The sequence below is a fragment of the Netta rufina genome (genome assembly GCF_964035555.1).
Source record: "Netta rufina genome assembly, chromosome: 3".
Taxonomy (NCBI): domain Eukaryota; kingdom Metazoa; phylum Chordata; class Aves; order Anseriformes; family Anatidae; genus Netta; species Netta rufina.
In genome coordinates, this window is record NC_140125.1 from 104350967 (window position 1) to 104423055 (window position 72089).

The 72089-nt window shown below is 39.4% G+C and overlaps 1 protein-coding gene across 1 annotated transcript; it reads left to right on the forward strand.

The window, feature by feature from the left end:
- The first annotated feature begins 27389 nt into the window (after window positions 1-27389).
- Window positions 27390-55916, forward strand: RNF144A (ring finger protein 144A). The gene is made up of 7 exons (XM_084284742.1): window positions 27390-27530; window positions 44079-44183; window positions 44384-44444; window positions 45437-45644; window positions 47353-47500; window positions 48711-48800; window positions 51313-55916. Exons 1-7 carry the CDS (start codon window positions 27396-27398, stop codon window positions 51442-51444), a joined length of 879 nt encoding a protein of 292 aa, XP_084140868.1. The 5' UTR covers window positions 27390-27395; the 3' UTR covers window positions 51445-55916.
- The last annotated feature ends 16173 nt before the right edge of the window (window positions 55917-72089 follow it).

A 72089-nucleotide genomic window follows, 5' to 3' on the forward strand; every position in this document is an offset into this window, starting at 1 on the left:
TTAGGTGGCTTATGCCATTTATAATTAATATAGACCTACGATGTTGAGAACTCTGCAGGGATCAGAGATTTTGTGATTTGCCTGAGATTTTTTTTCAAAATACAATGTTCTCATATTTCTCTAAAACTCTCTGTAAGTTTGCTTTTAATAATAGTAATAATAAACCACTTCAATTTCTTTTCTTCTAATCAGCACTCATTCAGTACATTGAAACAAATAAAAAGAGGATATATTTTAAATAAGGATAGTTTGCATGAATTATTTCCTAAAAGAAGTACTTGTTGGTTTTTAATGTTGCTATTTCCTATGGATGTTAACAGTTAACTAATTTAATGGAACTGTAAAAGAAAACAAGATATGAGCTGCCCAGAAAAGAAGAATGCAAATACAGTTAAAAAAAAGTGGTTGTTCTCTGAATGCAGTATGCTTAGGCAGGTGTAATCTATTCTGGGTATGTACCACATATGCAAAGCACATAAATACAAAAAGTGGCTTCGGGGCAGTCTGTCTCAAAACAAACGAGTGTTGGGCATCTGGTGCTACACATTAAAAGTTCGTATACTTGAAGATGTAAAGACTTGAGTAGATGTAAATGAGTGAGCAGTGCTGTACGGCAGGCAAGACTGGAGTTAGTTCAGAGCCTTCTTGGATCGTCTGTTGTTAGCAGTGGAGCAGTCGGCCTGAATGAGGGCCTTTATTGCCATGGAGTTATGAATTACAGCATTGCATACCATGCTCAAAATGAGTAGCAGCGTACACAGAGAAGGGGCTGTGTACTCTGTATACAGAGCTGTATTTTCCTTACCAGTGGTTCTTGTTCAGATCATTGCCATCTTCTTTTACACTCTCCCCCTTTCCCTGTGTTCTCTTGAGTCTTTGTCTGTGTAGGGGGGTTTAGCTTTTGTTTGCTTGGTTTTTAGGCTAAATATTAAATTTGAGACAGAAAATTAGAAGATAAATTCCATATCTAACTCCTTTTACCATCAAAGGACCATTATTCTCTCAGCTGATACAGTGCCTCTAGTAAGTGTACTGATACAACACAGACATGGGAAGAGCAACGACAGTCACTGTACAGTTTTCATCCTATAGCTGTGGGGGGAGTACCCCCAACAAAATACCACTGCTATAGGGAATGTGTATTTGGGGATAACACTGTGCCACCAACTTCTTGCCTCCCTTGTTTTGGCAGTGCAGCTTCACTGCCAGTCCAGTTCTGTCCATATAGCTGTAGGCTACGTGGAATGCAGTTGTACTCCTGGTAAAATCCCATAGTATGTGAACAGTTTGAGATCCAAGAGAAATTACTTCATATATTTCTGTTCACCTAGTCAGTTTCGTGTGCTCAAGTTTTGAGACAGACTGTAAGTGCTTCAGGGCTGCAGAAATATGAATCTAGGTTATTCAAAAATTTCCTTCATAAAGTATCCTACTGAATAACAGTAGTATTGTGTTATATATTTCAAAGTGTCTGAGATGAGTAGCAGTCCCTCAGTGACTGGTTGTCGAAATGAGGTTAGGTTAAATCTGTGCAGAATTTTAGGTCAGCTTGAGGCTGCCCTTAAACAGTGGTTTAAGTGAATAATAGCTTTGAGGAGTATTTGCAAATGGAGGAAGAAAAAAATTGCTTTATGTTCTCATACATGTCTGAAGGATGGTTAGAAATTTTCCAAAACTCAGCCTTTTTCTGCTTAATACCACTTGGTACTTCCATCCAGATCGTAGTCAAATTATTTTAATATTTATTCTTAAAAAGCTAGACTACCAAGCCATGTGGGAAATGCAAGTTTTTCACCACATTGTATTGCAAATGTTTAAAGTGACATGCCTGCATCTTCCTTTTTATAAGAATCTATACAATATCTCTTCAACTTAACTAAATTTAAAGAGCATTTGGAGGGATTACAAAACCTTCTACAGTACAATAAATATGCAATGCTGATTTCGTTATGTTAACAGTAGCTTTTAAATGTTTGTTCTTCACTGGAGGGAAAAATAAATATAGGGGAGACATCTTCCGTTCCAACTTCTTAATGAGCAGGTGTGCAGGGGGAGTTGTCTTCTCATGAAGGCTTAATTGTGTGTGCTTTCCTATTGCACATATGGTAAACCTGGTAGTTAAATACAAGTTAAGACCACCTCTTCTTATGAGTCTAAAATGACAAGGCTTCTTTTGTCAGTGCATCCAGGAGTTAGCTGAGTACTAATAGCTGTCACATTCAAAGCAGACCTGGTAATTAAATCTTCTGGTCTATCATGTTGGAAATTTATTACTCTTCCCTGCTTTCAGCACACAATATCTCATGTATTGGTGTGAATAGATCTATTAAAACAGCTTCTTTCATTACTTTGAGCACTTCTATCTTCGTGAAATTACATCGCTGCTTTCTGGAAGAAGCTTGCTAAAAGCTTCCCACGTGGGCTCTGATAAGAAAGCATCTTATTGTCATGAATCAGCTAGATGAATAACTGTTCAGCTGTGGTAGTCTGAGTGATATTTTCCAAAAGAGAATGATGTGGAATTTGTATGGGGTAAAACAGAAGGGAAGAAAGGGAGGATTGTAGCAGGTGGGTGGCTTCAGATGCTGCTCTTGGGAGGCCATGGGAATTTCACTTCTTGACTTGAAGGACACACTGACACTGAAAACTCCTATATTTTTTCTGTTTATTAAATTGTACAGTTACATCCTGTTTACATGTTTCAAGATGTAAGTCCTCTAGCACAGGGATCACAGGATTTGGGTTTGGTTGTGGCACTGTGCACAGCCGTGGTCACACCCTGTGACCAATGCATTGTTCCCCGGCTCCTCCACTGCCTAAGGGGGCGATTGCTGCCAAGGGGGTCTCATCTTCACCCTGCAATTCTTACCTTATTGACAGTATATGGCTGCACAAATGCAGCCTCCTGACAACATTAAGGAAGCCAGTGAGGTTATTATGTTTTGCATAATCACACATTGTCCCCACCATAAGTAAAAGTGAGAATCGAAAGCTGAAATTGTGCATATAAACTGTCACATTTCATACTCTTTCCCACGTGTCCCTAAGCTTTTGTCCTTGGACCCTGCGGCTACCGGGCCATGAGCTGTATCATCAATTCTGACAGAGTGGAGTGGAGGGAGATGAGTTTCACGGCCGTTCATGCCTCCTGGCTACTCTTGGCTGACACAAAAAACAGATGAACCATGGGCTGTCACACAAATATAGAGCAGATCCCACAGCCTTTCTTTCCGCATCTGTCACTGGTCCTGTGCTGAGCCTGACACAGGTTTTCTAATTCTGCCTGTCAGCTTGTGGCTTTGTACAATGGAGCTTTCTTGTTAAGAGAGGCATTATAGCATGTCAGCGAAAACACACTGGGTGAATGGAGCAGCAGCTGACTGGGAAATATTAACAAGTAGATGTCTGCGGGAAATAAACTGGGAATGAAGATGCTCCAGAAGGACTGGGCCTAGACCAGACAGCATTTCACAATTTCATTTTTTTTAAGAAGAAGCCAATTATGCTGATTACCAGTCTGTTGTTCCCAGATTTCAAAGATAACTAAGCAGCCACAGAAACAGATTTATTTTTAATGAGTGAAACCAAATGTAGATATGCAGGATGTTGCTGAATGCAGTCAAATTTCTTAGCGTAAAGTTTTCTGGACATCCATAGCACATGGGACAGACGCTTGGAAGGCAGGAGCTCTGCAAAGATTCAAGGGAACACAGTGGACATGGAGCTCCATTTAAGTTACCAGTGCATTGTTAGAAGGAGTGGAGAGAGGGCCAGGGATTAAATTGTCTTTGGCTGGGATTTGTAAAACAAGTATTTTTCTCTTTGCACAGCAATGACAGTAATACACAAATTCTGCATCTGGTCCTAGTATTCACATCTTTAAAAGGTCTTTTTAAAACTCATAGGAGGTATAGAAAAAGAGCCACAAGAATTACTAGTGCCAAAACAACTCCTGGTAGTGATTTAATGGGGAAAAGGATGAATTATTAACATCTTTTATTTACTCCTGCATTTCTATTTTATGGATCCATGTCCAGGTAATTTTTGACAGGCTTCCTGTCATCCGAAGATAGATGCCTAAAATAGGTCAGATGGGTTGCTGTGTCAGGTGCATCTCTGTGCAATAGGGTGTCCTCCAGCACCAACAGAGCAATGTCATGGGGAGGGCTGATCGGAAATAGGCAGCTGGTTCTTCAAACAGTAGTGAAAAATGATCAGAAGAAAATGGTCTGAGAAGATGATTGAAAGGAGTTTTTATTGTTGTTTTTGAGCAAATTAAAACACACTCAAAAAAAAAAAAAAAAAAAAGGAATTAAAGGGGTAAGGTGGCATGCAAGGAATATAATTTCTTTAGAAATACTTCTTAAAATCGTATTTCATTGGTTGAAGCCCAAGAAAAGGAGGAAGATTTTGAGTAAGTATTTTGTCTGTCTGACTGATCAGAAAGAAAAGACTTTTATGTATATTTATCCATGTTCTTTCTGCACGATTTAGGGAGACTGGATCTCATTACATACAATGCTCAGCCCACAGGCTGGGTGACTGGCAGGATGCTGGCTAATCAAGGAAGAGCCTCTTGGGAAAGCCTTGTGTGGGAGGGGAGATAAGAGCTTTGTCTTTCTCTGTGTAGAGATTAACCTAGTAGCTGGGTATCTCCAGGAAAATGCCAGAGAGGAAGACTGAAATTTCTCCGTGGATACAGGGAGAAAGGCCTGCAATAGGAGGTAAATCCATGAGATCCCTCTGTAGAGAGGCTAGCTGAATTTTTGGGGCTGTAAGAAACAAACCCAGGAGGCTGTAAGAAACAGCAGAGCACTGACAAAAAGGAAATTGTTTCCTCGGGTTGCTCCTCCCTTTCAAAGACAGAAGTGAAGCACGTCCGAGGGAGGCAGTACTGGTGGAGCTGGTGAATACTGGTTCACAGTAATAGTGGTAAGTGGTAAATAAGGTGCTGGCAAGAGGAAGGTTTTAAGAAGAGAGAGGGTCAGGAGACACCTGAGTCAGACGAAGCTGACTGATGCAATGGCTGAGTGCTGGCTTGGACAGGTTTTGTGAGAAGGAAAAACAAGGGCTGGCAGAGGAGCTGGAAAGCATGTGGTTTGGAGCTATAGGAGAGGAGCTCACAGGCATCCCTCACCCAACTATCAGAAGAGATCGAGCACCATAGTGCTGCTGCCTTGACCAAGAAATCTTATACTAACTTTTCTCTCCTACCTTCTTTTTTTCCTCTTTCATTATTTCTCTTTCTTCCCATTTAGAGAGAAATATAACTTGACTCACTGACTGAAGCTGAAGTAACTCTAAATGAAAAGAAGCTGTGGTTCCCCAAACCAGTAAATTGCTCTTCTCACCATTAGAGAAAGTAGCGGATCTCTTGAAGTGTCCAGACCTAGGCAGATCATGTGCCCTGGTAATATTTGTTAGCCATATACAAGTTACTGTCTTGTTTTTGGTCTAGCTGGGAAATGGGTAACCTGCAAAATTCGGGTCAACAAGCTAATGCATCCATTGGGCCTTCTGACCTTCAAATCCAGGAAGCCACTTTCCTATTTTATATGCAGACATACCACAATAAAAATAGATATTTTTGAAACTTTTTTTTTCCTCCTAAAATGTCAGGAGAACGTGGGAAGAGGGCAATAATGTGTTTTTGTCATATTTGCTAATTTTCAAGCAAAACTTGAGGCAAAGCAGCAAGTAGGAGGGGAAGGTTAAAAACAGTGTGGAGAATGTGCAGGAACGGAGGAGGGAACCTCCTTTTGGTGGCATAATGGTTATTTGAACAGCATGCTGGGTGGCTCTAAAATGCTATAATGCGTATACACACACACATGAATATATAAAAGCTCCTTGAAATAAGCTTCTTGTTGCCTGAGCTCTCAGGTTGTTCCTTTAGCTATTGATGTTTTTTTTTCCTTTTTTCCAGAAGTATGGTAGAAAGTTTTTCCATATCACATCTGCCTCTAAGTGGAAAACAGTGTGGAAGATGAGAATATTGCAGAAATTAAATGCTCATTTTCAGAAATTCCAAATGTTAACCTACATCTTGATAATTGCAACTATTTTTAAATAACACATTGTTTAAAACTGTTTTGATTATGAAATTAAGAATATCACAATCTTGTGTTTGACTATAAATTAATTCCCCAAAGCTGCTTTAAAAAAAAAAAAAAGATAATAAAGGATGTTTTTAAGTTTAAAATTTACTTACTCTGAGCATATAGAGTAACATTTGGATAAATCTGAAAATGGGAAATAGCTTGAAGTGGAACTAGAACTGAATTCTGAATTCCTCCTCTTCACTTGCATCTCATCGTCTTTATTAAAATGCTCTGCCTACGGTCCACTTTTGCTCAAAGTAGTGGGTTTGTCTGTGTATGCGTATGTTGTCCTGGTACTGTTTCTTGGAATGCTTTGCTAAATGTGTGAAAATGTGAGTTATTTCGTACACTATGAAGCCTGTTAATCTATTGCTGGATGCAGTCTATGATCCTTCAGAGTACGTTTTCATGAATCACAGAATCACACAGAATCACAGAATTTTCTAGGTTGGAAGAGACCTCAAGGTCATCGAGTCCAACCTCCAACCTAACGCTAACAGCCCTCCACTAAACCATATCCCTAAGCTCTACATCTAAACGTCTTTTGAAGACTTCCAGGGATGGTGACTCCACCACTTCCCTGGGCAGCCTGTTCCAATGTCTAACAACCCTTTCAGTGAAGTTCTGATCCAGAGGATTTAAGCTATGTGAGGGGTCATAACATGTATTTTTTACCTTCAGGTTTAAAAGTGCATTGTATTAAGCATCTCTCTCATACCAGTTTGAAACTAATCCCATCCCATATACTTATTGAGCCAGAAAGAGTTAAGAGGTGAATTTCTGCCTTCTCTAAGACCACTTGTGCCACCGCATGCTTTTGAAAGCTCATTGACAGAACAGAGCTGTTAGTTCCGGTTTTATACAGTCAATCTAAATAAAGTCTGACCCTTATTTTTGTTTTTCAGGCTTGTCTAACTCTACCTTGAGCCAAATTCCTAGACTGGTTGGTGCTTTCTCATGGGATCCCTGTGACTGACAAAGGAGAGCTTGTTGTGGTAGGCGTTTGCATTTAACTGTCTTGACAACGCTTGGCCTGGGCACAGACAGATGCAGTTTCCAATGCAGCCACTCTTTCATAGGCCTCTTAAGCCAACAAGAGCTGGAAAAAAGCTCCTGAGAGAGGGGTTTTTGGAGTCTCTGGAATTACAGATGTGTTCCCCCATAAAAAATCAAAACCATGTAGCCCAAACTTCTACAGAGGACAGAATTCGTCAAAGTTAGTTTTTAGTTATGGAGCTCTAGAATAAAATGAGCTCATTTATTTACAAAATTAAATGTAGGAAAAACAAACAAACAAAAAGCTGCATTCCTATTTACCTTCTAGAGAAATGCATGGCATAGAGAGAAACTTGTTTTGGTGCAGTTCTACAGTTGTCCTCATAGTATAGTTTTACTGTACTACTTTAAATAGTCTCATAGTTTTTATTTTTATATTGAGCTCTATAGCAGAGCCTTATTTACTTTCATATGTGTTCCTTGATTTATTAGCTTAGTGTTCCACAATACTACACTTTCAATTTTAATGAACAGTAATACTCTAAATAAGGAAACAGGGTAATAAAAAAGTGATTCTCTTTTAGAGGTGGCTACAAATCTATATGTACTGATATCATGGCAAACTGTAGATTTATTTGATAAATGCATTTCCAATCAATGAAAAAAAGATGTAGCACACATGCTTATCTTGCCTACTAGAAGGCAATAAAAATTCTATTTCAATAATGAGTGTCCATTTTTTTTTTTCTGATAGTGGATTGGAAAAAAATCATCTTGTAAATATTACCAGTGCCATAAGTGCTGCGTTATGCTTACCCTAGTATGTTGCTATATGTGGAAATTAATGACACTCTTAGATTCTTCATTTCCCTGAACTTGTAGTTAGCTATTAGTAATTTTCCATTTTCCTTAGCAATGCCACTTTTGCTTGCATTTATCTTTTGAAAATAGTATTTAACAGCCATATACTTACAGACTGGCAGACTTTCTTCTTTTTTTCCTTTGAAACTCATGTTCTTGGCTTAATCCTCAAACTGTAATAATGTTCTTGCATGACTTTTTCTGAGCACAAGAAGAACCTAGTGTGAAGAAAACATAACCATTTCCTCATTGGCTTGAGTTTAGCTATTGAGTTTTTATATAACAAGCTGAGTGTTCAGCTTGAGTAACATGTTTTAGTTTGAAGAAATGCTGTTTAAATGTAAAGCTTGCTGAAATATTTCACCTGGTGTTTTTTCCAGCTCACTTTTTTTAGTACTAACTGAAAAAAAAAAAAAAGCTTTTTTTGTTTACCTTTTTACTAGCAGAAAAACAAAACAAGGGAAAAAAAAAAATTTGAAACTAGAATGTATTATTGTTTTCTGTACCTCTTGCTTAAAAAGGGGGGAAAAAAAAAAGTCGAAATCAAACAATTCTACTACTTCATTGCTGGGTATTTTAAAGATTTGTTTTAAAACTTAAATGCAGAGAACTGGGATTAATTTCTTGTTTTCCCCTGCAGTTTGGACTGTAGATCATGTAACTTCATAAACTTTCATCTCAGAAGTAATCACTATTTCTGTTCCCCCTGCTTCTTTTGGAAAGCAGTAATAGAAGCATCTGGTGCATCTCTACCACTCTAGAAACTTTCTTCATGTTTTTATAATAAATGTATAATGACAAGTTTATACGTGTAAGTTCTTGTGGTCAATGATGAATTTTAGGTTGGATAATTCCTTTCCTACTTTGTTATGCAGGTAGACTGTGTCTCTTCTTGGTCCCCACATGCTAAGCTAAATAAGCTAAGCTCCCGTGTCTCCTTCCTTGAGGTCAGCTCTCCATCCTTCTCCTGTGAGAGTTCCAATATTTCATACATGCTGGTCTGCCTATGCATCATATCACATTCTTATAAGCAGTTCAGTTTGTTCTCTTTATTTAATTTTCAGCTGAGGTCTTTCTAAAGACCCTTACAGCTCTCCAGGCATCTTACTGCCTTTTCTGAAATATAAGGGGCAAGTTTTCTTGAAGTATTCTCAGGATCTGTGTCCAATCTCTTGGAAAAAGCATGCAGAAAAGGGCTATTACTAATGTTTTAAAGGAGTAGAAACTACATTTTAGTGTCATTGTTCTACCAAATGTGAAACAACTGAACTTCAACAGTCTCCTTTGGGCTTCTGTGATCATTCTGAGCAGCTCAGATCCATTGTGTTTTTCCATAGCTGAAGTGTGATATGATTTTTGCATCTTTCTGCTCCCTGCCAACCCTGTTTGCACGGAAATGACTCTGAAGGATTACTGAAATGGAGCATATTCTGGCAGAAGTCTGTATTGGAAAATATTTGTGGCATACGGATGATCATGAGGTATTTGTGTAATGAACAAGAACATACCATACATAGTTCAAGCTATTAATATGAAGCAGAGGAGTGCTGCCATCTGATTTTTCTTGTCTAGCAGGCAAAAGCTCACTGCTCTGTCAGTATGATAGTAAATGTATCGACAGAACCCACTGATCTTCTCTAAGTATTGATCTTCCTCCCTAGACATCTAGAGAAAAGCTGTGTATTTTGTCTTTGGAGATGCTTTCATAGATGGAGCTTTGTAGCTTGCTTCTGCTCATTAGTGGGGGGGGGGGGGGGGGGGGAGAAGGGAACAGATGGGGAAAATTAGTTTGCCAGTAAAAGGCAAAAGTCTTCCCTAATGATCTGGTGTTGGCTTGAAATTGTGGAGCGTTCTTATGCAGTTGTTTATTTCTGTCTCATTGTCTATAGCCTTAAAATAGTTGTTTCATTTTACTGTGGAAGGAAGCAATCGCAATATTTTTGGCTTTGCCTCAGATGTCACAGCAAAGGTAAGATTTCCTCACTAGTTGTCTGCACCCCTTGTGGTATCTGAGATCTCTGTGCTGAGTGTACCATCATTTATTGGTGGGTGCAAAGTGTGGATGATTCAGCTCCAGTGACACATGCATAATTCGTATTATTATTATTATTTGCATCTTGTAGCCAAGCGGTGTATTTGGGTACTGCTGAATCCAGCTTGGAAATGTTGATAGGTAAAACAAAAGTTAGTGAAGATGTGACTGTAAAATGTCCACAAAAGCAAAGTAGTGGCTTTTCAGCCTGTGACAGGAAGAAAGAACTGCACTGCAGATGTGACAAACCCATTCTGTGGCAACAGCCACAAGGGTGTCTGAATTACAGTTCACGAAACAGGATGTAAAAGAAAATTTATTTATTTTTTTTGGCCTTAGTCCACAGAAAATCTCTTCTGATAGCAAAGAAAGGTTTGAAAGTGAGAAATGACTTATTTTGGTATGCAAAATTTTAGGAAGTATCTTAGATCATTTTAGAGCCATCTGTGTTTCTTTGTTTGCCTGGTTGTTTATACGTACAGGGTTGCGGTTTGTGCGAAGTGACAAGGAATGGTCCTAACCAGGCCAGGAGTTTGCTCTTCAAAATTAAACAAACAAACAAACAAAACCCTCTTAGTTCTTATTGTCACTATTACCACAGAAGAACTTAGCATCCTATTGAAATCAGTAGCTGTAGGTTGCATCTCTGAGGTCTTATTTCAAATACTGGAGGTTTTTCCCCTCTATTTTGTTGCTGTTTTTTGAAAACATAGTATTGGTTTATAGATGATACAAATTGAGTAAGTTGTTTTGGGGGTTCTACTGTATGATCATTACTAAATTGGAGTTTTCTCCTTTTGCATTTTGTAGAACTGAAATCTGGCTGCAAATGCTTGCTTTTGAACAGATGCTGTGTATGTTTGAAATTGTCTCACTGAATAGTTTGTTCCAGGTATGTGTAAATGGCCACTTCTCTATTAAGATTGGATTGGAAGAGTTGGTGGAGTTGGGAATTGACCACTTTTTTCCCCTCGTAGTGAATGAGAAGGGAGTAGGGGACACTGCTGCAGACACACAAAGCAATCGGGAAAGCAGTAGGATTCCAATACTTAAATGTGCTGGAATGTACTGGCAGTGCATGAAGTGGAGAAAGAGGCACAAGTCAAGACACTTGTCTGTTGTTGTGTATTTTGACCTTCATAGGGAAGAGTTAAGCAACCACTGCATACCAGTCCTTGTAGCAATTGACTGTCTTATGCAGAAGGGTCTTGTTGCTCATAACAAAGTCGGTTCCTGAGCTTTCATAACCAGAACTACCATTTTTTTCTCCTTTTAAATGAGATTCACTACAGCTGTGCTTGAGAAACTTTTTTGCCTCTTCCTATATTCAGGGGTTACTCTAGGTCATCTAACTTTCTCTTACCAGTTTTTTGTTTGCTGCTAATGTATTGATACCATCTTTTTCCAAGTAAAACCAGTTCAAAAGCCCTCTGTGTTTTCTCTCAGCATTACTGAATTTTCCTCCCATCCTGAATAGCTAGAAATTTTCTTCCTTCCTTTATGTTCAGTTGTGGCTTGCTTTTTGCATAACTCCATCCAGTTTCACTTCGCTACAAAATTTGAAGGTTGGGTCGAAACAGTCCCACAGGGTAAGAACTGCCCAGTGGGAAAGAAGCTGCTGAAGGGCTTCTGCATCTCAGAGAGAAAGGATCTGTCAGCTTCATCCCTTTCCTTTGCCACTAAGGTAAAAGGCTGATCTACAGCTTGCCGACTAACTTTTATATTATTCAGTGGTCCTTTTAATGCCTCTATCTAATTGAGGTGTTGGTTTCCAGTTCTATAAAAGCTGGAATTGAAGGCAGAGGAAGCAGGAGGTTGGTGTCTGGGTCTGTCACAGGAGCAAGCTGAGCTGTGCAAGAGAAAGAGCTTTCTCTGGGTCTGTGGAAGTAACTTGTCCATGAACTTGGAGCCCTCTCAAACCTCAACACTTGCTGTTCCAAACAGAGTACTCACTTTTCAACCATACTTTCTTGAAACAAAACACAAAGCCAATCTCCCCAGAACAAAACATTTCATTTTGAGTATTAGTAGAGAAGGCAGGAGAGTACAAATTGTCTGTGATACAGGATCATTATATTCCCTTAGGTACTACATACCACTTTGCCTGCTTTTTCCATCTGCTAAGCCTCTAAATGCTGCTGGTGTTCCAGCATCCCAGGCCTTCTGCTTATTTCATGTCATTAGCAGGTATTGGTGCAGTTTCCATCAACACAGCTCTTCTAACCATAGATTTAAATCAAGTCCAATTTGTTCCTGTGTCCAAATGTTGTGGCCAGTGACTGGGGGGAAAGGTCTCTGCCCTTCAACCTGAATTCTGGTTTCACCACACTCTAGAACCCTTATTTTGCATCCATATTTTTTAATGTATTATGATATATATATATATATATATATATATAGACAGAGAGAGTACATATTTTTTAATTATGTCATTGTTATCAACATTTTATAAATGGCTAGTTAATTCCATTCATTTGATAACTGCTACTCATTCAGAAGCTGCACGTGGTCAGTTTATGCTTTAAATGCCTTTTAAGTCTTGTTATTTGGATGTCTCCTGGTCTGCATATCCTCCTCTCTTCATTTTTATCTTCTGTAAGGTTTAGCTAGCAGGGTTTAGATTTTTTTTGTCGTTGTTCTTGTAGAGTACAGATTAGAATACAAATATGCCTGTAGTTAATCAGTTCTGACCTAGTTGCTTTGACAGTCACATTCAGACAACCCATTAATTCAACTGCATGACTTTAGCTATTAGACTTCAGGTGTTTGAAGCTTATGTAGCATTCCCTTGGCTTACAGCTGTAGTAGTAAGTCTGTTGCAAACACCTGTATGCTCTCCATTTAGAGCAGTGCTTGATACGGATGAAAGGAGCTCTGGGTTTCCCATCTTCTCTTGTGCTGTGCTCTTCCTGTGTTGGTCTGCTCGAGTCTTCATGCTTGAACGAGTTCTGAAACCCTCCAAGCACCTCTCTTTGAGATATGATGCTCTTGCTCCCATTTGTGCTGACTGCTGTAAGGGAGATGCACTGCCTTCCTCTCCCTTCACTTTTGAGACAAATAATTACTCTAGCTTCTTTTGGAGAAGCAGCAGCCAGGTACTCTATTCCTCCCTCATAAGTTGTTTTTAAAATAGCACTGTGTTGCTCTTGAATCTGTTTAATTGATTTCCTGCTGGAAAGAAGCTAAAGGGCTATCTTCCCCAGTTAAATGGGGGCAAAATACTGCATTAGTAGTCAATGAAGGTTAACCAGGAATTTCATAAAATTAAATATATGATACCTTTGAGACAGTTGTTCTTTTCACAAAATATAAAAATAGGAATTCAAAGACATTTTAGTGTTCAGTTCCTTCCTTCTAACAGCTTTTTTCCTTCCTCTCTAGTTTTAATATGGACAAACAATTTAATCCTAAAAGCATGTAGAGCTTTTAACTTCTAGCCAAGTACTTATTGTCCTTTGTGGGAGGGGGTGGGTGGGAAGAAGACAAAAACCTAGAGAATAATTTCAAGCCTGTGACAAAGCTTACTCATTTAATAAGCTATCTTTAGGAACATTAATAACTATATTTTTAAATGAAATTTCTATTATTGGCCTCCTAGATTGCTCTCTCTTGGTTGACTTTATTGTACCTAGCAATCGGATTGAATTTGCTACTAGGAATATCTAAAAACAAACCACAAAAGCTAATTTTAAACAGTGGGTTGCAACTCGTGTTGTTTGGTTTAGAACCTCTGGAGCAATTCCTCTCCAAATGCTTCTATTTTAAACTTGGTATGTCAGACAAATGTGACTGCTCTTTCACCATCTCCTTAACATAAAACGCTATGGTGACCATTAAAGTAAATAGGAAAAAGCAACAATTACAGAACTTACCAAAAAAGATTTGTTTCTTAGTACAGTGGATTTACTTTAAATAGGGGATTATGTCTTGAGCTGGGTGGGTGGCGTGTGACTGTGTGCATACCATGGTACTCGGCTTGGACCATAGTGAACGACCTCATCTGTGATCTTCCCAGAATCTGAAAAGAGGGTAGGCTTCTGGGTTTTTTCTCGTGTTTGGTTTGGGAAAGCATGAGTTGAACTTGGAAAGCTTCCTACTATCTAAAATGCTCAACACGTGGCATCTGGAAAGCGTAGAATATCTTTAAATACCACTTTTGAATTCAGCTTTTTTTTTCCAGTGAAACTTTGCTGTACTAAGTTTTTTACTTTATTTTTAATATTAAAATATTGTGTTTGACATGATCACTTGCCTTTTTTATGCTGCATACGAAAGGAAAAACTACAAGAGTAAAACTGCTCAGACAAATCTGGTTTCAAAGATGTTTCCTGATACCCAAATAGATCTAGAAAAAAACACTTGTGCTTTAAATTCAACTACTCATCCATTTTTTGAGGTAGGGAATACAGTATCAAGGGTATTAATTAATTGAATTGTTTCATAACTTTAGATTGTTTTTAACTTTGGAAACCTGTGGTCCATTGTAGCATGCACTGTGCAAACATAATAAAAAAAAAAATAAAACCTTTTCCCGCAGAGGAGTGTGCAGTTTGAGCACGATAATGACTATTCTGGCTATCCTGCAGTGTGGAGAGAGCCGACCTAGTGTTAAGGTAGCTTGATTCCTGTTAGTAAACTGTTTGTCAGAGTGCAGAGCAACCATCTATCAGTTAAAATCCTATTTAGAAGGGTATCTTTCAGGCATAACTTATGTTCAGGATAAGAGGCTTGAGGTGGATGTTTTACGTAGGGAAGGGGATATCTCTAAAGAGCTATTAGCTGTTTCTGGGTGGTGTTTTCATGCAACAAAATTCTGTGACCTTTCATATAATGAATTGATCGCTTGGATGTGTAGGAGGAGCTCATTTTTATAAAGTGACTTAGGGAATGTATTTTCTTATGGATATCAATGCTTTGGATATCAATGCTTTAAATACCAATGTTGCTTCTTTTTTTGAATTAAAGAAGTTAACAGAATTAAGTCATTAAAAAAACAACACAATATCAAAAGCCTCCTGAAAAAGCTCTTCATCTGTTTGGTTGGTTTTAAAGCTCTTGTTTATAACCCCGTAGAATGATAAGCATAAAAAAAAAAAAAAACTGCCCTAGAAATATTTTTTCCTTCTTGTCAGAATAAATCCTATCAAATTTCCCTTGCTTTATGCTGCATGCCAGATCTCTCTAAGAATAAGTACGTTTTGTATCCCTGCACCCCGAGTACACTCTAGTGGTAAGCACTGCAACCTATAAGAAGGCTGCAGCAAGGGTGACATTTTGGTGCTCTTCTTGCCCAGAACCATGAGCTGGTAGAGGTCGTGGATCCAGTAAAATGCACATGGCATGCACAGAGCCACAACCCAACACTGCTGTTGTGAATATGCAGTGTGTGATACACATAACACACCAGAACTGAGTATCACAGGGTGGGTTAGGTTGAAAGTATATGTTTCAGAGTGTGTGTGAATTTGGAGAAGGGGCTGATACGTTCTAGAAGAGCTAACAGACATCACAAAACACTTGCAGGTAATTTCCATCTTTTGAGTAGGCTGTAATCTTCACTACATATCAAGCCTACAGTGTAGTGAGTACTCTGCTCACATTAGGTGTTTTCATATGTATTAATTGTAACCTGAGATGTTCCCATGTGAGCAGATGAATTACATGGTATGTGGATACTGGAAGGGACTGACTGCAGTCCCTTCAGCTTTCCTTTTCCAACAATGCAGTCACGTGTAAGGCAGCGTACCTTTTTTTTTTTTTTTCTTTAACTGCAATTCAAATTAATTACGTGATTCAGATTGGTTATGCTGACATATCAGAAAAGTCCAACACCTATTTTTTTTTTAAGAGCTGTGCTCAACCTTACAAAAACATGGAAAAAAAAACACAATAGCATTCCTCTACACATGTTCTATAACTCAGAGGTTTGTTGTAACTCATCAGTGCTTCTTGTCTAGACAAATCTATCTTGGGGGGCCCTGAAGAGAACACTTCTGCTGTGGTGAAACTGCAGTCTTTCATTTCTTTCTGTATGTTTTTGGCTGTCCCAATATGTCACTAGTTCGATCTCCTGGCCTTTCTGCTTTTGCTGTAGCAGATGTTATGCGTAGTTTCTGCTCCATGCAGATGGGGTGCTATAGTGCTTCTGATGTCTGCAGTAAACAGGTGCATGTGTTATGCTGTAAAAATTGTTAAATGTGGGGAAGAGGGAAATGGGTGGGGTGGGGGAGAACTCAACCAAGCAGCAAAGCAGGAAGAATTACTACATAACAGCAATATTACTGTGTAGGAGTAGATCTGGGGCTGGTGTTGTGAGGCTGATGCATTGCTCCTCTGAAAAGACAGCAAATAACGATTCTAATTCTGCAGAGGGAGTAGAGAATGGAAAATGTCTTATAGGCGGCTGGTGAACTGCTCATCCAACCCACAAGCCTACATGATGTGGTAGGTACTAGCTCATACATGTGCCTGCAATATAAGTAAACTGAGCTGCTCAGTTCTGCAGCAGGTTTGGGGCAGAAGGGGTTACCGATAGCTTTGTATTCAAGTAATGTTCTAGTAATCACTAGTTCATTTTTTTGTGTGTGTGTAGTTCACACTGGTTATAGGAACTTTATCTTGATTGTGTGTGTTGAAGGTCTTCCACAGCCTGTACTAAATGACTTGACTATCAGTAAGAAGGTAGGAGATTACCACATTAAACTGCCCTTAATCAGTGTTATTGCATAATAAGGATCTATCTATAGGTTCTATAGCTGTGCTGTCAGGGGCAATGTGAGTGACAGGTCTGTGTCCACCCATGTGCAGGCTGAGTGTTACGTCGGGACATGATTAGGAGAAATGAGTTGGAAGATGCAGTTCTGTAATGTGCAAATGTGATATTAAGTGGACACAATCTCTCTCTGAAGGCCTTCAAAATTGCCTACTTAAACAATGAAAGGCAAGCTGTGTAGGCAATTATTTTTGAAAACCTCCTTCCTCAGGCGCCAACAATGAAGTGACTGTCTTTAGACTGAGTCTCATCCTCCTCACGCTTAAGCCTGGTATGTCACGCTGACACGATAAAAGTTATGTATGCCATAACATCCAATTCAAATCCACTGCATTCTGTATCATCTGATGACTGAAAGTACAGTTCTGGGACACTGATATGGTACAGTGGAAGCTGTTAGTTCTACAAAGAAGCTGTCCAACTTCTAGCTATGGTTGGTGCTTTTAGATGTGGTTTTGAAAAAAGTAATTTTTCAGATAGCATTAAGTAATTATTGCATGGAATGTTTCCACGAAGATTTCCTCTTTCTATAAAGAATCATTCTCTTTTCTTGTATTTCAGCCATGTTTTCATATTAGCCCCATTGACTGTACGTGCTCTGTTGGGTCTTCTGCCACTTACTATTAGTGGAAGTGAGCTCTTCACAATATGGGAAAACTCCCCGCTAATCTCTAAGGGGCAGAACTGAGTCATGAGTCTGGGAACTTGCTGTCAGCACTGGGAGCTCTGGAAATGCTGTATCTTATGAATATCTAACTGGAACTTAGTTATTGTTCAGTCAGAAAAAAAAACAAGATAGTTGTAGGTAAGTTAACCAGACTCCGTTCCACTCTGAATGCAGTTTTCAGCTACAGGCTTATCTGCTTTAAAGCACAATTGTAGCGTATGTGGGGATGGTACTTTGTATGTGTTGAGCTGTTGTTAAAACCCAAGTTCCACTGTTAATATACAAGTGACAGACAATAAGTGTTTTCAGTGTTCTTTTTTTCATTCCCAAGTAATTTGTTTCTTCATCTGAGACTTGTGCAGCACTGGGCAGTGCACCAAGCATGCATTTTGCCATAGTTACAAGAAAAAAGACAATTCTGATTTTCTGTTTTTGGTGGAAACAAGAGAATTGCTCAGCCAGTCTCACTGAGTGTCTCAACTAGGGCTCCACTCCCCTTGCTCATATTTGCATTTTCCCAGTAATTTCACACATCTTTAAATGTGGTTTCTAGCTTTAAGTTTCCAAGGCTTTTCTCTTCCCTTCCCTTCCATCCCCCGCCAACTGAGGAAAAAACCCACAGAGCTCAAGCTTGGTTTGATTCGGGCTTTGTGTAAACATAGCTGTTACTTTTCTAGGGGAGTCAGCTGTGGAGAAGAAAATCCTTGTGGTATGTTAAAGTTTCAAACTGCTTCTTGCTGATTTATTGTTATTGTGGAGACAGCTCAAAGAAAGCACTAATTCATCAGTTCCTTGTAAGCAAAGGAGGGAAAGAATAGGAGGAAGTGAGAAAAGGGGTGGAGGGGGAAAGAGTTGGGGGGAACAGAAAAATGAAAACATGGGAAAATGATAGGGGTGGGAGGGAAGGCAAAGAGAAGCGGTTGGCTTTGACTGGGTGGTTTATGAGTTTCTGGAAAATAATAAAATGAGATGTAACCCTAGAAAGCAGTAGAATAGTCTGTACTCTTGTTATTACTGTTGCCTTCAAAAGCTATAAAATAATTCAGATTTCTCACTGCCGGTTAGTGTCCTAAGGATTGTGCAATTGTGAGTTGCATGCCTAGGTTGCAATTGCTTTTGGTTAGAACTAGTCTTTTTTTCATCTTACCTCACTTCTAGACCTCTTGGAGGTGAAGTCTCATTGGTTTGCCACAGACTCTTTTCATTTTGGGTGATTTCAGCCCAGCAACAGGGCAAGGCCTGTGGGTGAGAATTGTCCTAAGATTTAAAGTATTTTAAATGCAGGTGTCTACTGAGTTGCCTTCACTGGTAGTATAGTTGTAGCCAGTACAGCCAGCGGCACTGCTAACATAAGTCAGCACAGACAGAATCAGGCACCCACAGCCCGTGCCTATAATGGGAGCTTAGATAGCTGGAAAACATACTAGTATTTTCACTTCACTATGTTAATATGGAACAGGTCTTAACTGCATGCAGAGCTGCCTTTTGTGGCTGAGTGCTAGCTTCGTATACCTCCATGTACCCATGCATGAATTATGTTAATAAAAGTGGAGGCTACAAGATGCAGAATACTCTGTAAATCTAAACTTAGTAACCATCTGCTTTCTTTCAGTATAAGCAAGATCTGTAAGTATTCAGTCAGGAAAATGAGTTGAACTGTTTCTGATTTTGTCTTCTGATAAGCAAAAAAAGTCAACAGGATGTTGGTCTTACACTCTGAATGTCTCCTGGTTGTTGCCAGCATCTGTTGAAATGATTATATATATCGCAATTCCTTTAAACAATGATACTGCTTTAGTTCTTGTCAACTGTCAGTGGGGAGGGAGTTTTTATTCTGAATTCCCATCTTTCTCTGGTCACGATGCTTATAAATTGTTCCAATCTGTTTGATCTCAGTCAGACTATCTCAATCATGTAGCCTTTGTTCAGGTTTGTTGAAACCTGGGGAGAAGGTGAACAACAGTGTGTATAGCACCACTATCAATATGGAGAAAATCTTTCTTATTTCCTAGATTCTCTGTGCAGTGATTTTTCTAACCCTAGAATCGTTAAGGTTGGAAAAGACCTCCAAGAACATCTGGTCCAACCATCCCCCTACCACCAATGTCACCTACTAAACTATGTCCCTAAGCACCACGTCCAACCTTTCCTTAAATAGCCCCAGGCACGATGACTCCACAACGTCCCTGGGCAACACCTTCCAGTGCCTAACTATGCTTTCTGAGGAGAAATTTCTCCTAATTGCCAATTTAAATACCAAATAATAAATTTAGGTAAATACTCAAAGAATTTAGGCACTTCAACCGTTAACGATTTAATGACTCATCTTCCATGCCTTTGACATAAGACTTGGTTGTTGCCACAACAATTTATAGGTTGTAACTTGATCTTGGCTGTAGTATTCAAAGGCAGCGGCTCATGGCATTAAAGTGGTATTAGAAAACAGATGGGAGTTCTTAATGAGGGCCTAATGGGTCCGTGACTTAAAGCAAACAAATGAGATGGCCAGGCTCATTTTCTCCAGAGCAAAATGTTTGTTGCCAGTTTCAGATCCAGGTGACGTACCTATGCTACTGTGTCAAGGCTTTCCCTTTCTATTAGGGGGAGATTTTCCTCCTCAGGGTGGAGGAAGACACTTAAAATACACATTGTCTTTGCTTAGCTGTTTCAAATGGTCTTGAGGCATGGTCTCTGCTGAGATAGTGCCCAGAGCAGAGGGTCTGTGACTTCCCTCCTGGGAGATGAGATGGTGCAAGGACATCCAAGCTCTGTCCTGAGGTGCTCTACTGCCCCAGGACTCCTATATGCTTTTGGATAGCAAACATCAACAAGATAAATGAATTCTGAGCAATGTTCCTTAATATTATGACCTCTCTGTCCTTTTGTTTATGTCATCTTTTTATAAAAGACATTTGGGATATTCAGTGTTGGGGGCATATTACACTTCAGTTGTTATTGTACTGTGTATGACAAAGCACACTTCTGGGAACAGGGAGGGGAAAAGATCCTTTTATCTCTGTTTCTGCTGTCTTTCTTCTCACCCCTTTTTTCTTTTCATAAAATACAGGGTTTTTTCCCCACACCTTTGAATTTTGCAGCTCATCCCCTTCTTTTCCCTGACCACAATTTCTTTCAGATGGAATCCAGTGATTTTTTTTCCTTTGAAATATTTTCACCACTGTGTATGGGGTCTGAATAACAGACACACCCAGTTTATTTCAGGTTGTTGCTGCTTGGTAGTGCTTTGAGAAGCCACAGCAACACCAGAGCTGGTGACAAACAGAGGAAGATGCAAGGTCAGAAAATTCTTTGCCTCTATCACATGCAGAAGCTGTATTTTTCAAGATAGATGTTAGGCTCTTGCACTCTGAGGCACTTCTGTGTCTCAGCTTGCACATGACTATCTTTTAGACAGAAGATGAAGTTCTGGGATGTCTATTTGTAGTATTCTCTAGAAGTCAAAGCTTATAAAGATTTGTTTTCTTTGTTTGTCTTTATAATGTCTATTTCTCTACACCCACACATGCATTTGATAGGCAACACTTGATATACATCCGTAGATCTGCAAGTTGTCTGATACCTTTATAATACTTAAAACTTTTTATGGTCTGTGGCATAATCAAACGCAGTTGTTAATTTTTTCATTGTTTTATGCCTTACAATATGACATCTAATTAGTCAGTAAAAGCAGGGGAAAAAAAAAGTCAGCTGGTTGAGCAAAGATTATTTTTTTTGAATTGCCCGCTAACTCAGTGACATTTTCCAGGAGTAGTTCAGTATATTTTTGCACTCTTGGTGCTATTGTTCAATAGTATTTTTCACTAGTGACAACCATCCTGGTCTTTGTCATTTTTCTTGGACATTGGTGTGTCTGGAATATTTATTTTTATATTTTATGTATATACTGTAGTATGCATATACATATATAAGAATGTAAAATATGTTTTATGTTTGTCAGAAAGGTAAAACAAACACACTCAGTTGCTATTTGTGCGGTGGACCTCAGTCCCTAGAAAAGTTCACTTCAGTTACAACTTGATCCAGAAGGTTTCCCACATGCTCTGTTGGCTGGGAAACTGAAATTGCCGACAGTGCTCTAAGGTTTTACATAGTCTGTCTTTTCTGGGCTCCGGCCATAGCGTAGCTTGAAGATGAGAATAGAGATGGTAAGCTTAAAGTTGATAGGTAGCCAGTGTAAGGAATAGAGGCCATAAAATCATAGAATATCCTGAATTGGAAGGGACCCACAAGGATCATTGAGTCCAATTCCTGACTACACAGAGGACCACCCCAAAATTAGACTTTGTGCAAATACTTCTCGAACTCCAGCAGGCTTGCTGCTGTGACCACTGCTCTGGGGAGCATGTTGCAGTGCATGACCACTCTCTCAGTGAAGAAACTTTCCTAACATCCAACTTGAACCTTCCATCACAGCTCTATGCCATTTCCCTGGGTCCTGTCGCTGTCCCCAGAGGGCAGAGCTCAGCGCCTGCCCCTCCACTCCCCTTGTGCTGCAGGCCGCTATGAGGCCTCCCCTCGGCCTGCTTTGCTCTGGGCTGAGCAAACCAAGTGATTTCAGCTGCCCCTCATGTGTCTTGCTCTCTGGACCCTTCCCAGTCTTTGTAGCTCTTCTTTGAACACTCTAATAGTTTTCTTTCTTATACTGAGGTAAAACTGTTAAGAGTGTCCAAAGGTCAGGTTTGAGGATTTCACAATACACTACGCATTGACAAGATGTTCTGTACAAGTTGGGGCTTCTTACGTGTTGAAAAGTTATGTCATAGTGTATCACTAAAAGGACAAATGATATCCATGGGATGTGCCCAGTAAATTGTGGATCAGATTTAAGAGTGAACCTTAAGAGTTAAGAAGGCATTTAGCAGGACCTAAGAGTTCAAGGAATGTAGGCAACAAACCTCTGGAAGCAGGTCATCTCTAAACATCTGTGCAATTCTTCTGTGTGTTGGTTTGCCTGACATCAGGTGGAGAGAATTATTCTCTACCTCCTGTGCTCTTTATTAGGATTAAGATTTAGAGGCAGACAGTTAATGCAGTGGTAGACACCAGTAAGTAACTGGAATTGATAAGAGGGCCACTAATTCGTCCTGTTTACTTTTATTATCATAAAATCATAGTGGGTGAATTTGGCCTTATCAGAAAGCCATTATTCAGTTTCTTTATGTAACTGTCAACATTAACAAAAAATATTTAGTAATTAGTTGATTCTGTCATGAGGGTTTCCTCTGTATTTTCCTAGCTATATAATCCTACTGAGTATCCTTGGAAAAGGGAAGGAACAGAAAATAAGAAGCTCAAAGCCTGTGAGGAAGAAACAACTCCAACTTGCAGGACCCTTGCTCGACACCCTCAGCCACCAACCTCTCTCATGTCAACTAGTTTCTGCTCCCTTGTAGGCATTCATGGGCAGTGAGGTATAGTTGTGGCTACCTCGGGAGGCTCAGAATTATTTAGGTCCCAGAGTCAAAATATTCACTTAACAGATGTGGCTTCAGTGCTGGTTCCAGACTGCCTTGCTACAGATGATTTCACATCAGAAATGAGTGTTTTTTTTCCACCGAAGTAAAATATTCAGAGAAACTGTACTATAGCAGATGTTTGATTCTTCCTAGCAAGAAGTATAGCCTGGATTATGTTAACTGGAGTTATTTTGTTTTGACAAAGAAGGGCAATAGGAATGAGATCCATTTTTAAATCCTATTTAAATCCTTTCCTTTGACTTCTGAAAGAGCTGTTTTTCATCATGCTGCCAGTAAATTCAGTTAAGATTAAGATAAAACCTAAAAGCAGGTGACTTTAAGTGTACATGACTAACTGTCTTAATTTAGAAATTAAACCCATCCCTGATCTAAAGCTTAAACTTAAATTCTGTTGAAAGCTCTATTTTGAGTCTTGCTAGGTGAAAAAGACCCACCAACTAAAGCACACAGTGGATGACTATTTTATTCATCTGTATTCTCTAGTCAGTTTTTTTCTCACCTAGCCGGTCATGTATCTGTGAAGTGTTAACTTGATGCAATTGCAACTTAACTCTACAGTGCCATGAAATATTTGACTCAACAGTGCAATAAAAATCCATATGGTTTTATAACTTGTCAAATAACTTGCATGGAAGAAAATGTTGTATTGTCTTTGCTTTCACAAAATTTTTCACAGAAATTTATACATTATTTCTGTTTCACAGTTTTCATTAACTTTTTTTTTTTTTTTTTTTTTTTACTCTTGGAAAGAATAAATTGTTCTGCTCTTGGCTTATCAAAGATCAAATCTTTAATTTGTTCTCACTTAACAGTGTAGTCCATAGGTGGCCAAAACCTAAGGAATTTCAGGTCAGGAATCCAGTTTATCTTCACTTAAGTCATTCATTATTTTTCTGCACAATAATTAAACAATTGTTTCCCTTCTGTACACATCTTACAGATGGAACAACAGACACACTTCAAATAAGCTAATGTGTTACAGCAACAAGATTTAAGTTGTTTCTATATTTTTATGCAATGATTCCCCTTTCCTGTGGACGTATGCATGGCTGCAGAATAAAATTGTCATTATACAGGTTGCTGTCTATTTATGAAAAGAAAGCTCTGAACAAAAGATTACATCAGCTGTTTCCTGTGACTACTGTTCCCTGCTTTTTGGGATGCTGTTGTAGAAAATCCCACTCATTCAGCATTCAGGAATGGGATTGGATTGTAGCTATACCTTTATTAGCTATATTTTCAAGGGCCTACTAGCAGATGCTCAAAACTTTCTAATGGCTGGTGCTGGAACTGGTGTTCTTAAGCATAAAGGCACTCCAGTGTATATTTCTCAACGTCTTGTTCCTCTATAGCTCCTTTCAGTTGCTCTCTCTCCTTGCTGTTACTTTACATCATTCTCCTGAAACACTGCACATCACTAGAAAGCATGAGAATACAACCTAAAGCTATAAAAAACATGGGTATGGAATATTAGGAGTCTTTATCTTTTATCAAAATTACCTATTTTGACTGGAGATGATTTCTCTTGTGATTTTTTTTTTTAACCTAAAATATATGAATTATCCCTAATATAGACACATCTATATTAGTCATCATGATGTAAACACAAAAGCTTGTTACTTAGTTATGACAGTAAGCCAGATGATCATGAAGCAAGATAAAATCTCTTGCTTTGGAAAACTTAGTGTTTGGAAAGTCTTAGTGTTCCTTTACAGGGATGTCCAACAAAGATGCTCCGCTGGAACGTGATAGCTTTGCATGTCTTTTCCAGTGCTAAGTGGCAGATCTCTTGACCCTCACTCTAATGTTACCAGTGACAGTAACTTCCCTCTCCCCCCCCAGCCTTGCAAATGAATGTAAGATTTCATTATTAAAAGCAAAGACTATTTTTAATGTAGATTTAGCAGATCTAAAAGCCTGTGCTCTGCTTCCGTTTGATGCTGTGGTCATGTTTTGCTTTATCACCATGGCTGAGTTGAAGTCATGGATTACATGCCAACTCTATCGGGTAGCCAATTTCTGCTGGCCCACAGGATGCCACCTTGAAAGAAGTTGCACTTTGCTTCATTCTTGCCTTGCCAGAGAAGACAAAAAAAGAAATGTTTCCCATTGGGATGTAATTGCACTGTAGATGTGCTGCAAAAAAATGAATTACCACAGTGATACCGGTAAGCTTCTGTCAGAAGTCCTAGGGAACAGGGAACAAGTGTAAGACTTGGAACCAAAAGGTTAATACTTTCCCCTATATCATCACCTAATTACAGATATTAAATAAGCATAAAGCTTCTTTTGGATGGATTTCATTGTATATTTGGAAAGCGTTTAGTCTGAATTGTGTTAGATTTTACATCCTTGCCATAATGCTTGCTAGTAGTTTGGTCTGCCTGACACTTCTAAGTGCACCTGTAACTTACATTTATCTCTCTTCATTGTTCATCTGCTGGTTTCATCTGCTTGCTGCAATAAGCAACAGATGTGCAATAAACTGGGCAGGATGAGCAAAGGACACTCGAGCTAATAGAAAACAGTCGGGTTGGGTGTGTTTGATCATTGCTTCTCAAATACTTCATAAGTCTTTCTGTAAATGTCAGATATACCAGAGCTGGGAAGAATAAAAAAAAAAATTAGCTGGTATTTTGTGTTAAATTAAAAAGTAGTGGGAATTGACAATAAAGCAGCAGTCTAATAGCCTCCAAAAGCTTAGGCTTTAATTTGTATCATGTTGGACTTTCATGTTAAAGTCTCAGAAAAGGCTGCACAGCGCTATTCTTATTTTGTGACCTGGAGCCATTATTCGTGTGCTGTTCTGCAGGACTATTTTATCTGTTTCCTTCAAAACTGGGGATTTTATGGGTGTTTTCAGAGAAAGGGATCCAGAGCATCCCTGGATATAGAGTTGTTTAATTTTTCATCTATTTCCCTTTCTTCCCCGATGGCTGCGCTAGAAAGAAATGCAGTTAGGCTCTGATTTTCTGGTGTCCTTGATGTACTTTTTAAGGGGCATATTCCAGTGGGTTAGACTGAATGGAGGGCTATTGTAAAATCTCCCCTTTGTTTCAGAGAATTTAGAGATCTTGGTGGAGTGATGTCCACAATGAATTAAATAGCAAAGACTCAGACTACACAACACTTCTTTGAACTCTCCATGTGATTTGTTTGGGGACAAGCAGCCATCTTCTACTGAATATCTACCTAAACCTCATCTACAAGACAAGTCATATTTGTTGCAATTCTGGAAGACTTAGGAAGTTCACAGATAATAAGGCTTAGATATTGCAGCTCATGTCAGTGCCAAAGGTGGAGGTGGGAGATGTGGTGGGGGAAGGGAAAGCAAACGTCGGGGAGGGAAAGGTGTGATCATAGTTGGGCTGCTGTAACCTCCTGTGTGGGGAAAGGTAAGAAAACAGCCAACTGGGGAAAGGGGGTGGTGAGGTAATGTGGACCTCCTAGCAGTCTTTGGATGTGAATTTCCCACTTCTGGAAGGTCAATGTCACTGTGACAATTACAATACTAGTAAATATCACATTAAGATTGGATATGCTACATAAGTTACCCTAGTTGTTTGTGGGAGTGTTTTTTGTTTTGCTTTTTCTCCCCCATATGTGTAACTTATAAATTATCTTTCTTTGTGATAATACATTTGGTATGTGTGAGGTTATTTTCCTTCTCCTTAGTCATTTGACAACTCTCCATCTGGACCCTGAAGCCTAGGATAAAGATGCTCTGCTTAGTCCTATCCTATTGCTGTCTTGAGGGTGATATAAAAGTATTATAGCCTTTTTTTATAGCACATTTTTGTGTTATTTGTCCCTGTTGTTTGTTGCTGCAACAAAGCTGTGCATTCGGCATAGAGCAAGCATTGATAGAGGAATGCAGGCAAAGAAATGCTGAGGATGCTCAGAATATCCATCGTTCTTTCTAAAATTAACTTAGCAAACTGATCAATCTGTCATGCTCTTAGGAGCAAAAATATCTGGCTCTGTGAGCTGCAATACCATCAGACTGGAAAAGGGTCATAATGGATGCTTGGCTTATGGAAGACACCTAACAAATCTTGCCTGGGTAGCTAGAAGGGGGGAGATTAAGGAATGTATTTTAAGCAATGGGTAATCAATGTCAGTGAAAGCAAGCTAGAGCTGAAAATAACAAGAATTGGGTATGAAATTTTAGGTACGTAATGTCAGAGACAAGTCTGTGACCTAAGGATGTGTCCTGATGTCTCCTGATATTTTGTCAGTGCATAGCACAGCTTTTTCCTTCTGCTTGCTGCATGTGTGCTCTGTTAGGCAGGAGATATATAGCCTATTTTAAGTGCCAACACTGCCCAATTAACCATCACTACTCTATATTTTTTTTATTTTTACCAAATAGCTAGCAGGCAGCAACTGATGATGGGGTTTGCAGTGGCAGAAAAGTGGAACTGATGAAGTATCTTGACTTTTGCTCTGTTTTTCAGACTGCTCTGCAATGACTACAGCAAGATATAGGCCTACCTGGGACTTGGTACTTGACCCACTAGTGTCCTGTAAGCTCTGCCTTGGTGAATATCCCGTGGAGCAGATGACAACAATAGCACAATGCCAATGCATCTTCTGTACCCTGGTGAGTTTGCTAATTTTATTTATTTATTTATTAGGCATAGCAAACAATGCACAATTCTTAACTGCAGAAATTATATGTGTTTCTGCTGAGTCGGTTTCACCCAAAGTGTTGATGCGGCACTGGACATGAATACTGTTGCTACGTGCTTGACATAAATACCAGCAAATTGACTTTTCTGTTTTCCTGTTTTTTTGCTTTTGTTTAAAACAAAAAAGACTCAGCAATTTAGTATACCGCTGTTTACAGCTATGTTCTTATGCTCACGTTTCCTTTGCCTGTTTATCTGTCTGCAACTTGGATTTTTTCAAGCCATGAACTTGCTTGTTACTAGAAAAATAATATATTAATGATTTTAAATTCATTGCATAATGTTATAATTTCATAACATTATTTTTTACTACTATGTTGCACAAGTACATGCAACTGTACTTGTCAGGAGTTGGCAGGGCTGATAGATAGGGCTTTAAACTAGAGTCGAAGGGGGAAGGGGCTAAAACCAGGCACGCCGGTGAAGACCTAAGGGATGGTACGCTAGAATCAGAGGGGCTGTGTGCCAGTGAGGTCCTTCGGTCAGATCCACAAGGTGCTGAGTGTAAGGAGACGCACCTGAAGTGCTTCTACACGAACGCACGCAGTATGAGGAATAAAATAGATGAGCTAGAAGTCCTGGCCCAGTCCCGCAATTACGACATCATCGGCATAAGCGAAACCTGGTGGGATGAGTCCTGTGACTGGGGTGTTGCGATAGATGGTTACAGGCTCTTCAGGAGGGACAGGCAGGGTAGGCGAGGTGGTGGGGTGGCGATGTATGTGAAGCAGGGGCTGGACTGTGTGGAACTTCAGGTCGGCGATGGCAAAGTTGAGAGCCTCTGGGTAAGGATCAAGGGACGAACGAATAAAGGGGATGTCATTGTGGGAGTCTATTACAGACCGCCTGGCCAGGACAATAGCGCCGATAAATTATTCTTTACAGAACTAAGAGAGGCCTCGAGATTAGCTCCCCTTGTCCTTATGGGGGACTTCAACTTGCCAGACGTTAACTGGGAGTGCCACACGGCTGACACGAGCAAGTCCAGGAGGTTCATGAAGCACCTAGATGATAACTTCTTGGTGCAGGTGCTAACGGAGCCAACTAGGAAAGGTGCCCTCCTAGACCTGTTGCTAGAAAACAGAGAGGGTCTGGTGGGAGATGTGGTGATTGGTGGCCGCCTCGGTCATAGCGACCATGAAGTGGTTGAGTTCAAAATTTACGGTGACAGAAGGAAAAGTGCCACCAAAACCTCATCCCTAGATATGGGGAAAGCGGACTTCAGGCTGCTCAGGGAACTAGTCAGCAAGGTCCCCTGGGAAACTGCTCTTGAAGGCCTCGATGTCCACCAGTGCTGGTCACTCTTTAAGCGATGCCTCCTAGAAGCACAAGATCAGGCAATTCCTAAATATCGCAAGTCAGGCAGGCGGGGCAGGAAGCCGGCGTGGCTGACCAGGAATGTTCTAATGGAGATTAGGCGGAAACAGAGTGTTTCGCTACTGGAAGGAGGGCCAGGCGTCATGGAAAGAATACAGGGATGCTGTTCGTGTTTGTAGGGAGAAAGTTCGTGTGGCCAAAGCACAGCTAGAGTTGAAGCTGGCTGTGTCTGTGAGAGAAAATAAAAAGGCTTTTTTTAGATATGTGAATGGAAAAAGGAGAACTAAAGAATACATAGGGCCGCTCCTTGATAGGGAAGGTCTCCTCACAGACAATGACATAGGCAAAGCAGAGACGCTTAACGCCTTCTTTGCCTCTGTCTTCAATGCCGATGATGGGCTTCGGGAACCAGGGTGCCCTGAGCTGAAGGACCGGGACGGTGGGGATGACAAACTCCCAACCGACCCTGAACGTGTGTGGGATTTGCTACTCCACCTGGATCCCTACAAGTCCATGGGTCCGGATGGGATTCATCCCCGGGTGCTGAAAGAGCTGGCGGACATCATCGCGGAACCTCTCTCAATTATTTTTCAACGATCCTGGGAATTTGGAGAGGTCCCGGTAGACTGGAAGCTGGCAACTGTTGTGCCGATTTTCAAGAAGGGTCAGAAAGAAGACCCTAGCAATTACAGGCCTGTCAGTCTCACGTCAGTGCCTGGTAAAATCATGGAGAAGATGGTTCTCGAACTTATTGAGGCGCACCTGGGGGACAAAGCAGTCATTGGTCCCAGCCAGCATGGGTTTGTGAAGGGTAGGTCCTGCCTAACTAACCTGATTTCCTTTTATGATAAGATCACCCGTATGGTGGACCAAGGGAAACCAGCTGATGTGATTTTTTTGGACTTCAGCAAGGCTTTTGACACGGTTTCCCATAGGATCCTACTGGACAAAATGTCCACCATACAGCTAAATAAAAATATCATACGATGGGTGAGCAATTGGCTAACGGGCAGGGCCCAAAGAGTTATGGTAAATGTGGCTGCGTCAGGCTGGCGGGCGGTCACCAGTGGGGTCCCTCAAGGCTCCATTTTAGGGCCGGTACTTTTCAATATTTTTATAAACGATCTGGATGTAGGAATAGAAGGTATTTTGAGCAAGTTTGCTGATGACACCAAACTTGGAGGAGTTGTGGACTCGAATGAGGGTGGAAAGGCCTTGCAGAGGGATCTGGATAGGTTGGAGAGCTGGGCGATCACCAACCGCATGAAGTTCAATAAGAGCAAGTGCTGGGTCCTGCACCTGGGACAGGGAAACCCTGGCTGCACGTACAGACTGGGCGATGAGACGCTGGAGAGCAGCCTAGAAGAGAGGGATCTGGGGGTCGTGGTAGACAGCAAGTTGAATATGAGCCAGCAGTGTGCCCTGGCAGCCAGGAGGGCCAACCGTGTCCTGGGGTGCATCAAGCACGGCATCGCTAGTAGGTCAAGGGAGGTGATTGTCCCGCTCTACTCTGCGCTGGTGCGGCCTCACCTCGAGTACTGTGTGCAGTTCTGGGCACCACAGTATAAAAAGGACATGAAACTGTTGGAGAGTGTCCAGAGGAGGGCTACGAAGATGGTGAAAGGCCTGGAGGGGAAGACGTACGAGGAACGGCTGAGGTCACTGGGCCTGTTCAGCCTGGAGAAGAGGAGGCTGAGGGGAGACCTCATCACAGTCTACAACTTCCTCGTAAGGGGGTGTCGAGAGGCAGGAGACCTTTTCTCCATTAACACCAGTGACAGGACCTGCGGGAACGGGGTTAAGCTGAGGCAGGGGAAATTTAGGCTTGACATCAGGAGGGGGTTCTTCACAGAGAGGGTGGTTGCACACTGGAACAGGCTCCCCAGGGAAGTGGTCACTGCACCGAGCCTGTCTGAATTTAAGAAGAGATTGGACTGTGAACTTAGGCACGTGGTCTGAACTTTTGGGTAGACCTTTGTGGTGTCAAGAGTTGGACTTGATGATCCTTAAGGGTCCCTTCCAACTCGGGATATTCTATGATTCTATGATTCTGTGCCTGGAATAGCATGAACCTTGGCTTTTGACTAGAAAACAAATGTGAACACAAGTGTATGTACAATAAGGGTCATCCTTATGGTAAATTGGTATTGCTAGTTAATGGACAGAGAAACAAAAGTAATAAGTAGTTTTATTTCCACTTGTATTAGTTTGAAATGAAAATGGTAGATCCTTTAATTTTGCAATGGCTACAAGTACACCAAAAACCTTGTAACGATTCAGCAGTGGAAAGTAACTTCTAACAGCTTTTTTCTAATGTTGATGTAAGTGATAATACTTCTAAGTGATCTTTTTTCTTTTTTTCTTCTAGAAATATTACCTTTTTTTAAAATGCATTTTTTTCTGATGGTTATTGAGAAGGAAGGTATAGGGGATTACCAACTAAATGGAGAGCTCCTTTTTGTTGCTGTGTGAAAATAACAAAAAAGATGCAATTCAAACAGCTTAGCTTCTAATACATGCAATATTCCAAGAAGTTCAACTTGTCACAAAAAACTTTAATGTTCCATGGGAAAAGATACAGTGAATACACAGGCAGGTAAACAGATAGTCTTGTTGCAAATGCTATCTGTCCAATTAAATAGTAAGCATTGCTTCATTATGCACTTTGAAAGGAGTGTTTACTCAAGCATGCAAAAGCATATAAAATAATAGGCTTCACGAAAAAAAAACAGAATAGCAGGCTTCATACTCTTTACTGCACAATGTAAGTTCTCGTACTTACAGCTGGGTTTTCTGCATCTCTCCATGTTACCTGGATCTAGACAATATCTTAATTTCACTCTTTTAGTAACCCTTAAGTGATAGCAGCAATAACCCTTAAGCGATAGCAGTAAGACTGCATTACCAGATGCCTCTTCCTCCCCACTTTGTTGCTTCTAATGCTCCCTGCCATCCCTTACCTTCCATTTCTTTTTGGTGGAACCATGCTTACATCTTTCAAAATGGCAGTAAGAGTAACCTGTTACAGATACTAAAAACGATGTTGTAGCCTTCACTGATAACCTGTTATAAGTAAGCTTATCATGGTGACAGTAGTTTCTTGTCTCCACCTTCTGTTCAGCTGGCATCATGAGTCCATTTTTTAACACCCATATTTGATTGTATTGAATAATTCATTTAGCTTTGACCTCCTTAAGAGAACCAACACATCTCTCTTGTCTCAGGATTTGTATGACATCTATGTTAGAGTGCCCTCAAAAGCTTACTTGCCCTGAAATTTTCTCGTGAAGTAACATGAAAGTAAAATTGCCTTTGCTTTCACTGACTGGAGGTAGGGAAGGAAATGAGAATCTGTCTCAGTCATTTGAAGGGGTAGACTATAAATCTGTGGTAGCCCAGGAATTCAGCATGACTGAACCTTAACTCCTCAATCTCTACCTTGTGGACAGGTTAATAAATTGCCTAAGGAAATACTCCTGAAATGAGTGAGGCTAAAGACTGTTTAACACATAGTGAAGGATGAGTTTGCTGGCTGTGCATGGATTCCTCCAGTGGTGATATTCCATGTTTTTGGAAACTTGATGTTTCTGGAAGTCATCATTGCAGTCTTCACTATGAATTGCTGTTTTGTAAACAGCCAAATCAGTTACCAAACGTGAAAAAAATCCTTTTGACTTGAGACTTTGGATGAAATCTACATACAGTGGATTCAATACATTATACTAATTCAAGTGGAAATACACTTAGAGAGAGATTTGACCTGCAGGGATTTGATTTTGATGGATCAACTTATTTTATGTAAATATATAAAACTTTATTCTAACTTATTGCTTTTCTGTAAAAGATTGGAGATAAATGGTGACCTCTGCAATGATATGAGAGAGGGAAAAAAGAAAAATGGATGTCAGTTAAAAGTATGAAAACTATTTTTGCTACAGCTCTTGCTCCTGGCTCTAGCCCTTCAGTCTAAATCTCAGCAAGCTGAGACAGTGTTAGTATGTATTACAAAGAGATCTTTCAAGTGCAGTGCTACTGGTATGCAGACAGAATTTAGATCACCTTGCAGATTTCTCAATCCTATAATATTTCTGTCTGCAATCCTTTGCTCCTTTATAACCATAGAAGTACTGTGGTAAAGATCTCATGAAGGATTGTCTCTTCCCAACATTTATACAATAACACAAAATTGCTATTCAGAAAGATAGAATGGGGGCACTGTTTCCTTCTGCTGCCTGGCGGAGCTGTGCATGGATTGAATAGAGCTGACTGCCACTCCTCTGCTGATAAGGCATAGAAGCTACAATTTCCCATCGTATTATTTTGCCAGTTGTGGCTATTAGTACAATACTCCATTATGGTTTTATTGTTATGATTGTTAATGCATACACAATGCTGTGAGCTCTCTCAGGTTTTGTCCATCTCATCCATTAGAAATATACCTCTTGTTGGACTGCTCAGTGTACCAGAAGAACAAAAGTCTAGAGAACAGAAAGGAAAACAAGCTATATGCAGTTGGCTTTTGTTTGATTGTTTTCTGAGTATTATCAAGGGACAAACTAATATCTCTGTCCTCTTGGATTCATGTCAACAAAAAGGGGAATCTTAAGCATGCTTTTAAAATTTTGGTCCAAAATGCTTCAGTGTCTTGCTTTCTATTAAGTCACTTTTTCTTACTAAAAGTTAGCACACATTAGGTAGCCTTAAATTTCAATACAGTGTGTGTCTTGGTAGTTGCTTGCCCCAGGAGAAGTAATAGATTGTTGCAAGTTTTGCTCAGAAAGCTTTTATAATGACACTCATCTCCTTATGTAAGGAAATGGAGAGTAAAGCAAACAGAATCACTTCTTTCTTTTTGTTAGACTTGTATTAGTTCCTGCATCAAAATCCTTGAGTTATTAGCCCTTTGCCTGCTTTCTCGGGGGAAGCAAGAAGACAACAAGTTCAGTCCATTTGCTGCCTGAGGTTGTGACCATTTTATAATCTGATGACATTCTCATGTCCTAAAGGACAGGATGTTCCCTTGGTGTGTTACAGATTGTATATGTGCTAATGTTACAACAGGTTTTTGTTCCATTTAATCAATTAGCTACTTGAGATCTGTTCAGTTTCCAGATTGTGTGTGTGTGCGTGTATTGTATACAATTTAAAAATAAAGCATACAGATAATGCTAAATGTGTTGCAAGTACAGTGATGCTACTACTTTCTCAAGCCTGGCTAAGCTCTTCTTGACTTGATGTCAGACTGTTCAGATTCACTCGAGACTTTATACTGTGCTGATCATTCCAGTACCAATGGTTTCATTGCTTTCCTTTCTTACATTAATAAATAAATAAAAATCAGTCAAGTAGACAGGGAAACAACTAGCTAAAATAAATATGAAGTCTTTGAGAGAACTTACCTTCGTTGATAGAAGAATCTATTTTGGTCACTCATGCAATTCACCTTGCTACCAATAGAAAGGAGTGTTATTCAGATGTGAGATAAAGTCCTACAATTAGAAAATAAACCAGCAAATCTTATATTAAGACCTACCTTCTGCTGCCTGTTAATTACTTCTTTTTGGCCAGCTGTAGATATGTGTATTAGCTTTGCTGTATTAGGAATTAGCATTGCTATGCCAATTTTATCTGTTAGTAGATACTGATTCTTATCCACAGGCTCTGCCTGAAGCCATTGAGGCAGCTGTCTCATCTTCCCTTGTTCTTTAGGTGACCCCCTGCGTTTGGTTTAACTGATTTGAGTCTTTATCTAAGTGTATTCTATCTCAAGGAGCATGTCAGTGGGATAGTGACAGACTGTCCTGTTGTCACTGGTCCCCTTTAACCAGGATTACTGTGTCTGCCTAATCTTGACTCTACACATCTGCTTAATTCTAGTCATTTCTCAAACTAAGCTTCCACATAGGATGAAGACCTGAATGAAAGGGAAGACAGTATAATCAACAAGGTAATGTTATTAACCCGTCTGTAACTGGTAGTAGGCTTTTTTTTTTCTTGCTGCAATTGACTGGAAGTTTATAGAGCTTTGCTGGAAAGACAGTAAAAAGCAAGGTTTACTTAATGCTCTCCCTCACTCCAAACGAAGTAGCTTCTGCTTTCCCCAGAGCAAGACAGACCAGGAGCAGAGTGGATGGGAGCTTGGCTGCCTTCCCTTTCCAGCCACCAAGATCTGCACAACTCACTTTGATACAGGAGGGAGGGGAAAAACAAATGGCTTGTGAGTTTTCTGTAGAACTCCGAGTAGTTTTCTAGCAGCTGTAATGTTTTCCTGTTTCCCACCAGCTTTTGGCAAAGCTTAGAGCTTGCTGCTTGTTCTCACTTCCCCCAGACCTTAGCAGAGAACTGCTACCAGTCTGGGCATGATGGTGTCAGAGGTCACTGGTCTTTGCATAGTGATTCACATGGCAGTCCAGGTTCTCACTCACAGGTGTTATAGTGTCAAAAACTCCCTGCTTCAATAAGAAACTGGCCCATTTGCAGAGTAATTAACATACAGTTGGGAACTGAAGAACCCTGAGTGAAAGCTGGGCTTGATCCAGAGCCTTTAGTTCTCCACTCTCCCATGTGTTGTTACTAAATGAGAGAAGCGTTAGTTGTCTTCATTGAGATGTGAGAATTATTTCTTTATTGTTTGGTTAATGTTTTGCATGTGAAAGTCAAAGGTTCTTTGTGCTCCCACTCAAAGATATCCATTCTGTTCTGAAATTAAAAAATAACAAACAAAACCACAGCTTTCCTCATACAACTATATAGGGGAAGACTTTTTTGTTGTGTTTATATGTGTGTCTATGTAAGTAAGTGCATTCAAAAAAGCAGTTCAAAGCATAGACCAGCTGTAAGTCTTCATTTCATTCCCTTTCTCAATTAAGAAATTCAACTGGAAACACCCGCTTGCATTTTTGGTTTATTTTGTTACTGCTGCTTGGTCCTGCTGGTGATCTTTCCCAGCCATCAATTTCTATGCCTCAGATAATATTAGCCTTATTCTAACAACATTTCTTGTGCTGAAGAAGTCAGTAGGGCTTCTCTTTAATGGATATTTCTCGCTGGAAATACCTACATCTTAATGATGCATACATATTTTTTTTTTCTTGCCTTCCCTTCATTCGTTGACTGGCCATATGGCGGCACATTCCTGTACTCAGACTGGCACAGTTGTACATTGATGCGGAGGGGTGGTGCACCCATTCCTAACATGAATAACCTTAGAGTTGCTTGCATCAGTTGAGAAGGGTGTTCAGTGACTGCTGTGATATTAGAGTGAACTGTCAAAGTACTTGGATAGAGGCAGAGCCAAAGCAGCAAAGTCTGCCCTGCTGTCCACAGGAAAAATCGGCAGCACTAACCACAGTGACATCTGTACCAAGGGAGTCTCTGCTGTGGGCTGGCTGTTTCACAGCCTGAAATTCTGCCAGCTGATGGGAGCACAAAGACTTTTATAGCTGAGGGAAGGATGCTCAGATGGTTTGTCCAGAGATGTGCATCCAGGTTGTATGCATCTTCTACAGCTAAGCTGCTGCTTGGCCATCATCCATGGGCAAGAAGATGTGACTGGATTTATGCTGAGAATATAGGCTGTAGCAGGGCTGCAGAGCAGCTGGGGTAGTCTTTGAAAGCTGAGAATGCTGAGGGAGGAACAGGTGTGTACCTTTTGCAATCTGAACAAAAAAAATATGTTTAAGAAGAGGCCAAATGTGCAGCAAGTAGAGGCAGGAACCCTATCCTAAACAGTTTTTTCAAATTACTTTTTACTTTGGAGATAAACATTTGGTGCCTGTGATGTTACCCACCTCTGGCCCTGGCCAAAGTCCTTTTCTCATTGCATGTTTTCTTCCTTGCTGCATAGCAAGACAAGGTTGGGCACTAGGAATTTCCCTGTTGCAGAGCTCTGGAGGGCCTTGTAGTCTCCTGAGCGAATTTTTGTGTGCCTGTGTAGCATGATTTTTGCCACAGAAGAAAAACAAAGGATATAAAGAATAGCCCCGTGTAAGAATACTGGTATTGCTTTCAGATAGTAGATTTGAAGTACTATATATCAAGATAAGTGACTGTTTTCTCATCTGATTTATTAACGATGATGAGTCAGCTACTGGATTAATAAAAAATTGGGTTTTGATAGTCAAGATTTCTTTGAAAGTAAATTCTTGGCTCTGAGAAAATGTCTAGGGAAGTGGTAATGATCTACTGAAGTTCAAAGTAGAATCTCAAACATTAGACATCTGTCTAGTGTACATCTGTCTCAGATCTAGATGGTTTGTGAGGTTGTGTATAGTTTGTGTTCTTGGATTTGGTCAGTAATAGCTGACAGTATATCTAATAAATAGGAAAAAAAAGACTCCAACCATTGAGTGTATGCTTCAGATCTTTGTGATTTAGTGTGCGTAGATGCCTTTCAGTAAATCACTTATCAACCAAATGGGATTAAGGTTGTACTAAAAAGCCAGATTGTAGATTTGCAGTGGAGAATTGTGCACAGGGGAACAACAGTGCAAGAGTATTTTGAAGCTGAGCCTGTGATTAAATAGGAATAGAGCTGAGCAGGATTATAACTACTGCTTTACAGAAGGGAAAAAAAAAAAAAAAAAGACTGCATAGTAGGTTGGGAAGAAGCTTAAAAGCTCTCCAAGAAACCTACCACTTTTTCTTCTCTCACATGTTTTCTTTTCTAAGTATACTACTGAAATTTGGTGAAGTGTTTTTCTCTTTCCATAAAACACTGATTGAAAGCACCAGATAACCATTCCTGTTCCTTTTAGAAGGATGTATACAAATACTAAGGAAAGTAGCATATAGCAGTAATAGATGGCTACAGGAATTCCTACTCTTCAGGAATATGAAAGCCTCAGGCTCAAAAACCCTAAGCTATCATCCTTTCTTCCTCTCCAGAGACTATCCCAGCTGTAGGCTGTTTATTTTAGAGGAGTTTTTCTTCTTGAAACCGTTCAGCTTTGCTTTCTAGAAAGACTTTCCACTTAGACAGTTTCATTTGGGGTAAAGCTCTCCTGTCCAGAGTGCGTTTGCTGTTGAGATAAAGGGAATGGTAGTGATACTCCAAGGGTATTGGCTGCCATCTGAGATATAGATACCCAAATTCTTCTTGATTTTTTTTTTTATTTTTATTTTTTGTAGCAAGAGATACTCATTCACTCATATGCATGCTACCCCTTCCTGTCCCCAGTAGAGGTTATTTGCACGCTGCGTCTCTATTTACTAGTTTAGTCCAAAGCTAAAAACTAGTATTGCATCACATTACCCCTGAAGACTTGCTCTGTATCTGCCAGTATAAATACCTGTTCACCAGACAGACTGCGGAATTAGCTTAGCGGAATTAGCACAGAGCAGTGAAATAACCTTGGTATTGTGCTGTCTTCCAACAAGAAAAGAGACAGCCTTCTCTGTATTCATTTATGATCAACATCAAGAAGAAATCCTGGAATGCAGAACATAAAAACATTATTAAATACTACCAAAAGTAGTTGTTGCAGTATATTTTCTCACATTTCTTATGCATCGTTGTACCTTCATCACATGGATTTTTAATTTTGGTTTAGTAGATTTTTAGCACAAAAACATTTGTAGCTACAAAACAGGGCTTTTCACTCAGTATTCTTTCACATTTCCTTCTTTCCTAGAATGTTAGACAAAAAGGAATGATCACATTCATCTAGCCTGATGTCATTTGTAATGTAAACCATAAAATACCAGCCAGCGTTTCCTGTCTCTTCCTGTGGTTGAATGCAAGTTTACATAAATATATAAATATGCGTGCATATATGTACATATATTTAGAGAAGTTCATCTAATCCTGTTTTAGAGATGATAAACAATTTGCTGAACTCTTAATAATTTTAGTAATTACTAACTCTACATGTTAATAATCATCTTACTTGGAAGCATTTTCTTGTTCAGAATAAACTTTCTTCCCTGTATTATTTTCCATTTCCCGTCCTTGCATTGAAATTTAGGAAAACTAATCTTAGAATCAGAATTTCTACTTTAAAAAATACTAACCTTCAGTGTTAGAGAAAGCATGTCAGTCCTTTCTTGTGTCTCTGAAGTGGGATTGCAAAACTAGTGATTGTCAGCCCAAGATGAAGGATTATTTTCCTGGCTAATATCTGTGAAAAATAGTAAGTGCTTTTATCCAACTTAATATTAACTTTTACCAAGTGTTTTGCAAGATTTTTTTTTAAGGACATAGTACACTAGGTTTCTTTCCTTTTACTTTATTTTTATTATTTTATTTTTATTTCCCTTCAATTTTATCAGTAGATCTTGATTTTTGTTGTTGTTGTTTTTGTTTCTTTTAAATGTGTTACCAATATCAGCATACAGCATTTTTTGTGAAGTGCATGTTTCATTTTGGGATGGGCTGTCTTAGTGCCAGCACTAAAATACATTTAAAGCTTTAAGAAATAAATCAAATGATATGGTTATAATATATTTGGCTCTGCAGTCCTGTCATGCTTTTTGGCCTTTCCAAATCCATTGACTTATTTATAAAATTTCCCATATGACTTGGCACTTGCATCTGCAGCATTAACGTAGTCAGAAATATGCATTTTGAGAAAATCCACCTAGCAGCTGTTAAGAAAATAATACAGGATAATCTTTTTGCCTGCCTAACTCTCAAATAAAAAATGACATCTCAAAAAGACATTTCTTGTTTCCTACGATATTAGCAATAACATGCTCTCGACAGCAAACTTGTTACAACTTTTCCAAAAAAAGTATATTCTTCTATTTCAAAAAAAAGAAATTGTTCACCAAAAATATCTTCAATTTTTTCTAATTTCATGCATTCTGTATTGCAAACCAAGGCCTTCTCAGTGAACGTGTTTTTTCTGCCAAAGTAGATGGTGCACAAATGTTGCCCCATGTGGAAAAAAATTGAAGTAAGATTCCTTATAATGAATTATGGTGTCTTGAGTTTGGTTTTTTGGGCATCAAAAAAAAATAAAGTTAAAGCATCTTCATCAGAAATAGACACAACTGTTTAGCAATTCTTCTAAAAGAAAATGAAAATCGAGACATTTTAATTCTTTACATTGAGATTTTGTTATCTTCTGCACAGGTTTGTTAGAGTTAAATACAGCAGAGTAAGATCATTTGTTGAGGTTTGGAAGTTAGGCAAAAAGTAATGATTTTGATTCTTGTAGGGTGCTTTGATCTTTCTAGCATTAGACAAAAAGATGTTCCGCTCTAAAGCAACAGCACATCAATTATGATTGTTTCTTTCTGAGCAGTGCAGTCCTTGATGTACAAAGGTTGTAAGGACAATTCATTGTGCACAGCTTTAAATATCAGGCTATATTGACAACTTTAGAAGGGAAGTTGTTCAATTAACCATCTATTGCTGAGGCAAATAAAAATAAGGAACACAAAAGGAGTGTGCAAGCATAGCGAAAAGTACAGGTGTAATGCTGAGGGGAGCTAACCAGGCTGCTCTGACTGATCTTGAACTGTTTGGCAGCAACTGGGGCATGAGATAGGTCTTGATGTGCAAATATGTTGTGCAATGGCTTGCTTTCTTTTGCCTAAGGCATGTTGCAAAAGTTATATGGTAATGTAATGGTAATATTTTCATGAGAGTTTATTACTGTATTATAGCAGGGTTTCTCAGGGCTCCGTTTTAGGGCAAATTCTCTTAGAACCATAGAATCATTTAGGTTGGAAAAGAGCTCTAAGATTATTTGGTCCAGCCTTTTAACCTAGCACTGCCAAGTACACCATTAAATCAAGCATTAAACCTAAGCACTATATCTACACATTTTTGAAGACCTCAAAAGATAGGTAGACTCAACTACTTCCCTGGGCAGCCTGTTGGAGTACTTGACAACCCCTTTCAGTGAATATTTTTTTTCGTAAACATCCCCTGGTGCAATTTAAGGCTATTTCCTCTTGTCTTGTCTCCCAAGCTTGGGAGAAGAGACTCGTCCCCACCTTGCTACAACCTCCTTTAAGGTAATTTTAGAGTGAGAAAACATCCTCAGTGTTTCCATAATTGTCTTGAGTGTAGGACTAGAAGGTGTTTTGAGTAAGTTTGCAGATGATACTAAATTGAGAGGAGCTGTTGACTCCATCAAGGATGGAGAGGCCTTGCAGAGAGATCAAGAGAAATTAGGGAGCTGGGCAATCAGCAACAATTTGAAGAGTAACAGGAGCAAGCGCTGGATTCTGCACCTGGGAAGGGGCAACCCTGGCTGTAAGTACAGAATGGGGGATGAGGGGTTGGAGATCACCCCCACAGAAAGGGATTTGGGGGTTCTGTTTGACAGCAAGTTGAACATGAGTCAACAGTGTGCCGTGGCAGCCAGGAGAGCCTGCTGTACCATGGTGTACATCAGGCACAGCATTGCTAGTGTGTCCATTAAAGAAAGGCTAAAGATATATATTAGGTTTATAAAAGTCAATGTGCAAACTGAAGATATCTTGCTCTCTTTTTCCTACTTCACCCATTGCATTTCTAATTTGAGGTCTTGTTTTCTACTAGGATACCTTCCCCTAATACGGGACCACTAAAAGCAGGGTAGAAAATGAACAACAGTTTGTCACCTTTTAATGTAAAATATTTGTCTTTTAAAGAATTTTGCATTGTGCAACTGGGCACCTAATCTTATTGTGGTATTTTGCTTGCATACTGTAACATCTTGTGTCCAAGCCATGGACACAAGCCATGGGTAGCCTTCAAACTACCTTGCAAGCATCCTGGATTACTGCTTTTCAACACACACACACACAAATCTCTGTAGTGGGGAGGTCTAGAGTGGACAGAATACTTAATCGTCTACATAATTTACATTGTTGTTTCATGGCCTCAAGACAGCATCTGTATTCCCAGAAAGCGTAGCATCAGAAGTGCACTTAAGCTGGGTTTATTTTAAGCATACAAGGGCCAGTGCCACGTCAGTGGAAAGGGAAGGTATTGAGCACTGCTTGTGGCAGGGATGAACTGTATCATTCCTTGGAAGACTTGAGGAAAAAGAAACAAATCAAATGGGCTTTGGCAATGCTCCCAAACAGGCTGAGGAAGAGAATTAACCGCATTAATGATTAATGATAGCAAAGCTCATTCAGCTTGAAAAGTACTTTCTATAAGTGCTAAGTGCTGGCATTAAAAATGTATGCACTTTCACTTTAATCTACACTTGGCTTGAAAATGGAGGGGAAAGGGAAGAGCCAGCAGTGTCATTATGGCAGTGCTAATAACCTTGCTACAGCTGAAATCACAGCCTGCCAAGGCACGCAACCTCCGGCCTAGTTCTTACAGAGCTCAGCCGGCTGTCATTGCTGCTACTCATCCTCTTGAGCTGCTCCACCACCCACCCTGTGGGGCTCTCAGGGACAGGTTGGAAACCTTCTGCAAGATAAGCATCTGCTAAGTGAACTGTTATCTTTGTTAAATTCTTGCTGATAAAGAAGATGTATCCCATAATCCATCACGTAGGGATTTCTTTATGCATACAAAACATTTAAAGGTACTGATTATCCAGTCTATTTTTCTTTTCCAAGAAATAGTCCTGTCGTCTCTGGTGAGAGGGAGATGCGGGGAAGGGGAATCTGACAGAAATGATTTGGAGGCTGTCAAGGCAGTGGCAGGTTGTCACCAGCAAAGCTGTGTACCACAGCAGCAGAAATTATGCAGGTAGAAAGTGAAGTTTTTGCTGCAATCAAGCTGTGAGAAGTAACATCCAAATTAAAGCATCAAGGTACGTTATAGGTTCTCTGAAAGAAGCAGAAAAGATGTAGTGAGAGGCAGAAGTGAAGATAAAGAGAATGAGTGAGCAGAGTGAAAGTCTGGACCATGGCAACTGCAAGCCACCTGCAAAGGGTTAGGCTGGAAGTGTGCTTGTTGGCAGGTCTGGTTGGTGGCATGGTTGGAGAAAGAGGTGACTTTGTGCTCTGGACGCTCATGAGGCACACTGGACTCAGTGAGAATGAAGCAGTCCTTTGACTTCCCAGGCTGATAGCAGACTGCTGGCTGCATTTCTTTTAAAAGAGTAGTCTGGAGATGCTATTTGAAGTCCCCGTTCTTCCTGCTTGCTGCAAATGTGCAATTCCTCTCGCCTCCCACCCATCTGTATGCTGAGCTTGTTTTGTTTCTTCATTTTGCTTTGCTGTTGGTATATCTTTAGTGCATATCCCACAAATCTGTTAACAGGGAGTTGAGGATCTGCTTTCTGTATTTGTCCGTAGTTTGCCATTGCTGACCGAGCTCGTGAGGTCACCAACGTAGGGCAGCCCACCCGATGGGAGCAGACCCTCATTTGCGCTTTCTGTGTAATGTCAGGCTGGTCGAAGTTGTGGGGCATCTGCAGAGGAAAGCGTTTCTCTCTGTACATCTTTCCCCTTTCCTCCCCAGCAGACACCTGCGTGGTAACTCTCAACTTGATGTGGGAAGTATGGAGGTGGAGAGGGGTGGTGTTAAATCTTCAGGACTATTTTTCTAAAATATCCACTTGCCCTCCCTCTTGTCAGCGTTCATGCTGCGTGCCACTGTGTCAAGATGCCACGTTTTCACTTATTAGGTGAAATACCGTGGTTGCTAGGGGAGAGAAGTATTAGTATTACCGATAGTTATTATTCAGTCCCCATGGAAACTGTAGTTCTTCTGGGAGTCCTAATTCTCACATCCCTGCTTCCTATGGAAAAGATACATCTTTAACCATGAAGTTTGGATAGTTATTTTCTAGAAATAGAAAGCAAGATACACTCCCTTTTGCTCTCTGGTATGCTTGACAGATGTCTGTCTCTGGATAGTTTCTGCTTACTAAGCTGTGTTGTGGTTTCCAGTCACATATGAAGATTTTCAGAATGTGTTTTTTCCTTTTTTTTCCTTTTTTTTTTTTTTTCCTAGATCCCTCTTTTATTTGTCCTTCTCACCATTATTGCTATTTTTCTTTTATATACTGCATATTTTAAATTGAGGAAGTGTTATTTGATGAGGAAGTGAACTTGTTATTTTCTATTTGAGAGTATAACCACAGCACAGTCTGTGTGCACAGACCATGGTAGTAAAAGGGGCACAGCAGTATGTTTTGCAAAAAAGTTTGAATTCTTCAGATTTCCAGAGGAAAAGTGTTAAAACATTGAGTGATTTATTCTTGATGGAATAGTTAAGTCAGTCTTTGGCTCTCCTACAGTGCCTAAAACAGTATGTGGAACTTCTGATCAAAGAAGGTCTAGAAACAGCAATCAGCTGCCCTGATGCTGCTTGCCCAAAGCGAGGTCATCTGCAAGAAAATGAGGTATGTTTTTACTTTAAATTGTTCGTTTTTTATTTTCCTTTCCATAACGTTTAAATGTGTCTTGCTCTGTATGTTACAAATGTCATTGTTGCCAGCATGCCTTTTTAATAGTTCTATAAAGGTCAAACATTCTGTCTCCATTTGCTGAAAACACCCTTGCTGTTCTTAATTGGAAATTTGTTTTTTCCTTTCTTCAACAGATTGAGTGTATGGTTGCCTCAGAAATAATGCAGAGGTATAAGAAGCTACAGTTTGAAAGAGGTAATGTATGTAACACTATCTACTACGAGGCTGTGGGAATGGTATCACTCTTCAGTGATCCCAGAATCAGAATCTGGTTCTGTACAAGTTCATGCAGTAGTATTGTGCATTAATTGGTCATCAGAAAACATAAATAAATAAATAGTTTCTGCTTTTGTTGGCACGATACCCATTGCAACATTCTGGGAATAAACTAAGGAAAGAAAATTACTATGTATTATATTGCTCTATAACTAAGGGAGGGAGTGACTTCTATTTAGGGCATTACTGTCTGCGTTGAGTCTCAGTACTGTAGGGGCTGGCAAGGTAGAGTGGCCTTTTTTATTGAGCCACCAATATCTCTCGTGCTAGAATCTAGTGCAGAATTATTAGGCAGTTGTGTATGTAACAATAACATGAACCTTATTTTTCATGAGCATGTAAGCTGACTGGGTGCCTCGGGTTATATGAAACTGCATGGAGTTCTGTAAAGAAGGCACAGTATGTGTGGCCATAGAGAACTTAGAGTAAGGCTTTTGCTGAAGGAAGGACCTAGCCAAGAGACCACTAAAGTCAGTGGTAGGTTTCTGTTGACTTTGGTGGACTTTGAAATATGAATTGACATACCAGTAAGCAGTCTCCAAGAGAGGAATGAAACTGGGTAACAGTTTAACACTGTTGGTAATCATGTGGTTGCAGTAGCGCAGAGAACACCTTGAAATACTGGGCAAGGCACTGCAAAAAAATGCCATGTCTCATTCTCAGAACAACATTCTTTAGCTCAGTGAATGGAAGTGAATAATGAATCCAGATGCTATAAAGTCACTTTACTTTGGTTCCTGTTTGCAAAGCAGGCCAGGTTTATGTCTAAGTGGGTAGCATAAATTAAAAGGGTTCCTTTGGAAATGTGCATCTTCAAATGCCCTGCCAGTCAACCTCAGCTAGAATACATTGTTATGGAAGGTTGGTCTTGTAACTGCCTTTGAGTGTTGTTCTTTTATATCCCTTCACAGAAGTGCTTTTGGATCCATGTCGGACTTGGTGTCCATCCTCTACTTGCCAGGCAGTTTGCCAGCTCCAGGAATCAAGCCCACAGGACCCCCAGCTGGTCCAGTGCAAAGCCTGCGACATTGAGTTCTGCTCTGCTTGCAAATCTAATTGGCATCCAGGTCAAGGCTGTCAGGAGAACATGCCAATCTCTTTTCTTCCAGGAGAAACAAGGTAGAGTATTTCAAAACATCAGGTATTTAGAAACAAAACACTGAGTATTTGAACAAATATGAATATGAATAGAAAGAAGCACTTTCCAGACACTTTGTTTTTAAGCAGTTTTCTTCACCTAATCATTCTCCCTCCTTTAATGCTGTATTCCAAAAATGGATAGCCCTCAGCAGCCTCACCCACTTGTCACCATTCCCAGCAAAGCACAAAATAGCTGCTCTATCAGCAGTCCTTTTGCCCTAGTGGGAAAAATTTGATATCTACCCAGCTCATGATCTTCACAGTTCTCATTGTTGCTGCTGTTCTGAACAGTAATGAGTGTTGGTAGCATCATGACAGACAGTGACTTTTAGGATACCCTGTCAATCATCTGAATTGGTGTACATCAGGACAGTGATCTTAAGTTCTTTTTAAGGCCACAATGAAAGAACTGTGAGCCATTTGCACCAGCATACTGCAGAAAGGCCATTGTGCAGATTTTCCACCTAATGTTTGGTCTTCATCAAAGATTGTATAGCAGTTCAAGGTATCATTAAAGTCCTGGTCAACCTTGGACTTAGCAGTTCATTTCAACTTTTGCTGTAACAAATGACTAGCTAGGATGCTATGAGTTCCCACTTAAATATTTTAATTTTTGTATGTGCTTTTTGTGTGTGCTTGATCAGAACTGAATCTAACTGAACTACATTGAAAGATAGAAGACTCGATCTATTTTCGTTAGTGTTTCTTTGCTTTTAGTTCATGCTTTGGTTTTTATTTTGAGGGTTTTTCCTAGTATTCTCGAGCAAAATGTTCCAGTAGCTGTTTGTGCTGCATGCATTTGGAGTTTCATCTGTGGTTTATGTATTCAAAGCATTTTTCTGTGATATGGTTTCCCCTAGTGTGACTAACAAGAGTATGTCTTTTTATCCAGCCATCGGGTAAACATGGTAATCAGTCGAGGGTCAGTCCTGTTTTTCAGCAAATTGTCGATACCCTACCAGTCACTCTTGTATCTCCCGCTGGCAGTGGCTGCAGGAAGCAGCACATTTTAGTTGTTGCCATACATAAAGGCTCTGCAGGTTAGAAAGACACTGAAGTGAAATAATTATTTTTCCACTGTTTCCTCTGTGTTTTTTCCACTATTTGAAGGGACATCCTACAGTTTTGCATAGTGCTACAAGACAACAAGAGGTGGTGCTGACCCTAACTCGTGAACTGTGATTCATTAGGGCAGTTTTAGAGATGAAGAGATAAGCTTTGAAACAGCATCATGTCTCAAAAACTTCATGTTTCTTTCTCAAGAAAGCAGAGACATGAGATACCAAGTTTTTTTGAAACACCTTTTAGCACTTAAAGAGGGGTTATAAAAACTATTGAGAGTGACTTTGTATATGGGCAGGTAGTGATAGGATAAGGGGTGGTGTTTTTAAACTAAAAGAGATTAGATTTAGATTAAATGTTAGGAGGAAATTCTTTACCCAGAGGGTGGTGGTGAACACCACCCCTGGAGGTGTTCAAAGCCAGGCTGGATGGGGCTTTGAGCAACCTCATCTAGTGGAAGGTGTCCCTGCCCATGCATGGCAGGGTTATCATTAAGGTCACTTCCAACTGAAACCATTCTATGATATTAATGAAAAAGTAGGCGTATTGTCAGCGCAGTCCTTAGAAATTCTTCTCTAAACTGACATGGCCGCACATCCTGTGAATTCTCCACTCTCTCCCACAGTTCCATTTTTAAAATGGAAGAAGATGATGCTCCAATCAAGCGCTGTCCAAAGTGTAAAGTTTACATTGAACGAGATGAAGGCTGTGCCCAAATGATGTGTAAGAACTGCAAGCATGCCTTTTGCTGGTACTGTCTGGAATCTCTCGATGTGAGTAAATGCAGTACACTGGGTTTCAGAAGTTTAGAAGTTTGTGGTTTTGCTATCCAACTGTCTCATCAATTAATACTAGGATTTGTATATTCCATTTTATTTGGCCTGTGTGATCTTAGCATTTTTACCTACATGAGCCAGAAAATAATTATTATAAAGCAAAATTTTGTGAAAATGTTTTGTTTTCAGTCTTTACATAGCATCTATCATGATGTTTTATTTTGCTTTTTTTTTTTTTTTTAATAATACCTACTTTGTACTGACTTTTCAGTGTTTCCCTTCTTGAAGGAGTTACAGAATGAGTATAGCAATGTTCTCAGTTCCATGGAAGTTTGAGACAAAAACTAGATTTGGTGCATCACCATGCAGGGGGCTAACAGTCAGATTTTATACTACTCATTGTTTCTATGGGACAAGAAATAGATCTTACGTATCAAAAAGAATGCAATGTTTTCCTAACACCAGAAATTTGTCAGTGTATAAGCCACAATTGTCATGTGTTTATAATTTTTTAAATCTGCCAGTTATTGTGCTCAAGAATCAGAGTATATACAATATATAACATCTGTTTCCATGTCATCCGTTTTATTTTGTAGCATTGTTAACAATAACAAAGGAAATGTTTTAGGTTCCCCAAAGCTACTCAGAGTATTCAGCTCCTGTGGTTGTCCCATTTGAATGCTTTACAATCCTAAACAATGCTTAAAAATCCTAAAGTTACAATCTTCTCACGTGCTCAGCTAAAAGGTAGTGTTCCTTTGGTACATGGCCTGCTATCTTGGCTGTTTGTTTTTTTTCTGGAGGATGGCAGGACAGATTGGGGAATGATTTCTCAAAAACCTATATTAACTGTACGTATATTTTTCAACTAATAAAATTAACCAAGTTTGGAAAGCCTGTGATAGAAATATTATCCTTCACTCTTTCTATTTGTGTGTGTAGTATATGCTGTGGGCAGTTTATCTTCTTGGACCCTCTTGCTCACCTCCATGCTACCATTTAAATATTCACGTTCAGAGCCTTTGAGAGAAGAGATTCCTTATAGACATATAACACTTCTTAAACAAACCTGTTTGTGAAGACACTTAACTGTAAACAAAGCACTTTGGGAAGGTTGGATCTGGCCATATCCATTTTACCAATGTTTTGTTTTCCTGGTTGTTTTTACTTCTCTTTATTGTCTACCTTTCCGTTTAATATTTTGTAGGATGACTTTCTCCTCATACATTATGACAAAGGACCTTGTCGAAATAAGCTGGGACACTCCAGGGCATCTGTTATCTGGCACAGAACACAGGTAAAGCTCAGATCTCTAAAAGCTCTGTGTGAGTTGACAGAGAAACAATACTGTGATAATGCCTTCCTTTGCCTTACTCATTTTAACAATAAGTAAAGTTTTGTGCTGAATGGTAGCTAAAGTCTGTAGCAGGTTTAAAGAGGACCATAGCTTGGACAAAAAGTTTTGTAGTGAGAAGACTCACTCATGTGGGTCTGGACAAACAGGTAAAATGAAGTGAAATTAGAAGGATCATAGCCCTGTCTCTCTACATACACCCCTGGATGCCTGTGTTGTGGGCTGGGTGTTGTTTGGCTTAGGCAATAGTATGGTAGAAAGTGTATGGGTGCGTAAGCTTTCTTTGTAATATGAATTACAAAGTACCTGTGATATGAAGGGATTCATCTGATTTTGGAATCAGTTCTTGGCCACAGTAGTTGATACAAATATGTTTGATAGACAGAATGCATGATATTCTGGTCATTGTTGAGAAAGAAAGTGATAATTCTCTTCCAACAAGGGTATAATTCTGCTAAACCTACTAAAGCCAATTCAACATTACATTCATTTTCCTAAGTTAAATTTTTGAGTACTTATGCAAGGCAAGTTGAGATTAGCCTTTGGTTTGTTGTTTGTGGATTAAAAACATATGTATAATATTATTTTATATAATAGATACGTATTATTTATATTTGTTTGGGCCAGAAGGAATGGCTTGATGCTGCATAGAGCTGCAACTTTTTTAGAAACAACTAAACCAAGTGGAAAATGAGTAACACTCAGCAAATAACCTACTGTTAAAGCAAACAAACAACAAGAAGACCACAAAACAAACAAACAAACAACAACAACAAAAAAAGTGAAACCTAGTTAAGTCTTTAGTGCCATTTTGAGGTTGAAATTGAAGGTGTACATGTAAATAGGCATTTTATAAACATTAGCAGTTGCCAGTCCGGCCCACTGAATTCGTATATAAGAGTGTACTGTCTCCAAAGAGTAGCATGAGGACAGTTACAGCTCTCAGTTTGTAAAGGAGATGAGAGTTCAGCTTCATTTTATGTCTATAGCAAATGAATGCAGAGATTAGTAAGTGGAAGTTGCATCAGATTGTCAGCACTTCCAAAAGAAGAATGAGTAATGCATGCCACTGAAGCTGGAAAAGAAATTGCTCTTGGCAAGAGATAAAATTGTTAGGGCAAGGAAGTTTGACCTCTTTATCCCTAGACAGAGAAAAGCCAAAAGCAAAAATTTGGCATAACTGAGGCAGTCTAAATGCAAGAGCTCCCCTCTTCGCTGTGACTGCTGTCCCACAGCGCCATCTCCTGCAGCCAGCGCTTCATGTCAGGTCCCCGCTCCAAAAATCCTCGGCTAGTGGAATTGCAAAAGAAGAAATACGTGGTAATCATAAAGAGAAATGGTCCGTGGCAGACAAAAGTACTCGTAAATCATTCCTTCTATTCCAAGGCAAATTACACATTTGCCAGCTAGTTGAAGTGGTATATCTAGCACTGGCTAGAAGAATTCTTAATGAGTGCTGTGCTCTAATTTCATTTTGCCTTCTGTTGTGAGGTTTTGCTGGCAGATTAGCATTCCACTCCTGCATCCATTATTAAAAATTATTCACAGACACTCTTATGTGAATAAATCTAAGTGATTTTTTTCAAATAATTTGCAGACATATTATTATGAAATTACTACTACAGCTGCCTATGGCAAATGGGAAAACTTCTTCAGGCAATGACCCTCAACTTGAATTTTTGTGAACAATTTTCCAAATTAAGCCCTGTAGAAACTAACAGTTTGGCACACTATCAGGATGGGTAGATCTGAGGTCCTCTGCCCCTCCTGGGAGGAAAGTGATCAATAAATGTAGGTGAAAAAACAAATGCTTTTAGATAGAGTTAGTCATATCCCCTTAAACAGCAGGATTAGCTCAAGGCTGAATATAAAATAAAAAAAAAAAAAAAAATTGCTATATGCAAAGTTTTCCTTTAGTCCATAGTTTTTGTAATCTCTGGCTGAGATTCCCAAGCTTCTGTTTTTTGTTGGTGGGAAGAAGATTGTGGGAATCTTCATGGGTTCTCTGTGAACAATGCCAGAACATGGGCAGCTGCTTTTTGGAGCTTTCTCCAGCAGAAAGGAAAGCACCTGAAGTGGGAGTCTGCCTTGTAGTCTTGATCCTGATATTTAATATTTAGGTTTGATCAAGAAAGAAGTACCTAGTGAACTCTTTCATCAGTTGTTCCAGATACAACAAAACTCAAAATGGCAATAGCTATTTGCCTCATGTTGTATGATGGAACTGAGTTGTACAGCACAGTTCTGATTAGAGCAATGAAACAGGAACATCTCCACACCAATCTCACTCATGCTTGCTGATTTTGGCAGTTGACTGTAGCATATGCACAGGGGAACGTCCTGGCTCTGGTGAGGCCAGTGGCAGTTGCTGAGATCCTTTTGAAGGACATTGATGATGTGCTGATTTCAGCAGGATCTAGACCTTCTCTAACAGTTCTATTCCTTTCTTTTTCAGGTGGTTGGAATTTTTGCAGGATTTGGTCTTCTGCTTTTGGTGGCCTCCCCTTTCCTTCTACTTGCTACACCATTTGTTCTGTGCTGCAAGTGCAAATGTAATAAAGGAGATGATGACCCTCTACCTACCTAGACCGAGAGAAGACTGGACTCATCACAACAGACGTTTTGATTTTATTATTGCTGTTGATGTTTCCCTCTTGCACTTCCGTTGCTGTAGCCTTACTTGCCCCGTTCTGCTTTCTGTTGACTCACAGTCTTGGTTCCAGGAACTGTTGCGTAGATCAAATGATAATAGACAAGGAGGGTAATGGAAGGCAAGTTTGGTGCTTCACGGAGACCATGGACCCAGATAGCTAGCTGAAATGAAAAAGTGATACTGCTAAAAGTAATACAAAAGGTTTCTCTAGCCCTCTTGGTGGACTGGGAACTGTGCTGAATGACATCAGCAACACAAGCTAAAAATGCACACCAATCTAAACTTTCTGCATATTTGTTTGCTTCAAAATTCAGTGTCTTATTCCTGTATGTATTTTAAGTTGCCTGTCATTTAAATCAGTTAGTCAGTTTTGTATGACTTTACCATGTTTATTACTCACATTTTTGTTGATACCATCACACCATGTTTTTTAATGCATATTTTTCCAAGTATAACAAAGTCAATAAGGTGCATATAGGCCATCCTATGCCTTTCTTGAAGTTTAAGGAGGGACAGAGGGACAAAGTTGGTCCTGTTGCCTTCCAGGAATTTTTTGAAGTCTTATTAGAAATTTGATTGAAAGTACATTTTTAAAATAATTTGAAGAATCTGTAAGGTTAAGTGGTGACACAAACCTGCTATCTAATCAAGGTTCTTTTAAAAATGCATTGATGGTATTGATTACTGCTGGACCACTAGTTTCTCTGAATTGTTGTTTTTTGCTGTTGTTCATGGTTCTGCTACACTTACAGGGCTACATAACTTCTAATCCAGGTATCTTAATCTTTTTATATATATATATAACCCTATTTAAACCAAATGTGTAAATAGCTGCGCTATTGAAATATTTTGGAAGTTCAGAATAGCTTGCTTATGTCTTTAGGGCACTTATTTAAAAATACAGGATTAATTTTACTATTTAGAAGATGCTTGGGTTATCAGTGAATCTTTCCTTCTAAGTATAAAAATACATCAAGATCATCGTTGTAGTTAATAATAAAAAATGCCTGGAATATTTGTGGACGTTGTACTTAACATTTAAACTACTTAGGCCATTTTCAGAGTTAATATATGGTGTATGCTGTTAATAACAATACTGTGATGAAACAAGTTTTCATTTGACAAGTAATCAGACTTGATATGATAGTTTTGCAGAATTCAGTGCTGTGTTTCTCCAGGGTAGTAAAGTGTACTAGTCAACATACTGTTAATCATTGTAGTTTCTCTTTAGAAATATTTTGTTGGAAATCATTTTGCTCTGATTTTAAAGCTGGCAGAAATTTGACTAATAACATCTCTCCACAAAATATGAAGCACCTGAATTAATGTGTATGTCTGTGTGTAATACCGGAGGAAAACCTTCTGAATGGCATGTAGATGGAAGTTTGACTGCATTTTTATCACCATTTATTTCTTTGCTTTATCAAGGTACTGAGGTTGATGAATACATTGAAGCCAGGATAACTTTGCACTGAAAATGCATTAAGACCTTTAAATGCAACTGTTTCTGGCTACTGTTACAGGCTGGGAATTTGTTTTCATATCTTAAGCATAAGGAAATTACTACTTTTTTTTCATTATCTTTTATTTTACACTGTCCATCTGTTAAATAAAAAGACTGTAGGGTGTAATTCTGAAACAGGCCACTGTCTTTTTATGAAACTACACTTGAATTTCTTCTCCCTTTCTTCCAAGTTTAATGGTATCCAAATTCAAAGTATATCTAAGCACAGATCTTAGCTGCGGGAGCTGGATATCACCTGCAATGCACTTATTTGGCTCGATTTTAATGAGTTCAGCCATTATATTGTGAAGGAAAAGGATAGCATGTTACCAGCAAGTCTGAACTCCTTGGGATGTGTTCAGATTGTTTATGGCAGTGGTTCAAATCTTTACTTGTAACATCTACTTTTTGTTATCATAGTATTTTGAGTATGTCTTCATTATTAAAAATTGCATAGCTGTTCCAAAATATCTGTAGGAAAGTCTTGGTAATGCATTTGGTTGTTGGTTGCAAAGTCTTGTGTAAGCCTGGGCTGCCCTGAGTCCCAGCTTCCATCTGTTGCAAAAGCAATGGAACAAATGCCTTTTTGTGAAGGACAACTTCCTGCAAGTAAGCTCGTATGACAGGGTGGGAAAACTTGAGTTACAGTCTTTCATCCTTGGTCCTGTAATTCTGTTTAAATGCAGAAAAAGAAATGGGCAAAGGGACATAAGATTTCCTAGGTTGTTAATGTTCTGTAATTGGGAGCAGGAAGGAATTTCCCTGTATGTGGCAGTGGCTCTAATGACCAGTTTTACTGGGATGATAGCTGAGGTGCAGCAGGCTGCTAGCAGTACCTGGAGTGTCCTGGTTTGAGGTTTGTTTTCTACTGTGCCTTTCTTAGAGACAGCCTCTCTGTGGCAATATAGCAAGGCTGAAAATTTCCACAGTATTGTGTGGCCAGTTAATAATCAATGTCAGAAATAATGCATTTCCAGATTTTAAAAAGGGAAAGACAAAAATGTGGACATTTAAAGTTGTATACAATTGATGCTTGCAGTTAACATAATGTGTAATCAGAAAACTGTATTTCTGTTAGCATCTCTCTGTCTCTGATCTCAACATACTTGAATTGCTGGAGATTTTTATGATCTATCTTTTGGTTCATCATATCCTGTCTGTTGGGATAGACTATATGCCTACATATATTTACCAAATACCTAGACTTTTCAGGTATGCTAAATATCATTCCGTCTGTGTTCTCGGGGATTTTTTTTTTTATTGTTTTGTTTCCAAAGTAGCATACTTCTGTCAGTGATGCATTGAGTTTGGGGTGTTTTTATGTTACAGCTTTTGTTGACAGTGTGACATTTAATACCCTGAAGTTGAATTGTAAATACATTATTATAAGCTCTGACATTTAAACCCCCTGACATGGAGAAGTGAATGTTTGTTTGCTTTTCAGCTGAAACTGTTACAACAGCTTTGTCTTTTTAGATTTACACCTGAAAAATAAGATTTACTGCATGATTTTTGTTGCATTTTTATAGCTATATGCTATTGTTTAGTTTGTTTGCATTGTCTTAAATGCTGTTTTTAGTGTAGTTTGTGACAGTACATCATTTGCACGTTCCGTTGGGGTGAAATAGCATCTTGTCTAGTGAGCATGGGACTGGGTGTGGGGTCCAGACTCCAGAAACTTTTAATCTCCCAGACTTGCCATTAGTTGGGCTGAAGTCAGTTAGAAGAGGGATCAGCAGCACAGCCCTCACTGACTTCAGTGGCAGTAGCATTGGGTCTTCCCTACGTGACATTGGGCAAGTCACTTAACTCTTTTTCTCTCGGTGTAGTCATCCTTTAAATGCATGGACCAATGTTCACCTACCTCACAGGAGGATTGTGAGGACTAATTCATTGGTTTTGAGACCCTTCAAGATTCTCTGACAAAAGACTATATTTAAATGCTTACAGCAGCTTTATGTTAATATTTCAATTTTATTCACATTGGCTTTCATTCTAAAACCTCCTACTACTGACCTTAGCATGCCAAGAATTTGGGATGCTTTTCCTCCACATACCAAGCAGCATGATCTTTCCTCAAATACTCTGGCTTACGAATTAGACAAAATCCCAAATAAGTACTGAATGGTATAGCTCTCAACTTACAATTGATGTCCTGACATGCAGGAAACACAATCAAAACTAGAGAAAAGCTCTTTTGTTTATGGACAAAACAAAAATATTCATAAATGAGAAAAAGATGAAGAGCTTTCAATTTAACATTGTTATGAACAGGAAAATAGAAATGAAGTTTTATGCATTTCATCTTTAGTCTTTTTACTGTAGAGGGATAAATATATTTAATACAGGCAGTTTTCATCCCAGTAAGGTGCAGCATGCATAAAGCTTTGTGCAGGTTTATTTTGGACATTTCACATATAATCTGCAGTCCTGAAGGAAACAGGCAGAATATGGTGGTTGTTGATGACAGTAATATTAAGAACATCAAAAAAGCCTGCATCAGTGCTTAATTGCTAATGCACTTATACTAAGTAAGGCATGCTGTTTGTGTTTAGAGCCCTGTGGTCTTCATTATTGCTTTGATTTGTGTATCTCTCTTATAAGAATTCCAGGAACATTAGGTACAGGTACATGGTACAAAACTGAACCTTTCTTGATCATTTTATCATGGATGTATTTTAAACACACATAGGGTAAGCATGAAGGAGTCATGCATATGTATAAATAATGTATTCGACCAGTGTAAAAATAGTTCTGTTGATGTAATGAAATGTAAGTACATTTTGTGCCACTAACACTGTGATGTATAAAAGAGCTGTTGAATGCCTTTTAATGTTGTGTTTTGTACTTTGAATCATATTGAAGAGTTTAATTTGTAATTTGAATAGATATTTTAAATGAACGTGTCTCCTGTGATTCTTCATAGTGACTTGTCACTGATGTCCCCTAAAGAAAAGTGTTTTTATTATGGTAGGACTGTTTATTCTTATCTGCCTCTCCTTCCTTCAGAGCAAGCACAGCCTGGGAGACCTCCTACCTCACCTCTGGGCATAACTGAAGTTCTGACACATAGTTGCACACATTAGCCAAGAGAATGAATCTGGGTATCTCTAGAGCTAGCTTAACCCACAGCTAAGTCTTTCTTTGGTCCAGCTCCTGTTGCATGGAGTTAGTATAGGTTATACCTGGGTGGATTTCATAGAATCACAAAATGGTTTGGGTTGGAAGGGACCTTAAAGGTCATCTAATTCCAACTCCCCTGCCGTGGGCAGGGACTAGGCCACTAGACCAGGTTGTTAAAGCCCCAACCAGCTTGGCCTTCAAAACTTCCAGGGAAGGGGCATCCACAGCTTCTCTGGGCAACCCATGCCAGTGCCTCACCACCCTCAGAGTAAAGAGTTTCTTCCTTATACCTAATCTAAATCTACCCTCTTTTATACCCTCTTTAAGTTTAAAGCCATTACCCCTTGTCCTATCACTACACTCCCTGACAAAGAGTCCCTCCCCAGCTTTCCTGTAGACCCCCTTTAGGTACTGGAAAGCCTCTATAAGGTGCTAGAAGCACCTTAGGTTTCCCCGGAGCCTTCTGTTCTCCAGGCTGAGCAATCCCAACTCCCTCAGCCTGTCTTCGTAAGAGAGGTGCTGTATCCCCTTAATCATCTTTGTAGCCCTCCTCTGGAGTCATTCTAATAGGTCAACATCCTTCTTGTGCTGGGGGCCCCAGAGCTAAAGGCAGGATTCCAGGTGGAGTCTCATGAGGGGTAGAATCACCTACCTCCATTGACCTGTTGGCCACGCTGCTTTTGACACAGCCCTGAATATGGTTGGCTTTCTGGATTGCAGGTGCACATTGACTGCTCATATTGAGCTTCTCATCAACCAGCATCCCCAGGGCCTTCTCATCAGGGCTGCTCTCAATCCATTCTCCGTCCAGCCTGTATTTGTGCTTAGGATTCTGGCCCAGATGTTCTGGGCCAAACCACCTTGCACTTGGCCTTGTAGAACTTCAAGAGGTTCACACAGGCCCACTTCTCAAGCCTGTCCAGGTCCCTCTGGATGCCATCCCTTCCCTTTAGCATGTTGATCACACCACACAGCTTGGTATCACAGGCAAACTTGCTGAGGGTGTGCTCGATCCCACTGTCCACATCATTGACAAAGATGTTAAACAGTGCTTGTCCCAGTACTGACCCCTGAGGATCACCACTTGTTACTGTTCTCCACTTGGGCTTGGAGCTATTGATGCAAGTCTTTGAGTGCAACCATCCAGGCAATCCCTTACCCACCAAGTGGTCCATCCATCAGATCCAGGAACAATAGAGCATACTTAACCCTGTAACAGTGGGAATTTGTCCTTGTGTTCTTGGTTCCATTGTAAGGCACTTCATGCTTTGCCTGAACTGCAGTTTGGGATGGAGTCATTACTTTGGTCCCCCTAGTTTCTTTCTCACTTGCTAAGAAACACCTTGTCCCATTTTTTATTTTATATTTTATATATATATATATTTTTTTTTAAGTTACAATTTCTTACAAAATAATAATAATGGTGTGCATAGCTAATATACATGTGTGCCCTGATAATTTAAGGAAAACCAAGGGCACTTAATAGCTGCACTTAATAGCTCCGTTCTTCCCTTTTCATTGAGTGTAATGATTTTTCAGTTGAGATATTTTGTTCAATTAACTGGGCAGAAAGCAGTCTGTAGATGCCAGGGCTTTTTGATCTATTCTAGGAGCACGTATTATTAACAAAGCAGGCTTTCTACTTTCTTCCTCTGTTCCCACAGCCTTGCTTCCAATTAGAGTTTGTTTTGCTTTGCAATTTTCTTGTAGAGGGGAGAGTTAGTTTTCAGTCACTTGCAATTTTCTTTCAGTTTGGTAATGTTCAGCCTCTCGGGCATTTCCTCAGTCTCTCTGCAAGGTTCAGCTTACCTTGCCATATCAGGATTTTCTGACCCATGCCTTCAGCTATGTGAATGGATTTCTGTACAAAAGGTCCATAATCAGAGAAACAAGCACTGTAGAAACTGTATGTGGTGTTACAGATGTCAGGGCCTCAGCTGTCTAAAATTAGAGCATTTAGATTGGGTTTTTAAATGGAAAACTTCTAACCTACACGTGTTTTAGTAAATAGAGTTTCCATGTTTGTGCTATCACCCTGAAGCCAGCTGGCTTGCGGTAACCCACATCCATAGTAAGAATCTCTGTTAGGAATGGCTCCAGCTCCACAGAAACTGCTGAGCAGTACCTGGGCTTGGGTAGGAGAGTTTGGGTCAAAATCATACCAATAGCTGCCTTCTAGGAACTGAATGATTTAGACAATTGAATGTCACAGCACTAAAACTTGTCACTGTTAAAATGGTACGTGTAGAGATGTAACTGTAGGAATTGCACATAAAATTCATATGGCTGAGTGAAGCACCTTTCGCTCTTAGAGAGCCTTACTGCAAGTGCTACTTTCAGATATCAGGACAGAATTTGCTCGTACAAATTAGAACCAGGTCAGTGTGCTCCCATATGGCATTCCCAGATGAACGTGTGTGTAATGGCTGTAATTCAGATATGGCATATATACAAAATGTTTAGATGGTAGAAATCATACAAACCAAGTCACTCATGCAAACAACAGAAATGCACTAGAGAGACTGAATAGACAGTGAATAGATGGTGGATGTCTTTTTTTAATTTTCTATTTTTTATTTTTAAGCCGAAATTGAAATGAATGCTATAGTCAGTACATGAACGCTAAATTTAAACCTCATTCCCGAAGAAGTCAGCCTCTGGGAGTAAACTTTAGATGTCCTAACTCAGTGCTGTTTTCTAAATTCTGAATGTAAATATGTGTGTCTAGACAATGTATGGTACTTTATTTTTATGCATAGCATATTCTTAAATGTCAAATGTGTCTTCTAGTTAGTGTAGCATATCTACGTCTCCAGGAAGGAGAAATTCTCCTGCATAAATTTGTAGAACAAGAAATCTGTTCCTGGAGCAATGCAGGTTGCCCATATTAAATAGACTGATAAAGGCTCTGGGATATTTTTGGCACTTTCAAGTGGAAGAAAGTGTATTAGAAGCAGAATTTAATCATTTCCTCCTTCAAAACACTGTCTTTTTCCCCTCAAGTAGTTGGAAAAATAAAAATAAAAACCTACAAGTGGTACTCCATGCGTGATATGAATTGGATTCTCAGAGCACATTAAAACGGATTATTCTTCCCATTACTTTTAGTGGGTTTGCATTTTCATTTGAGGTGAGCAATGGGCGCTTCTTCGTAGTCTTATTCACCTTCCTGTGAGAGAGAGCATGTGCAAGAGGGAGCTGTGTTTATCTGGCAGGGTTTTCTCTGTCAGTGACTTGCTTCAATTGTCATGATGTGTTTTGTGTGACAGGATATGAGACTGATCTCAGCTGTGGACTAAAGGAAAAAAGTTGCACATCATTAAAAGAGAGTGAACATAACACATTAATTTGGCAGATTATGAGGGACTGACCTACTCATAAAAGACTAAATTAGAGTCAGTGGGCTCAGATGTTCCTGAAATCTGCACTGCTCTGTTTTATTCTTGAGAATGATTAAAAACAAGCACACATCTTATTTTTCATCTTCACTCTCTTGAGATGATGTTTTGGGTTTGGTGGGTGGCTGAAATGCTGCCTCAAAAAGCCTTAGGTCTCATATTCTGTGGAATTACCTGCAGAAGAAATACATAAAGATTGTGCAAAATTTCATCTTAAAATTGGCAGGTTAGAAAATGATGATGCAGCATTTATTTCCTCATATTCATGCCTCAGTAATAATTAGCGTACTCATTTCACTGGTGTATCGTGTAACTTCTTTTGTGGGTATAGGTTGAATGAGGGATACCTGAGCTGGAATACGAATAGGCTTCTCTTTAGTACATTTTGAAAAGCACACCAAAAGAGTATTTCAAGCCCTTGTGCTGCTGCGAGCCAGCAGGGTGCAGTCTCTGAACACCATTGCAGGCAAGAAGGAATTGCAGTCTGAGAGTGCTGCACTGAAATCCATATGAACAAGATTTCTATCTCGAGACTTTAAAGTCTATGTTCAAAACCTGCACAGAGTTAATTGTGATGATATCATGGCTAAAAATAACAATGTTGTGTTGGGCCTGCACACTCTGCTGGGGCTGCTCTAGTCTCTAGATATTAACATATGTTATTGCTCCTCTTCTCTGAGAGTGTATAAACCTTCTCTGAAAGTTAAAAAACCCAAGTATTGGAACTTTCAGGAAACAGATCTAAGCACAGGGATGTTTCAATCCATAAATCTAAAATAAGAGGTGTAAACCAGAAGTTTCTTTCAAAATGCCACGTTCAGAGAGTAACAATTAGTCACACTGAGAAACCGAGGGGGGGAACAGTAAAAATCAGTTGGTTCCAAACATTATGCATTGGCTAGTAACATTGCATCTTCTTTATATTTTATAATTGACGGATGTTGTAACTGAGCCAAATTATTCTCTTCTCCCTTCCTACCCACGCCTGCTGTCGTATCTGTGTTCCTCAATACAGATGTTCAGCAGAAACAATGCAACTGTCCAAACAATAACTCCAACCATCCGTTCAGCAGTCAACATGTTTGGCAAAGGAGACGAGCTACAATGGGTGTTTGCTGCAAGTCCTTCTGCCTTTAGCTTGCTTTATTTATAGATGGCCAAATGTTTGTGTGTCTTCTTCCCCACCTCACAAATATCTGAGTAAAATGAAGTGAAAAGTTAGTTTCTTGCATTTGTTGTGGCCTGGAGGTGTGCTTTGGGATCCTGCCAACACTATCACAAACCCTGACAGAGAATAGATGAATGTGGTGTCCTGGCTGCCGTTATCTTCCTACTAAACTTACAGGTATTCCTGTGAAGTTCATGCCAGTTCTAGCCTGTTTGTGATCTGTTTGGAGCATGGTTTTCAGCTGTATCCATTTTTCTTTTGCAAGACCTCACAGATATCTTATGGAAAGCAGTTCAGTTGGAGGATTGGTGTAGCTTAGAGTGTTTTACCAGACTGATAGCACTTTGCTCCCACCATGTCATTGCATGGGGTTCAACAGATTTCCACAGCCTTCAGCACTGGTTGGGTGATCACAGGCTAAGGACCTTCTCAAACACTGGACAACTCCAGCCTTTTGGTGCTGCTTGCAGCTGTCACTGACTTCCTGGAAGCAGGGTGTGCTTTCTGGGTGCAGAGCAGCGTTGTGTGTTGAAAAACAGCCCTTGGAAGATGCATGTCTACAGGGGCCGTCTCACTGCTTCCCACAGTGGGAAACAGAAAGCTAGGAGACCCTGAGCAGAGGAAGGGAGAATCATTGGGAAAAGGCACCTTTCTATCTGTCACCTCTAGCTAATCGGTGACAGAAAGTTTGGTACTTAGCTTACCCTTACAAGCAGTTTTTGTCCTTTCCTGTATGATCTGAGCATGTGCAGCACTGCAGGCTCTGCTGGAAAACAATGGCATCTCTTGCATCTCTTTACAGCTAGGACTTGATGAGGGAAGTGGGGGTTGATGGGGGGTGGGGGGGGTTGTTGCGACTGGGTTAAAATGTGAGAGGCAAGCCTCTGAGTCTGCTTCTCCTCTGGACTAAAACCAAGCCTGTTAACCCAGACGTTTCCTCTGCCAATTGTCTGTGGAAACAAAATGAATGCAAAAACCAAAAATGAATGCAAAAACCTTCAGTACCTTCAAGCAGTATCCTTGGTCCTTCTAGAGACAACCCAGGGCTCCCTTTAAACCCAAACAACTCTTGGGTGCAACCATCTCCCTTTGCTAGCTGCTACCATTATGGCCTGAAAAAACTCCTCTGAGCCACAGGGCTTGGCCAGAGGCCCTGGCTGAGAGGCAAAGAAAATGGAGAAATGCCTGAGGTTCCAGCTATGTCTGCTTTAAATCACAGGATACCTTAATAACCCTTCAGGACACTTAGTACTTATGGTCTTTAAAGCTTTTGATGGCAACCTCAAATGCGCAACTTGTCAGCACAATTCAATAAGATTATAACACTTCTTTTGGCTGGCTGGACTATGGCTTTCCTTACTCCAGCTCGAATACAGAATCCACAGAGAAACTGCAGCTGCTATCCAGTGCTAGCAAAGCATCTGGAAGCTGCCTGCCTGCCCCTTCCCTGCAGATCCCAGTGCTGGGGAGCACTCAGTAGAAATGCCCGTGGTCATCTGTGCTCATGGGTGATAATCTCCAAATACATGGTTGGCAGCACTCCCCTGGAGGTAGCTTTGGTGTTGCTGGTGTCTTGCTTCAAGTAACAGTTGTTATCGGCCTCAGTTGGGAGGCTGTGTTACATAGGATTTGCCAATAAAACCACTAATGATGCTTCAGTAGAAGGGTCTTATAGGGCTTTATGTTTCTGAGAGTTCATCATCCACGTGTGAAACACTGTGAACTATAAAACCCCCTGGAAACAAGGGGTGATCAGCATCTTGTTAGCAGGAGGAAAATGTTTTCTATTTACAATAAAATTAACATAATCTCTTTCAAGTCCATAAAACATGAGGTCCCAGAAAATCTCCCTTGCTCTTTAGTGTGTCCTATTTGTCCTTTATATAAAACAAGCATTTTCACCCTGAAGAACTTAATCTCTCCTAGCATCTCTGAAGAGCTACTGAAGACTCAGTACAAGGTTTGTGTGCTGGGTGTGTGGGTTGCATGCTGCACTCTGGCTGATTGCTGCTCCTGAGGCAGCTGAGAGTGGGTGGCTGCAGAGGAATATTAAGCGAGGGTAGTCTACAATAATTAGAAAAGGTGATAATCACTTGGTTTGCCGGGAGGAGGATCAGGCAAGCTAAGCAAACATCTCTGAGTCATTATTATTATTTCCTTAAATGAGAAAGATTTCAAAAGATATCTGGCCTCCTCTTCTCCTCTCCCACTGTATGGAGGAAAAACCTGTCTGGTGCTACTGCTTACTTTTGTTTCACTATCATGGAATTTTCTTGCTATTTTAAACATAAGAAGAAACAAAATTCTTACAAGCTCTTGAGCGGTGCACAATGCCTGGCTTATTTCTTTTCATGCCTGGTGTCATGGCAACAGGAAGAATTCAAAATTAATTATAATCCAGGCAAGATGGCCTCTACTCATAATAGACGTTGGTTTTAGCGTGGCCTTGTGATTTATTTCTGCCAAAATAATATCAATGACATTCTTCGCTACTATGGACTTTTCTTTCTCTGGTGAATAAATCTTGTGGTCACTAACTTGAACATGTAGCAAGCTGTAAATAAAAATTATGACTTTGAATTAATATGAAGATATGAGACAACACAAGATTCAAAAAGAAAAGCAGAAAAAACGCAGTAAATGATCAAGGGAAACAGATCTTGTTAAACTTTAGCAAACCCTGTGGGTAAAACAAAGCTTGCTCTTGATAATAGGAACAGCTCAACGAATGTTAACAATTTCTTTAAAAATATTTGATTTATGGGCTTAGTAATCAGGTATGGGAATGTGTTTCATCTGAGAAATATTCTGTACCTGCCTTGATATGGTGATGCTTTAGCCTTAAACAAACTTTGATGGTACACAAAGAACTCAATGAAAATTCAATGAGGTTTTCCGGCCTAACAGGTGTTTCACTTGCTCATTCATATACAATGTCCCAACTTAATTTATCTCTTCTGTTCTGCATTGCTAAGAGTCATATATCGCATACATTTTCCAATGTAAAGGACTAGATTTAGATTTTTAACCATTAGGTAGCATTCTTACGCCTAGAAAGCCAGCTCTGCAAATCTGTACCAGTAAGGCTATTTTGCACTTTTATCTGCAGACATACCGTGCATTGTGTGAGGGGACAACAGCTGCCATGAGAGCTTGCAAAGGCTGAGATTTCCCTCAAGCAGATTTCACAGCCTCTGTTCTGTGTCACATAGAAATAAGCCTTATGTAGTGAATGAGTGGCTCATTTATGAGATGATAGCTTCCCAAAAATCATGAGAAATGTATAATTTTTTTATGTCCATCTATTGTCTTTTGAACCATGAGCATCTATATCTTCTTCTGTATGAAGAGCAGAATGATGTGTTTGAATAATAAATAAATAAATAAATAAATAAATAAATAAAGTAAATAAAATCTAAAAATGAAAGATCTGAGATTCAGCACAAGCTCCAAAAGCAGACTTTGTAAATAAATCTTAAATCAAGCCCCTCAGATACTAAGCGTGATGCTGTGGAGTACAAGCACCTGGAGCAGGTTTCCCAGACAGGCTGTGAACTTGCTGTCATGGGGGAACATCCAAAACTCACTGGATGAGCTGCTGCACAACCTGCCTCCATTGGACCTGCCATGGGAATACAGAGCTAGTTATAGTGATCAGTTAATAAGGTACTCTGTAAGCAGCAGAACAATTGAAACTCACAACTCAGTGTCCTTGCGCTTCATGGTTAGATCCTCTGAACTAGCAGCCCTCTTGCACTAGAAGCATTAATAGAGCTCTCTTCCTCAGAGCCTTCACCTGTAGGACATTCATCTCTTCCAGACTGCATTCCATAGACAAATTTGGTTAGATTTGGTGTGGCCGTTTAAAAAATTATTAGGGTGATATTCTAAGAAGCATACACAAGAACACACACATAGAGTATAAACACTAAAGTGGCATTCCTTCGAAATACATTAATGTAATTTACTCAGCATTTGTTATTCACCAGGATGTTTCTCTGAATATTTTGCCAAAGCTCAAAATCAGGTACCTCCTTGCTTCTGCCTCTCTGAGCCTTGATTCAACTTGAAAGGATGGTGGCTGGATGACCCACCGTCATGACAGAAGCCAGGCAAGGGTGTCACTCACCTCCTTATTCTCTCCAAGACTGGGAACAAAGGAGAAAATCAAACTGTTTTGCTGCACAATGTAGCTAAATTTAATCTGTGTGTACTTACTGCAAGAGCATTTTTATTTATGCATTTATTTATTTTCTCCCCATATTGTCCTCAGATCATGTTCATGTGTTTTATGGATGCAGGCCCGTGTGTATCGATGGCATGGAATGATCCTGGGTGTTGAAATACTTAGCAAAAAATTCCCCTGAATGTCTAATACTTTAAAATATGGATACAATAAGGGTTTAATTCCAGGGGTCAGGTTATTTTGATGCAGTTCTTTGACCTACATTGTCACTGAAACTGGTTAGCTTTAAAATGTTGGGCATGAAAGCCTTACTTATAGTGTCTTTCTTACCTCTAGCTGAAGTGGATGAGCAAAGTTTGCGAGTAAAGTAGCAACCTGACTTCTGTGTAGAATTTTCTGTTGCAGACAAGCCATAAAGATTTTGTTAAATATTCAATGAAGCTTTCTCTGGAAAGCTTTAGATAGTATTATTTTGTAGCCAGTCAACCTGTTGTTTGATTTTTAAGTATTGTATGAAAATTACTTCAAAAAAAATCACTGCAAGTACAATCTACAGACAGCTCGATGTTGGGTAGTTTTCTCTTCTTTTCTCTTTTTTGCTTGTTTGTTTGTTTGTTTTGGGGTTAGTGGAAGTGGCTTGTGTGTTCTAACTTAGTTTCAAGATAGATCAGCGCTACATGGAAAAAAACAGTCTTGCACAGTCTTGTTTACACAAGTTTGATTTTGAAACTGTTGGACATGGTGTCTGCTGAGTTTTCTTTCCTTTATTTATTTATTTATTTATTTGTTAAGTAAGCACACATTTTAATCTGAATTCTGTAAACTTTGAATTTTTGAACTCAAATTCATTATATTATATGTTTGAAATATCACTTTTAGCTTTGATATTGAGCTGGGCCCAGAACACTAAGATTGTGTTCTCATTCCAATGAGGTAAAAGCTCACACAGGCAAATTTGGGCAGGATTCACTTTGTCTATACCCTAACTAATTACCTAGTCCTACTTCAGTATCTTCCAAGAGAAGTAGCTCCTTTTAGGACCTGACTTACGTAACCAGGTCAGGATATCTATAGATTTGGATACAATGGGACATCAAATTAACAGGATGATAAAAATATCCTAAATCATGAGCTTTACAGACAGTTTTAATAATCAGGAGACGATGAGCCCCAACAGAGTAAGGGCATTTCATAACACTGTATATAATTCAGCAGTGTTGCTGAGGCCAAAGAGTACATCAAGAAAGTCCTTGAACAATTCAAACACATAATCTGTATGAGATTCCATTGTTTCTATTATCTGTGTGTAAGCAGCTTTGGGGGGATCTACCTTCCATTTTGATGGACATGACAGGAAAGCCTGAGCTACTGTGCACCATAGTTTTGTACCAGTTTTTTGACATAAGTCAAAACTGCAGTGAGATGTTCAAATCAGCCATGAAGTATTCTAATAATTTGTAATTTGTGAGCTAAGGGTTATTAATAACTAAAATTAGCAACTGAACCTTATTTAATGGCAAGATGCATAGCCACTTAGGGAAAAATAAAATAAAATAAAATAAAATAAAATAAAATAAAATAAAATAAAATAAAATAAAATAAAATAAAATAAAATAAAATAAAATAAAATAAAATAAAAAGCAGCTATATCCAGGTGCTACTTCACATTTATTTATTGACTAAATGAAGGTAGCAAGAGAAGACTTTGTACTAAATTGATAATACTTCATGAGTTAGTCACCAGGCAGTTCTGAAGACTTGTAAACATCACTATTGTTCAAGCCCTTGCATGTAGTGCGTGTTATGTGAAGGGCATTTTAACCCTAAGTCTCTCCACTCTTGTTTGGTCTCAACAGACATTCTAGAAGATATTGCACAAGATGTTCTGATGACAGCAGAATTTCCAGAAGATAATGCCATGCAAGACATGATACACTAAGCTGGCATTAGGGATCAGTGGTATTGCACAACTATTTTCTGGACAATGTGACTACGTCCTACGTCAGAACAACAGCTACGTTTGCAACAATTGACTAAGAACATGTGGGAAAAGTAGCAACAAGCACTGAAAAGCATATTAGTGCATTTCCTCCAGGCAGAGTGCTGGAGAACTGGTCTACTTACCAGATGTATGGGAGAAGTCCACCTTTCCCAATTCCTTGTGGAACAAAAAGAGACAAATAAAGACAGTGATAGATGTGTGATAGAAGGAGGAAAGTTGCTCACCCAGCTCTTCAATGGAATATTTAACAAGTGTAGATACATCCCCAAGATGGAGAATGAAGCCATTCTGAAATTTTTTCTGTACCAGACCTTGTGGATAGTCTAAGGATGCTGGGGAAAAAAAAAAAAAATCATAATTGCCTTCACAGACTGGATAGATTCTGTAACATTGGCTTTCTGAAGAAACCTGGGACGCTAAAGGAGAGCAAGCAAAAGACAAGGAAGCAACCTAGTGTGTTTTCTATCCATACTGCCTGTAATCAGCATTGCTTATAGCCACAGATGATAGAGGAAGGTTTCTAGCATCTGAATTGTGCTAGAGTGTTTTCAGATAGTTCCACAAATGAGTATTGTCATTTATTTTGAATATTGTTTCCAGTGACATTTTTTTTTTTTTTTTTTTATTGCATGAAAACAATTAGACCCATTTTTTTTCCATACGGAATGGCCAGCAAGCAGTGATTGAGAGCAGTGACATGCACCAATAAGCCCTCTCTGCCAGGATCATGCTTCTAAACTGCCACATTTACAATTCTGAAAAACCTGGTCCCAGTTAGCAAAAACAGTAAGACTACACAGGTAGCTGAAGAGAATCTGTACGTTTAATTCACAGTCAAACAGGAGAGGGAAAGCAGTAGTTACCCTGTATCTTCTTGGGTATGAGCAATCCAATATCAGCTGAAAACTTGACAAGGTGGATTCATAAAAGGAGCAAGGACAAAAGGTGAGACAAAGAGCTAGGGGAGAGGTACCATGGAGAGTACAAGAGGACATTGTATTTATTTAAAAAATATAAAATAAAATAAAATAAAATAAAATAAAATAAAATAAAATAAAATAAAATAAAATAAAATAAAATAAAATAATAAAAATCCACAAATATCAGTATAATGAAAAAAAAAAAAAGCATGCATGCAAATACAAGTGAAAGGAAAAAGAAGCACCAAATGCAAATCAAACAGGTGTAAAATGTTTATGTGAAAAGCCATACATATGGTATTTCATACACCTGTGTAAAATACTATTCTTAATGTGTTTGATAAACCATCTGTGTAGAAAAGTGCATATCAAGGTTACTTTGCACCCACTGTGCAAACTTGCTGAAATAAGGACTGCCAGCAGGACATTTTCCCTCAGTGACAGCAGTATTCCTGCTCAGCTGAACCCAAATAGATTTGACTTCATTCAATGCTTGAGTCAGGGTCTATGAAGACGGGGCACTTTGCATTTGGAGACAGGGCAAGTTTAAGAACCAGGCCGTGTGATCTTGTAATTTCGGTATCCCATTGCTTAACATTCATTAAGAGTTATAAAGTGATAAAGAATGATGAAGCAGTTCCAAAGATGCCCTTGGTAAACTATTCTCAACCACAGGGGATAAAATTGAATTAAATGAATTTGGAAATAGAGAATAGCCTAACTTTAACAGAAGGTGGTCTGAAATAAGGGACTGGCATCCTTTCAAAGATGTCATGCTAGTCACTATTTTTGTTTCCCCAAATTAGAGGTTAAGCATGCTGGTATGAAGTTAACAGGAGCCAGAGGTGCTGCTTCTCAGTCAGACAATGTGCCACTGATGGGAGGTTCAAAGCCATCAGCAGACAGGGCTAGGAACTGCTGCCTCTTGTAGGAGGTTGGGCAGTCCCAGCCACTTCTGTCCCCGCTGATATGGTCTTGATGTCTTTCCAATAACGTATGGCTGCATATCACTTTTCTGAAATCTCTAACCCTGACTTTCCCTTATTTGTTTTCTATTTTGTTATGTTAAGTTTTAGAAGCAAAAACTAATTAGAGATATATACCCAAAAGTCAATCACAAAATGTCTTCTCATAGGACATCAAAATCACTTGACAAGCAGACAAGTCCTTAAATGTCTTGGAGAAATTTCAGAGACAGAAAAAAAATAATAATGCACAAAGCAGCAGTGAGGATTCTAACACTGGTCAAATAACAATACCTTTCAGTAACACAGCAAGTTCCCAACCCACACCAGTCTTGACACTGGGATGCATATAGTGACAATGAAAAAGGTGTCTAAAACTAACTGAGTTTTTCAAGAGAGCCTTATTTCTTGATATTTTTTTTTCCTCCCACTCTTACACACAGACTCACAACATTTATGTTTGGTGTATTTCATTTCCACTGCTCAGAAGTCGTTCATTTGTTCTTTTCGCACAGCTGTGCTGAGGAGTTTGAAACTGATCTTCTCCCCCCTGATTTTCTTCCTATTTTATCTCATCCAAACTGGATGTGTACAAATCAGACAAATAGACAGTAAAGTTACATTCAATTACATCCAATGGAAAGAAATAGTACCTCCAGAGCAGGCTTACTTCACAAGTGAGGTGAGATTTAGACTTGTCTCTAAATTAAGTGTGTAAAAGGGATGAGATGGGATGTACTTCTCACTGCTTCGGTCCACTGCTTATGAAGGAGCTTCAGGCTGGTTTCCCAGTAGCCTAAGCCAGATGGACTGCAGGCTGATATGGATGTTTACTCAAAAAGTCAGTTGCTTTTTCCCTTCCCTGACACTGATGACAGAGCTTGTGGAACCCCTCTGTGATCTTTTTCTGCATGCTGATTTAACAGGACATTATTGTGGTTAAAACTGTAATTTAGTCCAATGTGTCCCCAGGTCCAGTGAAAGTGGGAGAAAAAAATGCAAAGACTGAAATACAGCAGCCACTGGATGGAACAGTAAAGTTACTGTAAAATTGTAGTCTGAGATGAATAAATATTGTATGCTTAAAGTTGATGAGATTATAAATTTATTTGCTTGTTTGCTTCTGTTGGGACTAGTTAGAGGGCTCCTGATAATTTATTATAGAGATTAGTTCTCATTCTGGTTTCTAAGCTGACAGGATAAACTTGTTGTTTTCAAGTGTTTATTTATTTTTTTATTTTTATTTTTATTATTTTTTTCCCTGTGAAATAATAATAATAACAGTAATAACAACAACAACAAAAACAATAATAATAAAAGTCTTGAAAACTTCTGGGGATATGAAAATGGAGTCTGGCACACACTGCATTTCAGCAGCTGAATTCCTGAGGGAAGTACCCAATACTGGAGAAAGCGGAAACAGAGTTCATACAGCTGAAACACAAAGTGAGTTTGATTAAGAGTAAAAATGGCAAATGCTTGAGCCTTTGTGTCTTATATTCTCAACTCTGATTAGAAGCAGTCTGAAGTTCCCTGTGCAGCAAACTTGCCTTAACTCATCTTTGCCATCTTTGTAACTCCTATTTATTGTTGTTTATACCCATTAGGTATACAGGTGTAGATTTTACCAGTTCACCATTTCATATATCCACGTGTAGACTGTACGTTAAGAAGGTCCATTTCAGGACATTTACACCTTAAATTAATATCATTTAGGAATATCACAGTACTCCTTCTTTCCATTCTCTTTTAGTTGCTGTTTCTCTTCCCGCGTAACCACACATCACTAATGTCATAACCCATATGTTTTCACACTGAGTATTCATAAGTAGTCTATAGTACCCTTTGTTATATTGTTTCTGATTAATCTTTCTTTTTAGAGTAACTCATAATTTAAAAAGTAGATGGGTGTATTACAATCAAAAATCCCCATGAAGGATGAATGCTTTGATTTATTTTCTTATTCAAAAAAATGCTAAATAATAATTCTTTATATGGTATGACTTTCTAGGACTGGCTTAACACAAGTATTTATCTGTGTCTGAGCAACTTAATGGGCCTAAATAGCCTTCATTTTGTTAATGAACAGGGAGTTTAAAAAAAATGCAAGTCAAACTAAATTCTCTTATTGTTTTCATTAACATACTTTTGGCAAACCTTACCTCTCTAATATATTTTGTCTAAATTCAAGGCTCATACTCACATCTTCGATTCACTTAGATTCACTTTTGTTTGAAAATGCCTAAATCTGAAAATGCCTAATTTCTGGAGTAGCATGGCCTAGGTTGAAACCCCTTTTTTCTTTTTCTTTCTGTTGTTGTTGTTGCTATTTTGAAGTTTAAATACCTCTCTAACCCAAAGTGATACAGTTCTGAGAAAGAGAATGAAAATAAATAATGCTTATTTTTGAGTCACATGAGTGATTTGGGGATTCTGCAGTTTGCTGCCTACCAGGCTGCCAAAGTATATGTTGCAGTTGAGGAAGGTTATTGCAACCCTCTGCATCAGAACTGAGTTCAATAAATGAAAACATCTCTGGAGGATGCCCCAGTTCCTGGCTGCTGGATGGGCTGTGGCCTGTAATCCCAGCTACACAGGGTGCTATGTTGGCTATATGACAAAAGCAAGAGATTTCTTCAGCTCTCTTCAACTTATACAGTCTTCTAATGCCTGGGTAGGTGTTGAATGCTTCCTTCTGAAAACTTGTCACCTTCCAGTCAATTATTTTCATCTGCAACCATTCAGCTCTTGAAAACTTAAACTGTAGTCTTCTGAGTTATGAACCAAAATTTGGAGTAATTTGAAAATGTGTATTTTATATGGATAAACCAAAGATTATCTCAAAATTGGTTTGGCAGGACTCTGTGGTCATTTGCTCTCACCTTTTCCCACAATAACATCCTATCCCACAATATTTGAGCTTTCGGTTCCTCAGGGTGAGATGCTGAATGGCTGAGAAATGTTCTGTCTGTAGTGGGTGGGCAAATAGTGGATTCAACCTACAAAAAGAGACAATGAATCTAGAAACAAAATTTTCCAAATGGGTAAGATAACAGAGTCCCAAAACAGGTTAAGGATTTAGGGGGTTCCATGTGTTAGAGGTTTTACAAAAAGGTTAGACAAATATTTCTCAGCAAGGGTGATGGACTGGGACCTCATGAACCCTCTCTGAACTCTGTTGTCTGAGAGTAGAGAGGCCTTGCAGAGAGATCTTGACAAATTAGAGGGCTGGGCAATCACAAACCTCATGAAGTTCAAGAGCGAGTGACAGATTCTGCACCTGGAATGGGGTAACTGTGGACATATGTACACA

Coding starts and splice junctions, on each gene's coding strand:
- RNF144A (XM_084284742.1), top strand. CDS start 27,396: ATGACTACAGCAAGATATAGGCCTACCTGGGACTTGGTACTTGACCCA. Junction 27,531..44,078: donor AATGCATCTTCTGTACCCTG/GTGAGTTTGCTA, acceptor GCTCTCCTACAG/TGCCTAAAACAGTATGTGGA. Junction 44,445..45,436: donor GAAGCTACAGTTTGAAAGAG/GTAATGTATGTA, acceptor ATCCCTTCACAG/AAGTGCTTTTGGATCCATGT.